We start from the raw sequence: 72,089 nt of genomic DNA, 5'->3' as shown, positions 1-72,089 counted from the left end.
TTATCCATTCTAAATGTAATAGTTTGCATCTACCACCCCCAAATTCCCAGTCCATCCCTCCCCACCGCTCCCCCGGCAAACACAGACTCACAGACATAAAGTAAACTCTTTACACTTGAAGTATGATATCGAGAGGTTGCTTTTTACAGCAACTAGTGTTTGCTTATCAATATATGAAACACTTTTTCATTCCTTCCACTGTTATTAGAATTTATATATTTTCCTTTTTTTCCTATATAAATAACCTATTCTGTACTGTCCTTGGTCCAAATGTCTGATTATTTTCTTAGGGTTTCTAGACAGGAATTTTCTGTATAAAAATGTAGAATATTTGTAAAGATTTGATAAGTATTTCCAAAATTCTCTCTAGAAATATTGTGCCAATTTTGTAATCTCACCAGAAATGGAGTCAAAATTTCCTAGGCTAATATTTTCTCTTTCTACTGATTTGTGATGAAAAACCATCTAAATGTGTGTGTGTGTGTGTGTATTTAATACAATTCATTGTCTGCTTCAGGCCTATGGATTCTGACCTCTGTGTACTCTAGACACACATCCCACTGTTTGAATTATTACAGTTTTAATTAGTAAGTTCGGTGCAGAAGAGACAAAAGTCATTCTGAAAGCTTGCAGTGTGAGAACACGCTCCTGGAACCAGCTCTTTGGGAATGCCCATTTTTAAGGTCTCAGTTTTTGCCCTTCCATCCCAGGAAGGGCATGCCACTCCATCTCATCTAGAGCCAACAAACTGCTAAAGCACAGATATTGTTCTGACTCGCATTGGAGGGGCTTCTAGGAAATCCACATTCTCATCCTCGCTGGTGGGGGCAAGAAAATGGTACAGTCTTCCTGTTGAGCCATTTGGCAAGATGTATTTAACCCCAATTTCCCCTTTAAGCGTTTGTTCAGAAATATGGCAACAGGTATAACTCAAAGAATGTTCATCAAACATTATAATGTAAAAAATTGGAAACAATGTAAATTTCAAAATAGAAATTAATTAAATTATGCCACAATCATTAAATGAGTTACCAGGCAACCATAAAATAACAAGGTAGGGGAACAGTTAATGACATGGAAAATGTGAAATACTGTTAAGTTAAAAAGCAGATTACAAGACAGTCTATATGTAATAATCCTGTTTTGTAGTATGCATGAATGTATCTAAAGCATAGAAAAGAGACTGATAGGATGAACAAAATACTGTTGGTGGTTATTTCTGAGTAGTAAAATTTCAAATGGCTTGTCAAAATAAAGAAATAAACAGTGAAAAGAAATAAGTTTTATCATATGTCAATGTTTGGTATTATGAATTCTCACTTATTTCTTTTCCTCAAATGATTGTTTGTTTCTAGCCACGTTCTTTCGATGAACCTCAGAAACACTTAAAAAGTTCCACAGGGAATGTTATATGAGATGCATTCATTTAATAAACATTTTTAGGTAATTCAATATATTTACAACATTTACTTTCCAACCAGAAAGATACTTTTATGTTTGCTTTGTTAATCTACCTTAGTAAAAATTTGTACTTTTCTTCATGGACTCATCCACACTTCAGTCTAACTATTATTTGTATTGTAATATGAATGGAATGCATGAGATTTAAACTTACAGAGAAAACGTGTGTTTTAAAAATCAATTGTATTTGGAATCATTTCCTGTACAAAAAATTCTGCTTTTTCAAAATAAGTTAATATGAACTAACAATGACTAAAACCATAAAAGGCTCATTTGTTCTATTTTTAGGCTAATATAGCTATACACTTTAACAATATAGGAATTAGTAGTTTCATCACATTTTTAATGGTCAAACTACATCTGAATACTATGTCCAGCTACAGATGCTACACTTTAAGACAAGATTTGGAAACGTGACCTTGCCCAGCAGAGGAAGATAAACATGGGGAAGATTCTGGAAATCATGCCAAGTATAAAAGAGTTTTAAAAAATTGGGATGTTTTAACCCTCAAGAAGGAAAGGCTTGATAACAGATGTAACAAAATAAGTGAAGTGTTATCCTATCAAAGGAATAGATTTTTCAGGTCTCTGATATGTGACAAACAGAGAAAGATTTAAAGACAGAAATTTTGATACAATGTTAAGTGAAATCTTTTAACCTCTCAAAATGTCCAAAATTGAGCAGGCCTATTTTCTGAGGTGCTGAGTTCCAGCTGGAGCTGAGCAGGCCATCTGTCAGGGACCCAGGGTAAGACATTCTTACACGGGGTCACAGCCTGGCCTCTGTGTCCCTAAGGTCCCGGCCAGCTGTGATTCTGTCATGAGAATGTCATGCAATGAAGGTGGTCCCTATGGTTAGTGGAGCCCCATTTTAGCCATCTCAGCAGTCAGTGCTAGAGCCAACTCTGATTCTTCTATCTATTAATTCTGTGCTGTAAATATTCTGTTTGTGCAGAAAATTCCCCATTCCCTGCATCTGTGGCTGAAAATTTGAGTTACACAATCAGGAGTTTCCTTCTCACAGTCAAATGGTTGTTCCAATAGCAGCACAATTTCCTCTGCCACAATGAAGCATTTTTCCCCCTTAAAGAAAAATTCTGCCATCTTATGGGGTAACCATTTTAAAATAATATCAGGCTTCAGGCCCAAAATACAGACTTTTAAAATGAAAATTGTGGAAACTAGAATAAAAACCATCATGTTTATAATTTGGGGGATTTATGATATGCAATCTTTTACACATTAATAGATCATTTAAAAGGCAATCTTGGGCTCCCCTGGTGGCGCAGTGGTTAAGAATCTGCCTGCCAATGCAGGGGACATGGGTTCGATCCCTGGGCCAGGAGGATCCCACATGCCACGGAGCAACTATGCCTGTGAGCCACAACTACTGAGCCTGAGTGCCACAACTACTGAAGCCCACACACCTAGAGCCCATGCTCTGCAACAAGAGAAGCCACTGCAATGAAAAGCCCACGCACTGCAAGGAAGAGTAGCCCCCACTCTCCGCAACTAGGGAAAGCCTGAGCACAGCAACAAACACCCAATGCAGCCAATAAATAAATTAATTAATTAATTAATTAATTTTAAAAAGGCAATCTTATGAGACCATCTTTTGTATCTAAGCTCACAAATTTAAAAATAAATTGAATCTAAGAAATAATGTATTATGCAGGCATCTTATAACTGTCTTTATGTCCTAAGTTAGAGCACAAGTGAAATGAAGGGCTGAAGGAACTGGCCTCCTAAAACTTGGTGCAGCTCTTTGTTGGAGGGGAGGTGGTCACACCTTTCACCACAAACTAATTCACTTGGCATATGCTTGCTATACTCACGATTAACCAAACAATGGCTACTCTACGATTGCTTCCTCCCGCCCTTCTCCCCTCCCCCCTCCTCCCTCTCCCCTTCCTCTCGTCCCTCCCCCTCCTCCTCCTCCTTCTTCTTCTTCTTTCTTCCTCCTCCTCCTCCTCCCCTTCTTCTCTTTCTCCTTCTCCTTCTTCTTTCTTCTTTCTTCTTCTTCTGCAGAAGAGCAGCAGAAGATCCCTTTATCCAATCCACCTTGCTCTAGTTTCTGGGACCTACCCATTATGTCCTAGTTTACTTTTCTATTTTTTTCATTGGTTTCCTGAGAAAACTGGGGGAAATGGAGTAAATTCAAATGCATATGTGATTAGTTTACTTGGTAGGAAGTTTTTTCTTGAAGTGCTGTAAGGGTAGAAGAATAGACAATCTATTTTGATATGTCAGTTTCTTTTCACAAGGAATTCTGATGTCCTGAATTGGACTGGGATGGACATGAGGCAATGGACAGAGGGAATATTTAGGAGATAATAACAGCAGATATTTATGATGTGTTGGAAGCAAGGAGAGAAGGGAGAGACATATATGAAACGATAACTATGAGGGAGTGTATTAAAATGCAATGACACAGATAAACGCAGGGCATTAGGAGAGTTCAGGGTAGGGAACCTTAATCAAATTCAAGGGCATCAGGAAAGGCAAAGAATGAGAAAGCATTAAATTTAGTCACTTAAAGGTCATTGTTCCGAAGTGGAACCAGACACTGGATTTTAGGGAATTGCGTTGGAAACAATGAGGAAAGCTGCTTTTAAAGATAGTTGGTTATAAAAGGAGAGAAAGTTCTGAGGCAAAATGTAAAGGCATGTGAAGCCTGGAAGGGTTTTCATTTCATGGGAGTAGCTAGAGAATATTTCTATGCTGATGTAGAAGAGCCATTGGTAAACAAGATTAAGTGCACAGAATGATGGAAAACATACGGATCAAGGTTTGCAGGGGATAGGTTTCAGGTACAGATACATGAATGGCCCGGGAACTGCTTCCTCTGCAGGGTGGTAAACAAGATAAGGGGAGGTGCAGCTTGGGGTAAGAAAGCAGAAATGCAGGAGTGTGTTCCTGACGATCTCTGGCTTTTTCTGTGATGATGAAAGTGTAGTAATCCACAGTGAGGTGAGAGCATGTTGAAACAGGGGGTCTGAGAGTGAGGGTGAAAGCTGGGAATGGATGACCATGGAAGGGACTAGGAGGGGGAGCTTATTCAGAATATACAGCTGGATGGCTAAATAGTTTTGAAAGCACAGATGAAAACATATACTATAGTTTTGATGGAATAATCTAATAGTCTACATGGTTGTATGTGTACATTTGTTCTCTATTTTGAGCTGTGCCTGGTATTGCAGCAGTGGTTGTTTTTCACAGGGACACTTTGGAAGAAGAACAGGATAGAAGGATGCAGGGTAATGGTTCATCACATACAGGATGTAAATGGACTAAAAATAGAGAGAAATGGGTGATATCAGAAGATTTATTTGGCAAACTAAGAGGGTTAAAAAAATCTTAGCGACAACAGAAAATTATTGCTGTAGGAAAAGGATGTCATTGCTTCTGTTTGTTGATGATGGTGTCGCTGCAGAAGTTAAGGGAAAGTCAAGTCATCCCAGCTGAGGTAATCAACAAACTGTAAGGCCATTAGGTCTTAGAAGAGCCATCTGCTGACTTAGGAGTCTCTCCAAATTATGGCAGGGAGGAAAAGGATAAGGTAGATGCCAAATCTTTGATGTGGCATGAACCTCAAGGGAAAACTTGCTTTCGAAAGATTTTAGTTGTTAAAAAGTTAAATGTAATGTAACATTCTATGAAATATTATTGTAAATTTATGCTTATTATGCTCTCTGTGCCTGAGGTTCTCTTAACGGTTGGGAAAAAATGGAGTCCAAGAAAGGATAAGAAAAAAAATGAACGAATGAATGGTAGGTCTATGAGGGAAATAGAAAAAAGGAAAAGAAAGATGTGAAGAGGAATTCCAGTTTCTGCCATGCTTCAGTTTCAACCCCAGTTCTGCCAGTTCCTGACTGATGAAATTGGCCAAACTCACAGTCTATGAAAATGGAGGTAATATTGCAAATACTGTATATGGTAGTAGTGACAACAAAGTATCACATATAGAGTACTTAAAATAGTGCTTGGTACCAAGTGTTTAAGCAATACTAGCATTTATTATTATTACTGTGTTATCAACATTATTATTATCTGACATAATTGAGAAGACAAACTTCTGGAAAAAGGAAATATTCCCTTTAATCATCTAAATCATAGAGCCTTGATAGAGGTCTCTTTGTATTTTCCACAAACTCAAAACATCGGTTTTGGATTGGCTCTACCCAAAGCAGAGAAAAATAGCGCAGCTTTGGTTGTACATAAATCAGCAGCATCAGAATCACTGAGACCTAACCTAGCACTTCAGACTTAGAATCTTTCTGTTGGAAAGGGGAGAAAGGGGAAGATGTCATTTACAGTATTGATTTTAGGCACAGCTCATTCATTTCAAAGAGATCAGGCTTTCTGCTCCCAGAAAATTTTGGGATTAGTCTATTTTTTCCTCTTTCGCTATCATCCCTCTTATAAAAATTAATAAATGTATCTAAAAGAAAAAATAATCTTTGTAAGTCACTTTCAGTTTAAGTGTAAAGCATTTAATGTGACTTAAAAATATGTTTGCTAGGAAAAAAATTTTTTGCAAATTTTGCTGGGAAGTTGAGTCTCAGATTTAGATGAACAAAGGAAAAAGAATGGACTGTTATTAACATTTTCAACAGTTATAAATATACGTATTGCTGAAAAGATAATATTACTTTTAATTGAACAGTAAGGAACTGATGAAATATTTTTATCCTTTGTACATCTGCCCTTGTATTGCATTCACTGCCATGACGGACAGGGCATCCAGAATTGGCTTGGCTTGGCATGTCTAATTACCCAGAGATAAACCTTCTTTTCTTGGGAACATTGTGGGGGATTCTGCTTAATGTGGGAAGAACTTTTTCCTTTAATAATCAATTTATCTCCCAGATTTGTAAAAATACAGTTATATTTTTGGAACCTGTTGAATGGGCTGTGTTCTTCTTATCCTTGGTACATTGAAAGTATCCTCCTATGTTTAGGGCACAACCCTACCTCTGAAATCAATGGTATCATGTGCCAAAATCATTATCTTTCTCCCAGTCACTATATTTCTACAGAAGCAAAAGTCATCTGAGACATGACAATAGGAAGTCTTTAAAGGCTTTGTTTTCATTTAGAAAAGAGTTTTCCATGTACCTCTAGGTAATTCGTTGCAGATGGCCTTATGATTGTCCCCAGAATAGCTATATACTTCATCACACATTCACTTAACAAAATCTAGCAGTGCTTATTGAACACCACCAAATACCAGCATTGTGTTAATAGGTACTTGGACACAAAGATGACAATTTTCTTGCTCTCAAAGAACTTACCATCTGGTTGACCTCCAGTTTGAGGAATGAGAAAAGCACATAGCAAATTATATTAGAAAAACCAATTAATATTCTTTGAGGATTCATGCCAGACCATCCACACACTTCTGACCCCTCAAGTTGTAAAAGAATTACATTATTTGTAATGTTAGCGCCAAAAACTATTTTTGTGCCATTGCTTTCTCGAATACAAATGTTCTGCATGAATACATGATTATAAATAATTCAAATAATATAAAAATATACAGACTAAAGGATGAAAGAGCTTGCCTCTCACTTTCCTTCCCTCTCTTTCCAAGGTCCTTGCCCAAAGGCAGAAACTATTAACTGTTTAAGATATATCATTTGCAAGATGTATTTAAAAGAATAAACATCTCAATTTGTGTTTTCCTATCCAGGAACAGGGGGGTTTGGGCTGCATTTAAATCCTTTTCTACTACATTTTCTGATTTCTTGTTGCTAATTCATAGAAAAGTTATTTTTGATTTTTAAACTTTAACTTTTAGCAACATTACCACTGTTCATATTTTTCCAGTATTTCTAAACTGAATCTTTCTAGTTCTAGATAGTTAAGCCGTCGACACATAACTACATTTTCTTTATTTTCAATGTTTATTCTTTCTATTCATTTTCTTTTTCTCATTTTACTTCTTGAGTCCTGAGAATAAGGTTGAGAAGTAGTGATGGTATGTCAGTTAGGATTCTTCTGGTTGCAAATAATATATTAACTTGAATAAACTTAGGTAAAAAGAGGAAACCATTAGGAGATTCACACAGTTTGCAGCTTGGCCTGAGGACGCTCTAAACCAGTCACTGACATGCAGCCAGGGCTCGTTCCTTTGTTAGCTCATTTTCAATCTTCTCTCCACTTGGGTCTCATGTTCTACAGTTATTGTTTGCCCTCTTATTGACAGAACCACAGATAACAGAGCTTCATGTTTCCTATCTCAGAACTTCTGCCACTAGTTGAAATTGAATCCCTTTCTTCAGCTTCAGTTTGAAAAACAAAAACAAAAACATAAAAACAACACATGGGAAAGAATGATAATTGGCTTGACTTGGCTCATATGTTTAACCTTAAACAATGGACTGGGAGCTGGTGGAGACTTCTTCTCCACCATCCAGTTATCTTGCTGTGGGGAGCAGTCCCCCAGGGAAGGGAGTTAACTTTCCCAGAGGATAGTAATAGGGCTAAGCAGACAGACAAAAGATGTCGAGGACAGTGGGTATCCTAATCTCGTTAGTATCTTTAATGGGACTGTATTAAAAAAATCTTCATTATGAAGTGTGATATGTGATAAATTCTTCAGTTTTCTGGTAACAAGGTAAGGAATTGGTGTTAAAGTTTATGTATGTAATACATTTTCGGCATTTGTCTAGATGATCTCATAGATTATATTTTAAAATCTATTTCTGATATTTTGTATTTAAAATGACTTAAAAAGATACAGATGTCCCTTGCTTTAACTCTTGCCTTCTTTGCTTCTTTCCTTTTCTTTTTTTAAAACATTTTATTTTATATTATAGTTGATTAACAATGTTGTGTTAGTTTCAGGTGTACAGCAAAGTGATTCAGGAACTCACAGGAGCAGAGTTCCCTGTGCTATACAGTAGGTCCTTGCTGGTTATCTATTTTATCTTTATTTTTATTTTAAATTTTTATTGGAGTATACTTGATTTACAATGTTGTGTTAGTTTCAGGTGTATACATACACATACATTCACTCTTTTATTTGTCTGTTTTTTTAGATTCTTTTCCCTTATAGGTCATTATAGAGCACTGAGTAAGAGTTCCCTGTGCTGTACAGCAGGTGCTTATTAGTTACCCATTTTATACACAGCAGTGTGTATATGTCAGTCCCAATCCCCCTCTTTTTCTTTTTTCTCTTCTTCCTACTATTCCCCCAACTTCCCTTTGTTGATAAACCCTCCCTCCTCCTTCCCTCCAACCTTGACAAACGATAAGGTTTGGGAAAACAGCTCTCAAAAGAACTGTTCTGACAATAGTCAGTTTGGGGTTTCACCAGTGATCCCAAGCAAGAGAGGCATGAAAAGCAGAACAATCGCCACAAGTTTAGCAGCAGCAGAGATGAAGAAAACTTACAGCCTGGACCAGGGCTAAATTGATGTGTATTCTTTTTTTAAAATTAATGTTGTACTAATTCCAGATGAACAACACTGTGATTCGACATTTACATACATGATGAGATGATCAGCACAAAATTGTCTAGTTACCATCTGTCACTAGTTAAAGTTATTAAAGCATTACTGACTACATTCCCTAGTCTGTATATTACATCCCCATGACTTACATGTTATATAACTGGAAGTTTGTGCCTCTTAATATAGGTCTTACAAATATTTTCTCTTATTCAGTAGGTTGCCCTTTTGTTTTGCTGCTGATTTCCTTCGCTGTGCAAAAGCTGTTTAGTTTGATGTAGTCCCATTTGTTTATTTTTGCTTTTGTTGCCTTTGCCTGAGGAGACAGATCCAAAAAATACTGCTAAGACTCCTGTAAAAGAGCTGATCACCAGTGCTTTCTTCTGGAGTTTTGCGGTTTCAGGTCTTACATTCAAGACTTTAACACATTTTTAGTTTATTTTTGTATATCATGTAAGACAGTGGTTCAGATTTATTGATATGTATTCTTAAGTAATTTTTAAGCTTGTATTTTTTAATTGAGACATAAATTGTAAGTTCTTTTTGGCAGGGATTATGCCTTTATTTCTTTGTTACTACTTACAGCTTTAGTATAGTATTTTGTGTACAGTGACATTCATTTTGTATTTTTGATTGAATGTATTTTAAATTTTAGTTTAGTAAATATTTTCTAATGACACTTCCTTGTCTCCAAGGTATACAAAGAATGACTAATAATTACCTGCCAACTTGGGCACAGTGGCGATTAAATGGTGTTGTTAGGTTTTTCCTTACCCTCAGTGTTACAGAAAGAACTAGAGCATATTGTATGATGATTAATTAATTCCTCCTGCCAGATGTGTGTATGTGTGTGTTGTGTGTGTGTGTGCGAGAGAGAGAGAAAGCGTTCAAAAGCAGATTAAGTCTAAGTGAGCTACAAGTAAACAGAACTCTTTAAAAAACTTCATAAATGATACATACAGCTAAAATGATAAAATTTAAAATGGGATCAAGTTTTGTGAACAGTGTGGTAATAAAAGCTAAAATGAGGTCTCCAAGTTTACGGACAACCAAAAGAGAGAATAGTAAAGCAGATAGCAAACGTGAAAATTATTTCGAGTAACAATAAGAAATAGAAGAGAAAGGGAACACACTATTTTCGTTGGGGGAAAACTCTACTTAATCCAGCTAAGTCCTTGAATCATATCAAATTCAGCATTTTTAAAACCTACATAGTGTTTTCCCCATTCTCACATCCTATAACCACTCTTTAGAGAGCCCAGAGAAGTGGTTGGTAGCAAATCTCATTCAGTTGGATAATCCTGTGCCCCAAGGCCTCCTTACACTTGATGGCCCAAGATAATTATGAATAGCATTTATTATCAAAATGACATTAGAATGGATGATATATTGTATAAAATCTACTCTTGGGCAGATAAGGAAGGTAAACAGAAATAATGGAAATGAAAACATATCTTCCACTAGTAACACCCATATTAAAGTCTGCTTTGTGTGGATTTGCAGCAAGACTGAATTTTCTTCTAAGAGAGAAGAAACAGTCTATACCGCGCTGAAGGACAAGGCAAAGAGGAAGGCAGTGGGAGGAAAAGCTACAGTGTTTTCTGGAATATGTCCTTCAGCGAAGGAGTCCTTGTGCAAGGTCTCAGTTCCTGACTCATCAGCTTATTCTCTTAAAGGCTTGGAGCCAGTGATTCTGTCTGGAGCAGGCAAAATCTGTCTACGATGAAGGCCAGTGCAAATGCAAGCATACGAGGAAATATACTCCCACGCCTTAATTTTTTTTCTTGGATGAACATCTGTTCTAGTCTTAGAATCAGGAGGGCTAATATCACGGGAAGTAAAGGCTATTTCCTAGACTGGTCTCTTGCCCAATACCACATCCTGAGTTGCTGAGAAGAGAAAGAACAGCTGGGAAGGTACCAACGCCAGCTGCTAGGAGCCTGTTTTCAAGATTTTTATTATCAAATGTAGGATACTGGGCGTGAAAGAGCTGTAGGGGGATCTGAATTTCCAAAGGTTTTTTTTTTGGAAGAATCATAGAAGCAGAAAAAAAAAATGATAAAATTTTATATACATAAAAATTACATTGCAATAAAGATAAAAGGTAACATTATTCCACTTTTAATTTTGTAAATATTTACCAGATAGTATATAAAGAGGATTCTATCCTGAGTTTTTATAAGGTTTTTTTTTTTTTAGAACTTATATTGAGATACAGTTAACATACAATAAACTGCATATATTTAGAGTGTACAATTTGGAATCCCAATCCCAATCCCAATTTGGTATAAGGTTTTGCAGTTATTTATTCTTCTCTACAGATTACATGTTGATCAAAATCTTGGACTCATCTTTGACAGTTTCTTCTAACATTTTAATTTTGATTCTTTACCACACATATGTTTCCTGTGATTCTATTCTCACAGGTGCAACCAGTTTTCCTACTTCAAACAATCCTGGACATTGTCATCAACTAAATTTTCTCGAAGTAATACTCTCTAAACTTTCTGGCTGAAAATCTCTTGATAAATTCTACTTGATTTCCAAATAATGTATGAAATATTTATTTTAGTATTCAAGGTTCTTCAAAACTTTTTACACATCAATTTTCCAATGGTATCTTCTATACTTCCTTTACATAAAATTCATGTTCCAGACAAACTGGAATATTTAATATGGCAGCAAAGGCCCTTCACAAGTCCATCTGTCCAGTTGTATCACATGTACCTTCTGCTTCAACCATTAAAAAATCCATCTAATCTTTCTCTAATGCTTCCAGATGATGCATGTGTTTTTGCTTTTGAAAACTGTTGCTCCCTCAAAATATCCCCTTTCCCTCGTATGTTTGAGTTTCAACTCATCCCTCAAAAACCAAATCAAGAGCACCCTGAGAAGCCTATCCGTCTACCCAAGCAGAGATGATCATTTCATCCTTTTGGCCAGCCTTATGTTCAGTGCGTTTCTTTACAAACATGCTTATGGCAATATGTCAGGATAATGGGTTCACTCTCCTCTTTCTCCCTTCCTAGACTGGAGAGCTAATTGACGGCTAACGTACTCTTCCGTTCATCTTTGTAAATCTCAAGGGCTTCGCAGAGTTTCTGGCACAGTAGGTTCTCAGAAACTTAATGTTGACTGCATGAATATTCCTTACTTCCTGAAGTGTGTTTTTTCACCTTTGTACCGTTTTTGAAGCCAATTTCTCTCCTAGAATGTTCTTTGACTCCTTCTCCAGCTTTCAGTAGTGAGAGTTAGAGTGGCTTTGAACTGAGGCAGTCCTTGGTTTGAGGACCACCACTTCACTCCCAGCCTGAGTTATATGCTTTCAAGACAACCTATGTATCAATATATCATGTGCCTAGCACTTGACAGAAGTCTTTCTTTACATCACAGTCCTCACCACCTGGCTGATGATTATATCAATGCAGGAATCATATTTTAGAAATATCTCTGTAATATAACACTTAGTATATTGCCATGTACATGGGAGGTGCTCAATAACTGTTACTGAACGTGAATTGAAGGCTTTGTTTCCATCAGCTTGACATCCCACTACCTAGAACAGTTGTGTGCCACTGATTATATGGGGGCTTGTGTTGCACACTTTCCTTATTAGTTGCATAAGCTCTAGGGACTCCCACTGTTTAGTTATTTATATCTCACGAAAAATTATTTTCACTCACCTCAGTATCCTTATATGTCAATTCTCAATCTAAAAAACATTTCCCTTTTACATCTTCTCATTTTAAAATTATCTTGCCTGTGGAATCATACTACATGTCTTCTGAAAGTCTAAACGAGCATCTTCAGTGATTTCTTCCCAGTCATGTTTAGTTATTTCTGAAAGAATCTACATAGCTTAAGCATGATTTTTCTTTTCTTACAGAAATCTTTTGTCTTTTTTTTTCTTTTACTTATAATGTTTCTTTCATTGGCCCATACATTAAATATAACCTCCACATGTTTGTCAAGTAAGAAATTGATACTCATTGGTCTATATTTCTCAACCTAATATTTATGATCTTTTATTTGAAGTTGATTCACACGAGCAATCTAACAGTTCTAAAATGTGGTAGAAATGGAATAATAAATTTCGCTTCTCAGGCAAGAGTTCCATATTTTCATCTTTATATTTTTCAAACTTTTTCATGGATATAATCTCATTCTAGGAAATTATGCTTATAGATAGGGTGAATTTTACACTGGGTTATATTTTTTCAATGTCTAATAAGATTTAGGAATAAACATCTGTCAGATGTTTTCCTCAATAAAGACCAAAGCATGCAGTTTGATACTAATCTATATCAGCCCATCCCCTTTATATTCCTCTTTTTCTCTCTCTTGTTTTTAATCGTATACATCAATGTCTGGCATACTAAATAGGTCGTTTATTTTTGTTCACTGCCTGTCTTTTCTTACTGGAATGTAAGGGCCATTAAGTATGTAGGCAGAAACATGAGACTGGTTTGTTCATTGATTGTTAAATTATTATATTCTAGAACCTGGAACAGTGCTTGATGAAGAATAGTTCTACAATAGGCATGTGTTGAGTAAATGAATTCATTTAGTTTCTGTTATTTTTGTTTATTCCTGAGCATTTCTTGGTATCATTCATTAAATGTAGTATTTTCCCTATGGATGAATCGATTTTCATATATCTGTTTACATACTCCCTGTTTCCTTCTAATTGGTTCTTTCCTCCTCCTTTATTGAATATTCCATAACTTTTTATTATTTGTGTCACTAGAAAGGCATTTTAAAAGGAACTTGGAACAGAGAAAATAAGTCAATATTCTATTCATGCCTTGTGCAGAGAAAACATCTGTTAAGATTCAATAAATATGAGAGCCAAAAAGTGTTTCCCATCTCAGAACTGAGATGGTCCAACCTCAGGAGTCAAGTGGAATAGAATGGAGTGGAGCATCAGTTGGTAGTCAAGCTATGGAACCATCATTGGACTTATTAACACAATGCCTAGGCTTTCTCCTTAGGAAGTGTGTAGCATCCCTTCTGTAGTTATAATATATTTGGTTCATAACATCTGTTTTATTTACTGTTGATAGTTTAGGACTGGTTACTTTCAGTTCAAATGTGCCAGATAAAATGACACAGTATTTCATGGTTCTCATATCAAAGTCTATAAAATAGGGTAGACATCTCAAAAATAATTTTTATAAATGCATATGAATATTTAAAAATTCTGACTTTTTAATACTTGGTCACTTTGACACCATTCAAAGTTGCAAGAAGAACTCCTTGACTCAATCCATCCAAAATGTTTTAAATTTAAACACCAGGATCCAATCTTATTGCAAATAACTTAAGAGTTAGCCACACGAGATTCGGTAGGATTATATTAAACCTTTGATAAGGATTTATGCTCCCAAAGCATAGCAAAGACAAATAGTTAAAGTTAGACAAATTTACATGCATACCCAGAGGTAACTGATCTTCAGGGGTACAAGTGTGAGACACAGAGAATCCTATTTGTTTCTCTGCCAATTTCTTGCTATGTTTCTTCATTCAAGCCATAATTGCATTGCTAAAGATTCCACTGTGGCAAGTGAAAAGATGAATGGAATTTAGGTCTCTTTTGTGAGCTCTAAGAGGAAAGAGAAAGGACACAGTAAAGCTTTTATTGACCCAAGTCCAAATCCAGTGTGTCTAACTAGGAAATTGTTCATTCAGATGAAAGCCAAAAAGCATCTCAGTCTAATGTGGCTGAGGCAGCAAAATCAATTCTGAGCACAACAGCTCTGTTGAGTAAATGTTTAAAGGATAAAAAAAGGGCCTGCACAAATTAATAAATGATACTAAGGATAAGAGAGATGTAGCCTATGCCTCACATTCCTCTTGTGATATGCTCTTTTACACATGCTATTTTGCTGGTGAAATAAAAATGATTATTTTCTTCACCTATTAAAAAGAAAAGACTCTCTTACTAAAACAGTTATTTTAATATTGTGATTAATTTATGCCTTTGATCTAATTTTCCTTTCCAAGAATGGGATGGATTTACTCTCCCTATTGGTTATATTTGATCCCACTCCGGTAGCATAAAGAATTCTTGTACATAATTAAGGACGGGTTTTCACTGTTGTTTAGTTCTTTATTGGCTGTTATTTTGCTTACTGCTAATTTAAAAAAAGGATAAAGCAATACTTAAATGGATTTCTATGACTCATTTTAGGAAGAAAGGATTTTTAAATGACAGATTTTATGAAGTTATGAAACATGCCAATTAACATATTTCTTATTAGATTCCATGGACAAAGGATCAGAATTTGTAAGTGACTGTCTAACAGCCATTATTAAAATTTTGTTGGCTCCAGACACGTGCAATATAATTTCTTTTCATCATACCGCTCTTTCTTATCCATATTTTGATAGATAAGAAATATATTTAGTAATTGTCAGTCAATATGCCTTTGAAAATATCTTTATCTAACAATTATGTCCTCATATTGTGTTCTTACCAAAAAGGTTATCTTACCTGATTTATGTTTTCATAGTGACATACTATGCTCCATGTTCTCTAAAAACTATTCACTCAATTTACAATAGGGAATGAGGTAATCACTGGAAAGCATGCTTTTTTCTGTAACAGGATATTCCATTTAATATGTTCAGTTTGGTGAGTATTTCAGGTTTCAGCATAGGTGACCAGTATCACTTAAATATTTGCTAAATAATGAGTTTACATTTATTTATATTGGAGGGAGTCTGTTTTATAGTTGTGAATATCTTGATAATTTCAATTAATAAAGACTTAGAAGCTAGACTCTTCAATGTTGTACCAAAAAATAATCACACTAACTGATTCAATTGAAATACAGGCTTGTATTGTATGCCATGTTTGTATTGTATTATATTGTATTGTAAGCCTATTTGCACACAAAGTATAAAAGAATAAATTATCTTGCCAGCAAACTAACCTAGTATTGTCTCTAAAATCACCAATGTAATGTAATTGGACGGCATCAGGATTATTCAGAAATGTCCATCATATGATCATTATTGTGATTGAAATAACTGATTTGATTATTATTAGTTTGTTGAAGATTCTATGGCCAAATACAATTGTATTGTGCAGTACCGAGCTATTTGTGTCATTACAGAATGTAATTTTGCATTAATGTTTTAGGAAATAGAAAGTGCACATATAAGTTCATTTTATGTCACATTGGCATCTTTATTTCAAAATAAGTATGTGTTATTTGCTGTTTTCCCATTTCATCTTTTATGCTCCAGCTATGAGCTTCTGAGTTTCTATATGATTTCTATGCACCATGCTGTCTTTTTATTTTCTGTTTTGTTCTTACTTCTGTTTGGAACATCCTTCTAGACATTATTTTGGGTAATTCCTTCTCAGTTCAGATGCCATTTTACCTAGTTAAGACTCACTATACCTAGCTAAGACTCACCACTTCATACCAGTTGGAATGGCCACTATTAAAAAGTCTACAAATAACAAATGCTGGTGAAGGTGTGCAGAAAAGGAAACCCTCCTACACTCTTGGTGGGAATGTAAATTGGTGCAGCCACTATGGAAAACAATATGGAGGTTCCTCAAAAAACTAAAAATTGAATTGCTATATGATCCAACAATTCTACTCCTGGGCATAAACCCAGACAAAACTATAATTTGGAAAGATTCATGCACCCTTATGTTCATGGCAGCACTATTTACAATAGCCAAGACATGGAAACAACCTAAATGTCCATCAACAGATTAGTGGATAAAGAAGACATGGTACATATGTACAAAGGAATGTTACTCAGCCATCAAAAAGAATGAAATAATGCCATTTGCAGAAACTTGGATGGACCTAAAGATTATCATACTAAGCGAAGTTAGAAAGAGAAAGACAAATACCATATCATATCACTTGTATGTGGAATCTAAAATACTATACAAATCAATATAACTGCGAAACAAAAACAGACTCACAGTTATAAAGAGCAGACTTGTGGTTGCCAAGGGGGAGGGAGGGGAGAGGAGGGAAGGAATGGGAGTTTGGAATTAGCAGAGGCAAACTATTACATATAGGATGGATAAACAGGGAACTATATTCAATATTCTGTGACAAACCATAATGGAAAAGAATATGAAAAAGAATATGTATATCTGTATAACTGAGTCACTTTGCTGTATAGAAGAAATTAACACAACATTGTAAATCATCTATACTTCAATTTAAAAAAAAAGACTCTATACCTGAGCCTGGATTAAGTTCTCCGATAACAGAGTATTTCCAATGTTGCATATACCAGTCTAAAAAATTTATTTTTACTTATTTATTTACATTTTTGATAAATTAATTGTATATATGTAAGGTGTACAATGTGATAATTACTAAGATCAAGATAATTAACACATCCATCATATTTAAATTATACACCACAGTGTCTGCATTTCATCCACCAACTCCTTAAAGGCTGTGACCATTTTAATCAACTTCGTACCTCAGTGCTTTTAACAAGGCTTATCCATTACAGATTCTCAGGAACTATTTTGTTTTACTTGTTCTTTGTTTTAATAGCTTTATTATAAAATGAAACACAAATATATAAAGCTATACAAAATATGTAGCTTCGTGACATTTTAGGTTGTACACACTTTTAATCACTACCCAAATTATAACTTTAGGGTGATGTTACCTAATGGCAGTTAGTTCAGTGTATCTACTTATTCGATGACTTACTGAGAGAGTAATGTTGACGTGTCCAATTGCGCACTCAACTATAATGCTTCATATAATATGAAGTTCTCTTGTTAGATGTATACATGCTATATCCTCTTGTTGAATTGACCCCTTTAACATAAGGACTTCAGTTTTCCCATCGAGTTTCTCTATTGACTTTATGTGGGGACTGAAAACCTCTGGCACTACCTTTCCAGAATCCTCAGGAAAGGTTTTTATATGAATAAATAACCAAGAATATTGTAAGCGCATAGACTGCCTTCTTGTGAACTAAAAAAAAAAATTCCCCTCTCAAGAGGCACACATCTATGGGTATATATCTTGGTGAGCAAATAATTCTTTAGTGTGAATCACAAAAATGTGCCATGTCCTATGGTTGCGTGCAGACCCTCCCAAGGCACACAACTTAGTGTGAAGAATCAGGCCAGATTTTTGCCTCTGCAAATCTAGGTTCTCTTGTGTTTTACAGAAACTGCACAACATTATGTAACCATATGCAGTGGTCCTGGTAATTACTTCCAATGAAGATATTGCATATAGTTTATGCTGCAATGTTATATTTTCTTTGACAGACCCATAATGATAATACATGACATATGGAAAGGAAAACCCAAACCTCTTAGATGGGGTCAAGCAGAACATAAAAATCTCCATGGCCATAGAAGAAATAGAAATACATATGAGCAAGATGACTGCATGGGTGTGCTATACGGCCAGCATCCTGCGGTCGTGAGGAAGGTGCTCTTGCAGGGTCCTGGGAAGTCAGTGTTCTGTGTGAGACGGTGGACATGGGCCAAGTTCGCGGCGTGAATATAAGGGTTTAATTGGCACTGCTCCCACCTCCCCACCTGGGAAAGAAACTGGAAAAAAAAAATGCGAGTTGCTTTCTATTTTTATGGGAATAGGAAATGGTGAGCCTGGGGATGTAGGAGGAAATAAGACAGGATTGCCAACAGGATCTGAAACTTATTTTTCCCTCAGCTCAGTGACTTGGTATCTGCAATACCTATAATGCCATTGCATTGCAGAGAAGACCACAATTTCATTTTAAGATCTTATCCTGGACTGGGGATGTAAGGATGAATTTCTGTGACCTTGCAGGGGTCTGCTTCTAGCCTCTTCTGCTTTCCTCTAGAAGTGGAGTATAGCAGACTCGCAGCTTAAGACTCTTTACCAGTTTACAGCTTTCTTTGGGGGACAGTTGGAAAATTCCAAATGTGGATAATATATTAAGGGTGATAATGGCATTGTGTTTATGTAGGACAAATTTATAGCTCTTAGTAGATACCTGGTAAAGTAGTTGGTGTTAAGGAGGCAACAACATCTGCAACTTCCAGATGATTTAGCAGAAAAACTATCAATCTATCATCATTTATTATCTGTTTATCACCGATCTATCATCTATGGAGAGATGAAGAGATGCAGTGAAATATTAACATTTGATAAATACAGATGAGGGGAATGTAGATGTTTACTGTAGTATTCTATGTAGCTTTGAAAATTTGCAAAATAAAATGAATAAATATAAAGTAGGACCTCTGAGGTCTTCTGACATGCTACTTTTTGATCCCATTTTCTGGCCACAGCCTCACTTTAGGCTAATCAGGATTAAGGCTTTAGCCAACACAGTAAACTTTTTCTTTTCCTGTTGTCTCAGTGACATGATAATCCCAAAATGACCAGGTGGCAGTCTTTATATCCCCCGGTACCAGTGTTCTTCTTGGCATATTCCCCACCAACAGAAGACAAAGATCAATGAGAAGATGAAAAGCTTTATGAAAAGGGCATTTGGGTTTATGGCTATGGACATCCTTGGAGCAGTGGATTCTGACCACAGGCGGAATAATACTGTATATCATGTGCCGATGTTAAAAATATCATATCTTTAAGGACCAAGCCCCCAAGATGCTACCATCCAGACTGTACCATGTCTGAGTATTCAGTAGACCATTCAATATTTTCTCAGGCCAGCTATTGGGTGGATAAACTCCACGTAAGAAATTTACTGCCTCACAGCTTTTGGTGGAAAATGAGATTCTATATCAGAAACCACTAAGACTTAAAAAAGCATTCAGCAAATTCATGAATGATAGGGTTAGTAGAAGCATTGCAAGCATAGGAGTCAAATACATGTTCTTAGAGTCTATTTAGTGAGGATAAAGCACTGACATGTTCATGACGGAAGATGTCCAATGAAATTAAGCTGCCACTACGTGGCTGACTGGTGCCCTGCAGGAAATTGGGGCTTGGTGTTGGTTTCTGCTACTTGTAAGGTTGGGCAATCAACATTGGTAGTAGCCAGATCTTCTTTTCAAGAGGAAATCAATATTTGCACCCCCATACATAATCTCTATCTGTGCCTCCATGGTCACTTTGTACATTAGCCCATTGAGCAAGCACTGGGCTAGCTAAGGAATAAGAAAGATTGACATTCACAGCAAAGGACATTTTCCCATATGATTCATAAGAGTCTCCTCTAGAGTGGATGCCCTCTGGTGAACATTTCATGGGACACAAACATCCTCACACTCTGTGCCCATTCCAAGATTCTATCCGCACATAATTCTCTGGACTTCTGTGACAGCAGTCCTCTAATCTCATTCCTTCTGTGACCTTGGATATCTAAAACAATGGTTAGCCACTCCCTCAAAACTGATATAACTGATGTAAATCCATATAATGGATTTCACTATAATGACAGCATTCATTTCAGATGAAGTGAGAAATCAATCACATATCATCATTTCTGCTCAGAAGGAATTTGTTCCTTCACTATTGTCTTTCAAGGCCACTGCTGAGGGGCTGTCAGGCTGCAGCTGGCTCTCTCGGTTAATACTGGGAAATGATCAGGAAGACATGAGGCTGGGTTGTGAGGCCATAGGTAATGACTGTGGGTAAGGGGTTAATGCAGCAGGAGCGAGTGCCTTGTGAACCAGTTACACCTGCTCATGCAATACGCCTGTGTTTCAAGGACCTGCTTGAGTCCAGTCTTGTGTATGGTACTTCTTGATAGGAATGATGTGGTGCACATCCAAATTTATGGACATGTAAATTAGATAAAATCTAGCATGTAATAGGCATTTTAGCTTATATGATTATTTAGTATACCATTGTCAGCCATTGATCCTCTGTTAGGCACAGAAGCATTCCAGAGGTTGATGAAGAAGGCTTTGAACACTGTCGATCTTTATTGGCTCATAAAGACCTGAGTGAAGGTGTAACTCACTGAAAATTGAATGTGCTCCAAAGTGAAATAATGTATAAATTAAAACGTACTTAAAATGACTTTAACTTCGTAATATTTAAGAGGCTATCTCATTCTGAAAGAACATTCATCTTAAGTTTGGAAATTGCTTTGTTTTTAGTTCAATTTCTCTTTCTTCTGTAAACTTAAGTACAATAAAATTTAAATAAAATTTATTTTTTCACTATAATGACAAAATAATATAATCTAGGTTTTATAATACCATGCTCACCCACCCATCTATCTATCCACCCAGCCATATATCTGCTCTCCGTCTATCCTTTCATTTGTATATCCTTCTATTTACACACAGTAATTGGAGATACGCCTGAAATACAATTTATGTAAGATAATTACAGTAATTTATAAATGATAGGATTTGCAGAGATATTTTCCCACATGTTTTGTACTTTTCTGCATTGGTTGCCTTCTTTCTATCATTTTTTTTTGAAACCATAAACTCATAAATCTTAAAAAAAAAAAGAGAAATATAAATTTCTTGGCTTCAAGTAAGTACCTCAAGTAATTTATTTAGGAAACATGAAATCAAAAGTTCCTGTTATGTTTCATTTCCTATCAAAATTCCTTTCTCTTCAATAATTTTAACATTCTGCAAAAAAAAAGACTTTGAGGGAAAATAATAGATTCTGTTGGATGGGGTTCAGATCCAGTATGTTAACTGTTTGATAAAATACATGGAAATAATTTGAGAAGAAGAGCTTGAGGGGAATAGGTAGAAGTACATATTTGCTTGAAGTCACACAATAACTAAGCCCTTGAAAATAACTATTCTCTAAGGCTTCATGTTCTCTTTACTTCACACCTAATTTATCAATGAATACGTCCATATTTTGAAACACTGGATTCAGGAAATCGAATTATTACTAGTCTGGTGATTAAATTGCTCTATCCATCTGCTAGTATATTGTCGTTGTTATTTGAGCCTAGCTCAAATGATAACAGTCATTATAAATCACTTTCATTAAATTCAGGCTGTGATTGTATAAAATCTTTGAGAAAAAAATAAATCCTTGAACCAGATTTTTTCCTGTATTAAAATTAAGACAAAATATGAAACACAATATAATAATTGAAGTTGGAGTAGATTTTCAGAAATCTAATGATGTCTCAAAGTAGCAGCACTTTGAGACTGCATCCAGGGAGATTTCTGGCCTAATGGAGAGCCAAGCACTTGTGAGGTTGTGATGTTTGTTTAATTAGTGGGATTTGTTCTACTCCCAGAATAATTTTAATGCTGTTAATGCAATTGTCAAGCTTTTTCATTCACTAAGCATCTTTGTTATTTTACAATAAACTGCTTATTCCTAACGTCACAGAACAACAGTTGTGGTTACCATCTAAAATCACAGTTTGATTCCTGTTCTTCATATGGTCTACTAAGAATATCACTGCGACTGAAGTAAAGAAGATATGGTAAAGTTCTCTTAGAACCTTACTATCAATACTTGCTTGCTATATCACTGTTAAATAGAATGAAAAGCTTTCCAGTATAACCAGCCTTTCCAGTTTCTTATTACTATAAATTGAATAAACACTTTAAGTATATTTTAAGTTGTTTATCCACCCAGTGAATTTGAATGATTCGTATTTATACAAGGTACCCTGGAGGTGCCACAGATATGCAGTCTCTCCTTTCAAAGTATTTGCCGTCCAGCAATGTTCCACCACCTAATACCTGGACCATGTTTGCCACAAGTTTCCACAGTATTCTGTATCTGCTTTCACAGCACTTATGCACTCTTTGTCAGACACTATTTTAAACAATTTGTTAAATATCCTTCTTTACTGCTGGGTCCTAAACTCCATGTGAGTGGGAACAGTGTCCCTTTTGTCAATGGCTGTATCCCTAGTGCCTAACATTGAGATAGGCACATCACTGACACACCAGTGGAAGGAAGGTGATTAGGGAGGTGCAGATTACAGGTGGAATCTATGCAGCTGTGGAAAGGTGGTTCAGATAAATGCATTAAAAATTTGAGATTGACATGTACACACCGCTATAGTTAAAACAGCTAACCAACAAGGACCTACTGTATAGCACAGGGAACACTGCTCAATACTCCATAATAACCTAAATGGGAAAAGAATTTGAAAAAGAATAGATACATGTATATGTATAATTGAATTACTTTACTGTACACCTGAAAACAACACAACATTGTTGAATAAACTATATATATATATATAGTTTAAAAAAAAGGAAAGACATTGGAAGAGAGAGAAGGGATAAGCCGAAAAGGAATAACATGGTCAATGTTTCGAGGTAATTGAGGAGGAATGAATATTTATGAAATAGTGAATTACTCAGGTCTATTAGAACAAAGTTAGATGTCAGAAGTCAGTGAGGGCAGGGCAGTGGACACAGGTCAGGACACCTGAGACATATTATTAGAACCTGATGCGTAAGGAGTTTAAGCCTTTGCTTAATAATATGTTGAGAAATTTTAGATACAATCACATAATTTTGGTTCCATGACTAAAATAAATTACATTTTAATTGTGTATCCAGAATCTCAATTTTCTAAAAATGTTTTTTAAGAACAGAAAAGTTTTTTAAGGGCAGAAACTGTACATTTTTAACTTTGTAATTATAGTAGCTGGCATAGGCCCTAGTGTATTTTAGGTGTTGGGCATATATTTTTGATTAGAGGGTTATTTGAATTTGTTAAGTGAACCAATATTCTAAAATGTGTGAATGGATTCTTGTTTTGGACTATAGGGAGATAAGAAGGAGGTAACTAGATAGGTAGATAAGAAGACACATAAGTTTAGAGGTAGATAGATGGATAGATAGATAAAAACAAATATACACACCTAGACAGACACATATTTAATCAATACACACACCTAACCACACACACATAGACTCATATACACATACAGTTATACGCATAGATGTAACCCACACAGGTACACACATGTAGTACAAACACATATACATATACACAATCACAAACACACACAGACATCCACACACACCCACACACATATATTTGTGAGAGACAATAGATAAAATATTAGGATTATATTATAAGAAACACAGGAAATTTCAAGAAAGCTCATGAAATTATCAAGGAAAATAGTATGAGAAGGACAGACAAATAACAGATGGAAGAGGATTTAAAAGAAAAAATTAAAGAATAAAGAGTTTATTCTCCATGAAGAAGAGACATATTAAGGAGATTATCACATTGTAGGCAGACTTCCCAAACGTATTGTGCATTGCCAAATACTTATTTACACATCACATATTATCTACATTAGAATCTGAGTCTGAGGATGGGTGGCATAATCATATTTACCAAATTAGACAATGTTTAAATTCTTTTTCTTTTCAGTGTTCAAATCCTTGTTTTTTAAAAAATGAAAAATTATAGAAAAATAGAAAGTCCATTACCACAAACCTAAATTTAAATAGTGCTAATTTTTTTTTCATTTTAATTTCTAAATCTGTAGAACAGATGTTTCACTCTGACATGTTGAGGTGACACTCTCTAAGGTTTAACTGATTTTGTCTACTCTGGGTCTCAGACTGTAATCTTTGTTAGTTCAAGGGATTTATCTGATCTGGTTAGACATCTGTAACAGTATCAGGAAGGGCTATTAACATTATATTTCATGAGGATACTGAAAGGAATAACTGAGAGTGACAAAACCAATGTTAGAAAACATTATTGTTAATTTCAACATAAATAGTGTATACAATCAATTCAATAGTGATCTATAAAATATTTAAAGTTTTTGTGCCTTCTCACACTTTCCTATGTTTAGGTAGATTATTCGGGGTCAGGAGGCTGGAAAAAACATCTGAGTCAGATGATTAGGATCTGATGTGCAGGGTAAGTCTGATGGTGACAATTTCTCTTAGTTTTTCTTCATCTGAGAGCATCTTGATTTTCCCTAGAGTCCTGAAGAGTATTTCACTGGATGTAGAATTCTGGGTTGACAGTTCAATCCTTTCAGCTCTTGAAAAATTAGAGTAAAAAAAATATTAGCACTATTTAAATTTTAATTGTTTTCCTTTATAGAATTCAAATGTTTGTTTTAAAGAAAGTGAAAAAAATATATAGAAAAATAGAAATAAGAAACAAAGTCCATTATCACAAACCCAAATTTAAATCCACTGTAAATCAAATTGTTTTTCACCTCTAGATAACATGTAGGTTTCTTTCCCCCCACTGCTTTCAAGATGTTTCTTTGTCTTTATCTTCAGAAGTTTGAATATGATGTGCCTTGGTGTGTTTCTTTGGGTTTATTCTGTTTGTAGTTCACTCAGCTTCTTGAATATGTAGGTTTATTTCTATTGCCCGATTCAGAAATCTTTCTGCCATATTTTTTGTGTACTTTTCCAGCCCCCCCTTCATCCTCTCCTTTTGGGTCTCTGATGGCACAAACGTTAGATACTTTGTTGTATTCTCACAAGTCCCCTGAGGCTTTCTTCCTCCCTTCCTTCCTTCCTCCCTCCCTCCTGCTTTCTTTCTCTTTCTTTCTTTTGTTTATTTTCTCTCTGTTGTTCAAATTTGCTAATTTCACGTTTCTATCAATACACTCAAGTTTACTGATTTGTCTCCCCACCTCATCTGGTTGTTGAGCTCATCCATTGAGTTTTAGTATTTCAGTCATTCTATTTTTCTGTTCTACGTTTTCAATTGGTCTTCTTTACATCTTCCATTTCTTTGCTGAGTTTTTATGTTTTTCAATTGGTTTAAACACATTCATAATTGCTCGTTGAAGCGATTTTATAATGGTTGCTTTAGAGTCTTTCTCAGTTAATTCTAACATCTCTATCTTACCAGTTTCTCCTCTGTTGATGGTTGTTTTCCCCTTGAGATTTTCGAGGTTCTTGGTGCAGCAAGCGACTTTTCATTGATATTTGAGAATTTCGGGAACTATATCATGAAACTCTGCATCTTATTTAGCCTCTGTTTTAGCTGACTTTTTTGTTTGTTTGTTTGACGTTATTCTGGCAGGGATAGTGGGAGGAGGGAATCAGTGCAGTCCCTTTACTGCCAGGTGAATGTCGAAATCTACGTTCCCCACTCAGCCTAGCAACACATGAGCAGAGGGTTCCTCATTACCACTGGGCATAGGCAGAAGTCTGGCTCCCCATGAGGCCTCTACTCACACATCTCTGGCTGAAAGGAGTTAGAGCGCCTCATTACAGCCCCTAGCCCTCCACTGATACCATGGAGGGGTGGCCCATTATCTCTGGGAGCTGGTGAAGGTCCTAACTCTCCATTCAGCCTATTCTGACAACGTCCCAGCAGGTGCAAGGAGGACACCTCATTGCTGCCAGGTGGGTAGGTATCTAAGCTCTCCACTCTGCCCTTGCAGGTACAGATGGGGATGAAGCCTTCATTTTTCCTGTGATGTTTGCCTTGAGTAGAACAGTTATTGTCTAAAAGTATCTCTCTGGGCTGCCTACCCTGCTTTTTTTTTGATTAGGGAGAGCAGATTTTTTTTTTTTTAATTCTTGTGTCTGTTGGCATTTCTGGGTTCCCAGTTTCTCAAGCTCCACATCTGCTGCATATGGGGCAAAAAGATAACTCACGATAACTCAGGGTTTTTGTTGTATGTAGTAGGAGAAATAGGGAAAATTATATCTATTTAATCTTCCCATATGCTGGATTTTGGGAAAATAGATTCTGAGGCAATGACTTAAGATGAATTCGTGGAAAATCAGAAGTCTGAACAGTTACTCAATAATGCTTTTCCAGTCCATTCAAACTCTGTGAAGAGATTGATAATCGTTCACATTCATTTTCATTAGTTCATTTTTATTAGTGACTAAAAAACAGATTGAGTCATAGGTTAGATCCTAATAACAATCATCTGACCATTTTCTTTAAGAAGAATTTCCTGAATAGTCTTTCTAGGAGCAATTGTTTAAAACAGAACAGGTTGTTGTTTGTTCATTTTTAATTTTTTCATCTTTATTGGAATATAATTGCTTTACAGTATTGTGTTAGTTTCTGCTGTACAACAAAGTGAATCAGCTGTATGTATACATGTATCCCCATATCCTCTCCCTCTTGAGCCTCCCTCCCATCCTCCTTATCCCACCCCTTTATGTCTACACAAAGCATCGAGCTGATTTCCCTGTGCTCTGTAGCAGCTTCCCACTACCTATCTATTTTATATTCGGTAGTGTATATATGTCAATGCTACTCTCTCACTACATCCCAGCCTCCCCTTCCCCCCACTGTGTCCTCAAGTCCATTCTCTACGTCTGCATCTCTATTCCTGCCCTGCCACTAGGTTCATCAGTACCATTTTTCTAGATTCCATATATATGCATTAGCATATGGTGTTTGTTTTTCTCTTTCTGATTTATTTCACTCTGTATGACAGATTCTAGGTCCATCCACTACAAATAACTCAATTTCATTCCTTATGGCTGAGTAATATTCCATTATATATATGTGCCACATCTTCATGCATTCATCTGTCGATGGACAGTTAGGTTGTTTCCATGTCCTGGCTATTGTAAATAATGCTGCAGTTGGATTCTGCTGACAGTATTGTGACTCAAGGAGTCTTAGGAGATATCTCTTAACTTTTTTTTTTTTTTTCACTCCCCCCAACCCTCCTCGCTTTCCCCACTTGGTGTCCATGTGTTTGTTCTCTACACCTGTGTCTCTATTTCTGCCTTGCATTTCCTCTTTCATAGTTGTTAGCATTTGCCTTATGTATTGAGGTGCTCCTATATTGGGTGCCTATATATTTATAATTGTTATCTCCTCTTCTTGGATTGATCCCTTGATCTTTATGTAATATCCTTTCTTGACTCTTGTAACATTTTTTATTTTAAAGTTTATTTTATCTGATATGAGTATTGCTACTCCAGCTTTCTTTTGATTTTCATTTGCATGGAATATCTTTTTCCATCCCCTCACTTTCCGTCTGTATGTGTCCCTAGGTCTGAAGTGGGTCTCCTGTAGACATCATATGTATGGGTCTTGTTTGTGTATCCATTCAGCCAGTCTGTGTCTTCTGGTTGGTGCATTTAGTCCATTTACATTCAAGGTAATTATCGATATGTATGTTCCTAGTACCATTTTCTGAATTGTTTTGTTTTTGTAGGTCCTTCTCTTCTCTTATGTTTCCCGCTTAGAGAAGTTCCTTTAGCATTTGCTGTAGGGCTGGTTTGGTGGTGCTGAATTCTCTTAGCTGTTGCTTGTCTGTAAACCTTTGATGTCTCCGTCGAATCTGAAAGAGATCCTTGCTGGGTAGAGTATTCTTGGTTGTAGGTTCTTCCCTTTCATCACTTGAAATATATCTTGCCACTCCCTTCTGGCTTGCAGAGTTTCTGCTGAGAAATCAGCTGTTAACCTGATGGGAGTTCCCTTGTATGTTATTTGTCATTTTTCCCTTGTTGCTTTTAATAACGTTTCTCTGTCTTTAATTTTTGTCAGCTTGACTACTATATGTCTTGGTGTGTTTCTCCTTGGATTTATCCTGCCTGGGATTCTCTGAGCTTCCTGGACTGGGGTAGCTGTTTCCTTTCCCATGTTAGGGAAGTTTTCAACTAGAATCTCTTCCAATATTTTCTCAGGTCCTTTCTCTCTCTCGTCTCCTTCTGGGACCCCTATAATGCGAATGTTGGTGTGTTTAACATTGTCCCAGAGGTCTCTTAGGCTGTCTTCAGTTCTTTTCATTCTTTTTTCTTTATTCTTTTCCGCATCAGTGATGATCACCATTCTGTCTTCCAGGTCACTTATTCTCCCTTCTGCCTCCATTAATCTGCTGTTGGTTCCTTCTAGTGTATTTTTCATTTCACTTATTGTGTTGCATATCTCTGTCTGTTTGCTCTTTAATTCTTCTAGGTCTTTGGTAAACTTTTTGATCTTTGCATCCAGTCTTTTTTCAAAGTCCTGGATCATCTGCACCATCATTATTCTGAATTCTTTTTCTGTAAGGGTGCCTATCTCCTCTTCATTTAGTTGTTTTTCTGGGGCTTTATCCTGTCCCTTCATCTGGTACAAAGTCCTCTGCTTTTTCATTTTCTCTATCTTTCTGTGGCTGTGGTTTTCAGTTCTGCAAGACAAAATACTGCTGATACTGCCTGATACTACTCTCTGCCCTCTTGTGGAGGAAGCTATCTCTCAACTTTTTATATAGACGATAATATGGCTCTTAACATGTTATAAATGTTAAATAGGCGTTTAGCTCTTTCAGTAAAGGTCTTCTATGTTGGTAACATTTCCTTTCAAAGAGTTTGAAAGTCAATTTTCAGCTTATTTCCTTATATTTCTTTCAAAGGGTAAATCATTCCAGCCCCAGAATAGAAATGCCTAGTCTCCTGAGACTCCTCTGATGAATAGCCAAAGCGATAATTGCTTGGCTACATGGGTTTCAACATATTTTTTTAGTAAAAAATATAGATTCTGGCAATTTGGGATGTCATGTCAATATGAGGGATTCCCAAGGGGACTCTGGAACTCTCATGGAATTACTAGGTTACAGCAGTAAACACAGTAGACATAGTTTTTCAATAGTCAAAACAAAGGATGATCTATGTACCATATTTTTATAATAAGTAATACAAGTGTAATACAAAACAGGTGACTAATATTGCTTAACTATTTAAGTGTACCATATGTGATAAAATATAGCCAAATGGTAATTTAATAATTGTCATGAAAATACAGATACATTCCAGCATTTAAAAAGCAGAAGATTTACTGTGTTGTGAACTTTGAGGCTATACATGTGATTGCGTATAGTGATGAACTTTACAGTTTATTATGTAGAATCAGTTATAAAAAAGTAAATGAATATTCAAATATTCTGGGAAGGAATCATTGTGCTTTTTACGTGAATAAATCAGTCATCCAAAAACATATTTCCAAGAAATACATTCTGCGGTGATAAGCTGAACATTTGTACTGTTTAACTCAGTTACTGAGAACACAAGAATCACGGATGAGATCCAACCCTTTGGTGCACATTGAGCTGCTGCTCTACTCCCTGGCTGTGCATTGCACCCCTATCTGAGACTGTCCCTTGGATAATGCACATGTGAAAATCAGATGAGAAAATATATTTGAATAACTGGAAAATCTAAAGTATTTCTCCTGATATTAGTTTTCTTTCCAACAGAGAAAATTTAAATAATTAAGTAGAGTAGCTGAGGCATGTGTAAGTGATAAATACAAGGACAGAATTAATAAAGCCCCTGGTTCTGACCTGTCTAGGGCATCTGCTCCCAGGACATATTGACTTGTGTGGGATACTGTTGGCTCGAATCAGTATCCAAAATTGTCATGTTTTCTTCCTTAAAGCCTTCTTCCAGTACCAACATGTATATTTCCACTTTACCTAGCCAGCTTGGCCTTCACAATGTATATAGTGAAGTGAACAAAGCCAGTGTGAAAGGCTATACAATGTACAATTCTTACTATACGACATATTGTACAAGGCAATACTACAGAGCAGTAAATAGATCAGTGGTTGGCAGCAGTTCAGGTGGAATGGAAAGATGGATGAATAGGTGAAGCACAGGGGATTTTGAGAGCAGGGAAATTAAGTGGAATAATATTTTAATGGTAGACACATGACATTATGCATTTGTCAAAAACTACACAATGATAGAACAAAAAAATGAGACAATGTAAACTATGGCTTTCGACTAATAAAAATGTATCAATGTTGGTTTATCAACTGTAACAAACGTATCACACTAAAGCAAACTGTTAATAAAAGAGGAAATAGTGTTTAGAGGAGAGAAGATACATGGGAACTCTCTGCTCACCTTTCCTGTACACCTAACTGTTCTGAAATATAAAGTCAATTAATTAAAAAACCGCTAAATTAAATAAAGCTGTAGAGATCGAGAAAAGATGGTGGAGGAGTAGGACATGGAGATCACCTTCCTCCCCACAAATACACCAAAAATACATCTTGTGGAGTGGCTCACGCAGAATACCTTCCGAATGCTGGCAGGAGACCTCAGACCTCCAAAAAGGCAAGAAAATCCCCACGTAATTGGGTAGCACAAGAGAAAAAAGAAATAAGGGAAAAAAAAGAGACAAAGGAATCCTGAGGAGATGTGCCCCTCTAGGAGGGAGCTGTGAAGTGGGGAAAGCTTCCACACACTAAGGAGCCCCCTCACAGACAGGGACAGACGGGGGGAGCCTTGGAGCCCCCGGAGGAGAGAGCAACAACAGGTGTGTGGAGGGTAGAGCAGAAAGATTCCCACACAGAGGATTCAAGCAGCACTCCCCAGCCAGAGACACTAGTCTGCTCACCCGTGGCAGTGGTGGGGGCTGGGCGCTGAGGCTTGGACTTTGGAGAACAGACACCAGGGAGAGAACTGAAGCTGGCTGCGTGAAAACAGCAGAGGGGACAAGTGTGCCACAGCTAGCTGGGAGGGAATTTGGGGAAAAGCCTGGGCCTGATGGAGAGGCAGGAGACCTTTGTTTTGAGGTGCTTGAGTGGAGCTTGCAGCTCTGTGAACTCACAGGCTGCAGAGCAGTGCCTGTGTGGGAACCACCCACGACTCATGGCTGGTAAACTGAAACACAGTGACTGCTGCCACCATGTGCTGCTGCCACCACCAAGGGTCCTGTGTGTAAGGCAAGTCATTGGCCACACCCTCCTGGCAGTAGGTGAAGCCCATCAATGCCAAGGGTCCTGCGTTCAGGAGCAACTTCCCTGGGAGAATGCATGGCACACCTCAGGCTCACACCAACCACTGCTGCTGCAAGCACTCCCACAAATTTCAATTAGACTTCCATATCCCTCCCTCCCCCCAACCTGAATCTGCAAGTGAGCCCCAATCACCCTCTTTTGCCCTCTCTTGCCTGGGTAGGGAAACGACTCCTGAGAGCAGCCCACATGAAAAGAAGGGACCAAACCCAAAACTGATCCCGAGGATTGCAGGACCAAAGAAGAGACAGGGAAACAGCTACAGGAGGAGCAGATTTAATACTCACAATAGGCTTGATAGACCCTGCATCTGTGGATCACCTGAAGAGATGAGTGTTTCTACAATAGAGGCCGTAGACTTAGGGTGCAGCTGTGGACTGTGAGGACAGACACACACAGGACTAATACCAGATCACAGTCTGAACTCTCCACAGTCCTCTCCACAGCAGGTGTAGAGACCTACCTAAAAGTATTGGAGGACTTCCTGCTACGTTTGACTTGTTTCTGGTTTTATGTATTTTAGTTTAATCTTTACTGTATATATTTGTATGTGAATTTGCTTGTGATTGGTATGAGTACTCCCTTCTTTATTTTCTTTGTTCTCTTTCTCTTTTCTTTGGTTTCTCTTCTTCTCTTTTTGCAAGTACAAGTGTGCACATCTCCTTTTGTGATTTTGACTGATTAAAGTTGCTTTTACCACCAGTCTTGGGGATTTGTCTGTCCTTTCCCTTTCTTCCCCCCCCCCCCCTTTTTTCTCTTTTCTCTCCTACCTCCTTTTTCTCCATGCTATGCAGCTTCCAGGGTCTTGGTGCCCCAGCTGGGGTCAAACATGGAACTTTGAGGCAGCAAAGTGGAGTCCAGGACATTGGACCACCAGAGAACTCTCGACCCTATGGAATATTAATCAGCAAGTGCTCTCCCAGAAGTCTCATTCTCAACACCAAGCTCCAAATCCAACCAAAGGCCGGCAAGCTCCAGTGATTGACACCTCAAGCCAAACAGAACAGAGATAAGAGGAATTACTACTAGGCACTATGGGGAAAGGAGACAACAAATACTATAAATTAGACAAAATGAGAAAATAAAGAAACACCTTGCAGGCAAAGGAGCAATATAAAAACCCACAAGACCAAATAAATGAAGAGGAAATAGGCAAATTGCCTGAAAAAGAATTCAGAGTAATGATAGTAAAGATGATCCAAAAATCTTGAAAACAAAATAGAGAAAATACAAGAAACATTTAATACGGATCTAGAAGAACTAAAGAGTCAAACAAACTGTCGTGAACAACACAATAACTGAAATTAAAAATACTCTATATGGTATAAACAGCAGAATAACTGAAGCAGAAGAAAGAGTAAGTGAGTTGGAAGATAGAATGGGGGAAATAACTGCCACAGAGCAGAAAAAAGAATAAAAAGAATGGAAGACAGTCTCAGAGACCTCAGGGAAACATTAAGCATACCAAGATTCGAATCACAGGCATCCCAGAAGAAGAAAAAAAGAAAGGGTCTGAGAAAATATATGAATAGGTTATGGTGGAAAACTTCCCCAACATGGGAAAGGAAATAGTAAATCAAGTTCAAGAAGTGCAGAGAATCCCATACAGCATAAACCCAAGAAGAAACTCACGGAGGCACATAATAATTACACTAATGAAAATTAAACACTAAGAAAAAATATTAAAAGCAGCAAGAGGAAAGCAACAAATAAGGGAAAACCCTTCAGGATAACAGCTGACCTCTCTGCAGTAAGTCTGTAGGCCAGAAGGGAGTGGCAGGAGATACTGAAAGTCCTGAAAGAGAAAAACCTACAGCCAAGAATACTGTACCCAGCAAGAATCTCATTCAGATTTGACAGAGAAATCAAAAGCTTTACAGACAAGCAAAAGTTAAGAGAATTTGGCACCACCAGACCAGCCTTACAACAATTGCTAAAGGAACTTCTCTAGGCAGGAAACACAAGAGAAGGAAAAGATCTACAAAAACACAGCCAAAACAATTAAGAAAATGGTAATAGGAACATACATGTCAATAATTATCTTAAATGTAAATGGATTAAATGTTTCAACCAAAAGACACAGATTGGCTGAATGGATACAAAAACAAAACCCTTCTATATGCTGCCTACAAGAAACCCACTTCAGACCTAGGGACACATACAGACTGAAAGTAAGGGGGTGGAAAAAGATATTCCACGGAAATGGAAGTCAAAAGAAAGCTGGAGTAGCAATACTCATATCAGAAAAATTAGACCTTAAAGTAAACACTACTACAAGAGAAAAGGAAGGACACTACATAGTGATCATGGGATCAATCCAAGAAGAAGATTTAATAATTGTAAATATCTATGCACCCAACATAGGAGCACGTCAATATATAACACAAATGGTAACAGCCATAAAACGGGAAATTGACAGTAATACCATAATAGTAGGAGACCTTAGCACCCCACTTACACCAATGGACAGATAATCCAGAAAGAAGATTAATAAGGAAACACAAGCTTTAAATGACACAGTAGGTCATCTTGACTTAATTGATACTTACAGTACATTCCATCCCAAAACTACAATATACACTTTGTTCTCAAGTGCACATGGAACATTCTCCAGCATAGATCACATCTTGTGTCACAAATCAAGCCACAGTAAATTCAGGAAAATTGAAATTGTATCAAGCATCTTCTCCGACCACAACGCCATGAGACTAGACATGAATTACAGGGAAAAAAAAACTGTAAAAAATGCAAACACATGTAGGCTAAACAATATGCTATTAAACAACCAAGAAATCACTAAAGAAATCAAGAGGAAATCAAAAAATACCTAGAAACAAATGACAATGAAAACATGATGACCCAAAATCTATGGGATGCAACAAAAGCAGTTCTAAGAGGGAAGTTTATAGCAATACAATTCTACCTCAAGAAACAAGAAAAATCGCAAATAAACAACCTAATACTATACCTAAAACAATTAGAGGAAAAAGAACAAGAGGAAAACACCAAAGTGAGCAGAAGGAAAGAAATCATAAAGATCAGATCAGAAATAAATGAAAAACAAATGAAGGAAACAATAGAAAAATATATAAAACTAAAAACTGGTTCTTTCAGAAGATAAACAAAATTGATAAACCATTAGCCAGACTGATCAGGAAAAAAAGGGAGAATATGCAAATCAAGATAATTAGAAATGAAAAAGGAGGAGTAAAAACCAACACTGCAGAAACAGAAAAGATCACGAGAGACTACTATAAGCAAGTATATGCCAATAAATTGGATAACCTGGAAGAAATGGATAAATTCTTAGAAAAGTACAATCTTCCAAGACTGAACCAGGAAGAAAGAGAAACTATGAACAGATCAATCACAAGTACGGAAATTGAGACTGTGATTAAAAATCTCCCAACACACAAAAGCCCAGGGCCAGATGGATTCACAGGCGAATTCTATCAAACATTTAGAGAAGAGCGAACACCTATCCTTCTCAAACTCTTCCAAAATATAGCAGAAGGAGGAACACTCCCAAACTCATTCTACGAGGCCACCATCATCTTGATACCAAAACCAGGCAAAGATGTCACAAACAAAGAAAATTATAGGCCAATATCACTGATGAATATAGATAACAAAAATCCTCAACAAAATACTAGCTAACAGAATCCAACAGCACATTAAAAAGATCATACACCATGATCAAGTGGGGTTTATCCCTGGAATGCAAGCATTCTTCAATATATGCAAATCAATCAATGTGATACATCATATTAACAAATTGAAGGATAAAAACCATATGATCATCTCAATAGATGCAGAAAAAGCTTTTGACAAAATTCAACATCCATTTATAAAAAATCTCCAGAAGGTGGGCATAGAAGGAAGTTACCTCAACATAATAAAAGCCATGTATGACAAACCAACAGCCAACATCATTCCAAATGGTGAGAAACTGAAAGCATTCCCTCTAAGAACAGGAACAAGACAAGGATGCCCACTCTCACCACTATTATTTAACCTAGTTTTTGAAGTTTTAGGCACAGCAATCAGAAAAGAAAAAGAAATAAAAGGAATCCAAATTGGAAAAGAAGAAGTAAAATTGTCACTCTTTGCAGATGGCATGATATTATACATAGAAAACCTTAAAGACACTACCAGAAAACTGCTAGCAGTAATTGATGAATTTAGTAAAATAGCAGGATACAAAATTAATGCATAGAAATCACTTGCATTTCTATACACTGACAACAAAAGATCAGAAAGAGAAATAAAGGAAACTCTCCCATTTACCATTGCAACAAAAAGAATAAAATACCTTGGAATAAACCTTCCTAAGGAGGCAAAAGACCCATATGCAGAAAATGATAAGATACTGATGAAAGAAATCAAAGATGATACAAACAGATGAAGGGACATACCATGTTCTTGGAGTGGAAGAATCAACATTGTGAAAATGACTATACTACCCAAAGCAATTTACAGATTCAACTCAATCCTTATCAATTTGTCACAGAACTAGAACAAGAAATTTTACAATTTGTATGGAAATGCAAAAGACCCCAAAAAGCTAAAGCAATCTTGAGAAGGAAAGATGGAGCTGGAGGAATCAAGCTCCGTGACTTCGAACTATACTACAAGGCTACAGTGATCAAGACAGTATGGTACTGGCACAAAAATAGAAATATAGATAAATGGAACAGAATAGAGAACCCAGAGATAAACCCAAGCACATATGGGCACCTTATCTTTGACAAAGGAGGCAAGAATATACAATGGAAAAAAGACAGCCTCTTCAATAAGTGGTGCTGGGAAAATTGGACAGCTATATGTAAAAGAATGAAATTAGAACACTTCCTAACACCATACACAAAAATAAACTCAAAATGGATTAAAGACCTACATGTAAGGCCAGATAACTATAAAACTCCTAGAGGAAAACACAGGCAGAATACTCTATGACATCCATCAAAGCAAGATCCTTTTGGACCCACCTCCTAGAATCATGGAAATAAAATCAAGAATAAACAAATGGGGCCTAATGAAACTTAGAAGCTTTTGCACAGCAAAAGAAAGCATAAACAAGACAAGAAGACAACCCTCAGAATGGGAGAAAATACTTGCCAACGAAGCAACAGACAAAGGATTAATCTCCAAAATATACAAGCAGCTCCTGCAGCTGAGTATCAAAAAACACATGAAAAGATGCTCAACATCACCAATCATCAGAGAAATGCAAGTCAAAACCACAATGAACTATCACTTCACACTGGTCAGAATAGCCATCATCAAAAAATCTAAAAACAATAAATGCTGGAGAGGGTGCAGGGAAAAGGGAACCTTTCTGCATTGTTGGTGGGAATGTAAGTTGGTACAGCCACTATGGAAAACAGTATGGAGTTTCCTTAAAAAACTAAAAATAGAACTACCTTATGACCCAGCAATCCCCTCCTAGGCATATACCCTGAGGAAATCATAATGCAAAAGAAATATGTACCACAATGTTCACTGCAGCACTATTTACAATAGCCAGGACATGGAAGCAACCTAAATGCACATCAACAGGTGAATGGATAAAGAAGATATGGCACATATATGCAATGGAAAATTACTCAGCCATATAAAGGAAGGAAATTGAGTTATTTGTAGTGAGGTGTGTGGACCTAGAAACTGTCATACAGAGTGAAGTAAGCCAGAAAGAGAAAAACAAATACCGTATGCTAACACATATATATGGAATCTAACAAAATTGTACTGATGAACCCAGTGACAGGGCAAGAATAAAGATGCAGATATAGAGAACGGGCTTGAGGACACAGGGTGGACGATGAAGGGGAAGCTGGGACGAAGTGAGAGAGTCACACTGACATATATACACTACTAAATGTAAAATAGATAGCTTGTGGGAAGCTGCTGCATAACACAGGGAGATCAACTTGATGATGGGTGATAAAGGATTGGGATAGGGACGGTGGGAAGGAACTGAGGGAGGGGATATGGGAATATATGTATAAATACAGCTGATTCACTTTGTTGTACAGCAGAAACTGGCACAACAGTGTAAAGCAATTAAATTCCAATAAAGAGCTTAAAAAAATGAAGCTGTAGAGTAGTATATAATATGGAAACTTTTAATTAAATTTCCTACTTTGAAACCTGGGCTCCCCCCTTACTCTCAAACCTTATCTGTCTGATGTCTTAGCCTCAGGCTTGAAAGTCCTCCCCACCCCATGCACAAACAGTAAGTGAAAAGGGGCTAAAAGCTTTGGCTTTTCTTGAAATAGATTTTTTAACCAATCTCTTGATTTTCTGTCTTAACACTCTGCCTTCTGGAGACCTTGAACTTCTACCTATAATTCCATCTAAATTTACTCACTGCTGTTCAATAGCCATCTGTCTAGACAGCTCGATCGAAACTTTCTCTATTCTGTTAATTCACTCACTATTCTATTTGTTTTTCATCTTCAAAAATTTGTTGTAATATCTTGTCTGCTATTGTCTCCTTTTTCTCCTTGTTAGTGTAAACATTCATAAATTGTTTAACCTTCCTTTTAGTAAAGCTTCAAGGATGAGAAGGAAAAAGTACATTTAGTCAAACAGTTATGTTTAATTAAAAATATAGGTGGCTTTCTGGTCCTCACTCTCTGCTTTCCTTTCATGGCTCCCATCCTTTTCTTTCTTTGGATACAACCTCTCTTACTAAGTAAAGTTAAACATTATATTTGTCAATACATTGTACAATAATATGAACTACTTTAAATTTAATAATAACTGTTTTTGGCAATGAATTCACTTGACTGAATCATGAGACATTTGTTGTAATTATTTAATTAATGGAAATGAAGTATTGCAATATTGAGGGACTTGAATACATGTTGAAGGATACTGTGGATAAGACCTGTGGCTCAAAGCCAACAATTCACATTTCAAATAATGAAATAATGAATTTTCATTGCTTTTTTTTCCCCCTTTTCTCCTTCTTTAAGCTTTGCATCCTGATTGAAGCAAAGACATTTGCCTTTTCCCGGATAACAAGAACTTTGGTTGCCGTGGCAACATATTGACTAGGGAACTTAAAATAAAGGTGGCTCAATTCCAAATCACTTTTTTTTTCTTCACAAAAACAGCACACATTGGCTAAAAAGCTTTACTGGAATCTTTATAATCAATAAACCTGTTGTTTGCTGAAGAATTGTATCCCCAGACTTGCATGTTAAGCAGGTAAGAAGTGTACATTTGTTTTTTATATAATTTTAAACTGTGAAACACTGCACTGCATCCTTCTATACAAGTTTTCCTTCCTTCCTTCCTTCCTTCCTTCCTTCCTTCCTTCCTTCCTTCCTTCCTTCCTTCCTTCCTTTTCTCCTTTCTTCCTTTTTTCATTCCTTTCTCTCTCTCTAGTTTAAAAAATGGAATGGTGGGGACCCGAGAGGGTGTAAGAGGAGGGGCAAAGGCAGTGAAAGAAACTCTTCAAAGGCCTTTGCTAAAGCAGAGTCTGGTTGCTAGGGCTTGAAAAGATTGTTATTTGTAGCTAACACAAAGTTATTCCAAAATGCACTCAGCCTTAGAAGCAAACAAGTTCCAAATTTTAAAGAGAGGCACGGACTGAATCTGCCAACATATGAAAATAATCTTTTGACACGTAGGGATGCATATATATTTGTGCATTAAATTTTATAAAATGCTGAGGGGGGAGAATTTTTTTTTGAATCCTTAAATTGAGGACATACATCTTTAAAAACTCATATATTTAAAAACAGTTGAATTTTTTATAGCATTTATTTGTAAATTTTATCTTTGGAGACCTGTTGTAAAGTTGGCTTCATCAACAACAAACCTGCATGACAGGAAAATAAATGTGATTCTATCTCAGCTTTATTTATTGACTTTCTTCCAAACCTAAAGCTTTGTAATTTGTTTCTTTTCCATTTGTTTAACGAAGTAAGACAAAGTAAATATTTGATGGATGAATCATATATATGAACTTATTTAATATAAAGTTATTTAAATTAATTAATTACTCCAAAAGTTTATATAGAACCAGGCCAAGGTGATTTACATAGGATCAGTAATTTTAACACCACAATAAATTCAGTAACAAAAGAAATAAAAGTGATGGTATCTTTAGATGTTGGTTATGTGATTTGAGATAGATGTTCAATTTTCAAAGCTATATATTGGACCAGAACAATGTAGTTAAATGTTTTTTTAGAGTATATAAATTTAAAAACTAATATTTGGAGTAATGATCAAATGCTAATCTCTCTTTTCCCATCTCTCTGGTAAGGATATAGGCTGTCAAAATGAAATCAAGTATGATATTTACTTGGTTAGAGATTTTTAAGGTAGAGAAGTTTGGAGACATAATCTCCCTTCATGCGTGAGAATTATAGGACATTGAGTTTACAAACATGATCTCAAAGTTTTATAAATCTTTTTTTTTCCATGAAGCCTCTTTATGAGTATGAATGATGACAGCAAAAGAAAATTTCTCCCATGCAAAGCTTAATGAATATGGTAAGAAGGTGCATATATACATTAATTTTCTTAGATGTTTCTATGATCCAAAGAGTGAAGTACAAATTCTTCAAGAATAAGTATCACCTGATGAGGGTAAAGGGACAGTTTGTAACAAAGATAGAAGAGATTGCTTGTCTTCAGTTTTGGTTCCTTGCCTGTACTGTCTCTGATCTGTCTCCTCTCCTCCTAGTGCTCTACCCTGCAAATCCACCACCTTGTTTCTCTCTATAGGTTAGTGACACTCAAGGGATCTAGCTTTACTTCTTCCATATTCACCTCACTTTATAAATTTCCTCTTAATCTTACAATTTTGTTTTCTTTATTCTTTATGTTATTAGATCCAGGGCCAGACTGATAAAATGAGTTTCTGAAGAATTCTGGGGAGATAAGTCAAGATAAGTTAGGAAGACATCTACTGAGTTGTGTGGGTAGAAGCAAATTATTAATACTTAGCTAGGGGTCCAGAGGTCGGGGATTTTGAAAAAGCACTAAACTGATTCTGTTGGGAAATTTTTGAAAGTTGGTACTATGCTAAGCATATGTCCTTTCTTGGGAAGGAAAAGATCCAAAGGATGAGTCCTAACTCTATAGGAGGAGAGTAGAGATACTGCATCCATCTGCAAACGATCTCAGAGAGGCACTGCATTTCCCAGATTTCAAAATATGTAAAGTTATGTTAACTTAAAAATGTTGGAGACGGTTCAAGATGGCAGAGTAGGAAGACATGCGCTTACTCCCTTTTGCAAGAGCACTGGGATTACAACTAATTGCTGAGCAATCATTGACAGAAAGACCCTGGAACTCACCAAAAAATACACCCCAAATGCAGAGACAAAGGAGAAGCCACAATGAGATGGTAGGAGGGGCACAATCGCATTAAAATCAAGTCCCACAAATGCTAGGTGGGCGACTCACAAACTGGAGAACAGTTTTACCACAGAAGTCCACCCACTAAAGTGAGGATTCTGAGCCTCACGTCAGGCTTCCCAACCTGGGGTCTGGCAACGGGAGGAGGAATCCCTAGAGAACCAGACTTTGAAAGCCAGCAGGATTTGACTGCAGGACCTCCACAGGACTGAGGAAAACTGAGACCCCACTCTTAGAGAGCACACAAAAACGTGTGCTCACCAGGACCCAGGGGGAAGGAGCAGTGACCCCATAGGAGACTGAACCAGAACTACCTGCTGGTGTTGGAGAGTTGCCTGCAGAGGTGGGGGGCAGCTGTGGCTCACTGAGGGGACACTGGTGGCAGGGTTTCTGGGAAGTGCTCATTTGTGTGAGCCCTCCCAGAGTCTGCCATTAACCCTACCAAAGAGGCTGTAAGCTCCAGTGCTGGGTAGCCTCAGGCCAAACAACCAACAGGGTGGGAACACAGCCCCACTGCTGGCAGACAAGCAGATTAAAGTTTTACTGAGCTCCACCCACCCCGCCCAACCCACATCAGTCCCTCCCATCAGGAAGCAAGCACAAGCCTCCTAGATAGCTTCCTCCACAAGAGGACAGATTGCAGTATCAAGCAGTATCAGCAGCATATCATTCTGTGGAACTGAAAACCACAGCCACAGAAAGATAGAGAAAATGAAAAGGCAGAGGACTTTGTACCAGATGAAGGGACAAGATAAAACCCAAAATGAACTGGAGATAGGCACTCTTCCAGAAAAAGAATTCAGAACAATGATGGTGAAGATGATCCAGGACTTTGAAAAAAGACCGGATGCAAAGATCGAAAAGATGCAAGAAAATTTTAACAAAGATCTAGAAGAATTAAAGAAGAAACAGAGATATGCAACACAATAGGTGAAATGCAAAATACACTAGAAGGAACCAATAGCAGATTAACTGCAGCAGAAGGGCGAATAAGTGACCTGGAAGACAGAATGGTGAAAATCACTGATGTGGAAAAGAATAAAGAGAAAAGAATGAAAAGAACTGAAGACAGCCTAAGAGACACCTGGGACAATGTTAAATGCACCAACATTCACATTATAGGGGTCCCAGAAGGAGAAGAGAGAGAAAGGACCTGAGAAAATATTGGAAAAGAGTATAGTTGAAAAATTCCCTAACATGGGAAAGGAAATAGCCACCCAAGTCCAGGAAGTGCAGAGAATCCCAGGCGGGATAAACCCAAAAAGAAACACGCCAAGACACATAGTACTCAAACTGATAAAAACTAAAGACAGTGAAAAGTTATTAAAAGCAACAAGGGAAAAATGACAACACACAAGGGAACTCCCATAACGTTAAAAGCTGATTTCTCAGCAGAAACTCTGCAAGTCAGAGGGGAGTGGCATGATATATTTAAAGTGATGAAAGGGAAGAACCTACAACTAAGAATACTCTACCCAGCAAGGATCTCATTCAGATTCAACAGAGAAATCAAAGCTTTACAGACAAGCAACAGCTAAAAGAATTCTGCACCACCAAACCAGCCCTATGACAAATGCTAAAGGAACTTCTCTAAGTGGGAAACATAAGAGAAGAAAAGGACCTACAAAAACAAAATATTTCAGAAAATGGTAATAGGAACATACATATCAACAATTACCTTGAATGTAAATGGACTAAATGCACCAACCAAAAGCACAGACTGGTTGAATGGATACAAAAACAAGACCCATATATACGCTGTCTGCAAGAGATTGACTTCAGACCTAGGGACACATACAGACTGCAAGTGAGGGGACGGAAAATGATATTCCGTGCAAATGGAAACCAAAAGAAACCTGGAGTAGCAATACTCATATCAGATAAAATAGACTTTAAAATAAAAAATGTTACAAGAGACATGAAAGGATGCTACATAATGATAAAGGGATCAATCTGAGAAGAGGAGATAACAATTATAAATATATATGCACCCAATATAGGAGCACCTCAATACATAAGGCAAATGCTAACAACTATGAAAGAGGAAATCAACAGTAACACAATCATAGTGGGGTATTTTAACACCCCACTGACACCAATGGACAGATCATCCACACAGAAAATTAATAAGGAAACACAAGCTTTAAATGATACAATAAACCAGCTAGATTTAATAGATATCTATAGGACATTACATCCAAAAACAGCAGATTACATGTTCTTCTCAAGTGCACATGGAACATTCTCCAGGATAGATCACATTTTGGGTCACAAATCAAGCCTTGGTAAATTTAAGAAAATTGAAATCATATCAAGCATCTTTTCTGACCACAACACTATGAGATTAGAAATGAATTACAGGGAAAAAAGTGTAAAAAACACAAACACATGGGGGCTAAACAATAGGCTACTAAATAACAAAGAGATCACTCAAGAATCAAAGAGGAAATCAAAAAATATCTAGAGACAAATGACAGTGAAAACACAATGATTCAAAATCTAATGGGATGGAGCAAAAGCAGTTCTAAGAGGGAAGTTTATAGCAATACAATCCTACCTCAAGAAACAAGAAAAATCCCAAATAAACAATCTAAGCTTACACCTAAAGAAAATAAAGAAGAGCAAACAAAATCCAAAGTTAGTAGTCAGAGAGAAATCATAAAGATCAGAGCAGAAATAAATGAAATAGAAACAAAGAAAACAATAGCAAAAATCATTAAAACTAAAAGCTGGTTCTTTGAGAAGATAAATAAAATTGATAAACCTCTAGCAAGACTCATCAAGAAAAAGAGGGAGAGGACTCAAATCAATAAAAGTAGAAATGAAACAGGAGAAGTTACAATGGACACCAAAGAAATAAAAAGCACCATAAGAGACTACGGCAAGCAACTATATGCCAATAAAATGGACAACCTGGATGAAATGGACAGATTCTTAGACAGGTATAACCGTCCAAGACTGAATCAGGAAGAAATCAAAAATATGAACAGACCAATCACAAGTAATCATATTGAAACTGTGATTAAAATCTTCCAACAAACAAAAGCCCAGGACCACATGGCTTCACAGATTAATTTTATCAAACATTTAGAGAAGAGCTAACACCCATCCTTCTCAAACCCTTCCAAAAACTTTCAGAGAAAGGAACACTCCGAAACTCATCCTATGAGGCCACCACCACCCCGATACCAAATCCAGACAAAGATACTACAGAAAAAGAAAATTAAAGACCAATATCACTGATAAATTTAGATGCAAATATTCTCAACATAATCCTAGGAACCAGAATCCAACAACACATTAAAAGGATCATACACCATGATCAAGTGGGGTTTATCCCTGGAATGCAAGGATTCTTCTATGTACGCAAATCAATCAATGTGATACACCATATTAACAAATTGAAGGATAAAAACCTCATGATCATCTCAATAGATGCAGAAAAAGCTTTTGACAAAATTCAACATCCATTTATAAAAACTCTCCAGAAGGTGGGCATAGAGGGATCCTACCTCAACATAATAAAGGCCATATATGACAAACCCACAGCAAACCTCATTCTCAATGGCGAAAAACTGAAAGCATACCCTCTAAGATCAGGAACAAGGCAAGGATGTCCACTCTTGCCACTACTATTCAACATAGATTTGGAAGTCCTTGCCACAGCAATCAGAGAAGAAAAAGAAATAAAAGGAATCCGAATTGGAAAAGAAGTCAAACTCACTGTTTGCAGATGACATGATATTATACATAGAAAATCCTACAGATGCCACCAGAAAACTACTTGAGCTAATCAGTGAATCTGGTAAAGTTTCAGGATATAAAATTAACACACAGAAATCTCTTGCATTTCTATACACTAACGATGAAAGATCAGAAAGAGAAATTAAGGAAACAATCCCATTCACCATTGCAACAAAAAGAATAAAATACCTAGGAATAACCCTAACCAAGGAAGTAAAAGACCTGTACTCAGAAAACTATAAGACACTAATGAAAGAAATCAAGGACAACACAAACAGATGGAGGGACATACCATGTTCTTGGAGTGGAAGAATCAACATTGTGAAAATGACTATACTACCCAAAGCAATTTACAGATTCAATGCAATCCCGATCAAATTACCAATGGCATTTTTCACAATTTTACAATTTCTTGGAAACGCAATTTTACAATTTGCATGGAAACGCAAAAGACCTCAAAGCAATCTTGAGAAGGAAAGATGTAGTTGGTGAAATCAGGCTTCCTGACTTCAAACTACACTACAAGGTTACAGTGATCAAGACAATATGGTACTGGCACAAAAACAGAAATATAGATCAATGGAACAGGATAGAAAGCCCAGAGATAAACTATAGTCAACTAATCTATGACAAAGGAGGCAAGGATATACAATGGAGAAAAGGCAGCCTCTTCAACAAGTGGTACTGGGAAAACTGGACACCTACATGTAAAAGAATAAAATTAGAACACTTTCTAACACCGTATACAAAAATAAACTCAAAATGGATTAAAGACTTAAATGTAAGGCCAGACAGTATAAAACTCCTACAGGAAAACATAGGAAGAACACTCTTCAACATAAATCACAGCAAGATCTTTTTTGATCCACCCCCGAGAGTAATGGAAATAAAAACAAAAATAACTAAGTGGGACCTAATGAAACTTCAAAGCTTCTGCACAGCAAAGGAAACTATAAGCAAGATGAAAAGACAACCCTCAGAAAGGGAAAAAATATTTGCAAATGACTCAACAGACAAAGGATTAATCTCCAAAATATATAAACAGTTCATCCAGCTCAATATCAAAAAAGCAAACAACCCAATCAAAAAATGGGCAGAAGACCTAAATAGGCATTTCTCCAAAGAAGACATATGGATGGCCAAGAGGCACATGAAAAGCTGCTCAACATCACTAATTATTAGAGAAATGCAAATCAAAACTATAATGAGGTATCACCTCACACCAGTTAGAATGGGCATCATCAGAAACTCTACAAACAGTAAATGCTGGAGAGGGTGTGGAGAAAAGGGAACACTATAGAGTTACCATATGACCCAGCAATCCCACTCCTGGGCATATACCCAGAGAACACCATAATTCAAAAAGACACATGCACTGCAACGTTCACTGCAGCACTATTTACAATAGCCAAGACATGGAAGCAACCTAAATGTCCACCAACAGATGAATGGATAAAGAAGAAGTGGTACATATATAAAATGGAATATTACTCAGCTGTAAAAAGGAACGAAATTGCGACATTTGTAGAGACATGGGTGGACCTAGAGACTGTCATAAGAGTGAAGTGAGTCAGAAAGAGAAAAGAAAATATCGTATATTAACACATATATACAGAATATAGAAAAATGGTACAAATCAACTGGTTTGCAATGCAGATATAGAGAGACAGATGTAGAGAACAAACATATGGACACCAAGTGGGCAAAGCTGGGGGGGTGGGTGTTGGGGGGGAATGTATTGGGAGATTGGGATTGACATATATACATTACTAAGAAGAAAAAAATTATGAAATTGTACACTTTCAATATATGCTGTTTAATGTAGATTATCTGTATCTCAATAAAAGTTCTTAAAAAAACAAAAAAGAAAAAAAAAAAGAAAATGTTGCATGGGCACAGGGATAGACAAACACAGATAAGACAGAGAACTCAGAAACAGAAAAACACACATGCAGACTCTTGATATCTGAGAGAGGAACACTTTTAAAACTGAGTAGAAGATGGATTATTAAAAAAGAAATGGTGGCAGTGCAAATGCCTGTCCATAATGGAGACAATAAAATTATGTCCCTGTTAATACCACAGAAACATTAAAGGTATGTTTTAGTATATATAATAAAAGAAATAGGATAAAAATATGGATAAATGAGTTTATCTTCATGAAATTCCAAATAAAATACAAAAAAGAATGCAATATTAATAGAAGCTGAAAAGGAATTAAAAATCAAAATAATAATAAAGTACAACACACAACATATATAATAATAAGTGAAATTTTCCATTGTTTCATGGTAATGAATTCATAAAGGAAAAAGCCTAGAAATACAAGTTCTTTCAAAATAAGGTTATAATGAGAGATTTAATATATATTCTTCAGTACCAATAAATTACATAGAAAATGAAACAATAAAGAATATGAAAATGTCAAATAATAAAATCAACAGGGACTATTATACATATATAATAATGAAAAATGAGTAAATAAGTATTGCCCGGTAAAGACTAAAGCAGAGGGACTTCCTGGGTGGTGCAGTGGTTAAGAGTCCTTCTGCCAATGCAGGGGACATGGGTTTGATTCCTGCTCTGGGAAGATCCCACATGCTGTGGAGCAACTAAGCCCATGCACCACAACTACTGAGCCTGCTTTCTAGAGCCCACGAGCCACAACTATTGAGCCTGTGTGCCACAACTCCTGAAGCCTACGCACCTAGAGCTGGTGCTCCGCAACAAGAGAAGCCACCTTGATGAGGAGCTTGCACACCACAATGAAGAGTAGACCCTGCTCGCTGCAGCTAGAGAAAGCCTGTGTGCAGCAACGGAAGACCCAACGCAGCAAAAAAAAAAAAAAAAAGACCTAAAGCAGAGGTGAAACATCTCTCTCTTATTTCTTTAAAAATATATTAAATTGGTCATATATTGATCTCCCCTTATAAACGTCAATAAATTCTACTAGCTGCAGACTACAGTGATAGGCCAATATCACTTGAAATTAAGTCAAAAAATCAAACACACACATGCCAAAATTTTAGCATCTTAAAATAAAGAAATATATTTAAAAAAATCTAAGGATCAATGAAAAAAATCAAAATCAAAAATATGTTATCTAGAATTTAGTGAAGAAGTGAGCAAGATTTTAAGCTTATAAGTTTTTCAGTGATTATTCAATATTAGCAATCTCTCAGCATAATTTATTTCAGGAACAAATCAAAATGAATCAATATAATCATATTACTTGAAACTGAAACAGGATTTGCTAAAACTCTTTAGCTTTTCTGAATTGAAAAAATAAGCCTATGTAAAGCAAAATAAACTAGAACATAAATATGATGTAAAGACTAGTACCCACTAATATCAATTAACATAATAAATATTAATGTCTAATGTTTAAACTGGGATTTAAAGCTATAAAGCTAGGATTAAGAGGTACAAATTACTATGTATAAAATAGATAAGCAACAAGGATATATTATATAGCACAGGGAGTTATAACCATTATCTTGTAATAACTTTTAATGGAGTATAATCTGTAAAAATACTGAATCACTATGCTTTACACCTAAAACTAATATTATAGGTCAACTATACTTTAATAAACAATAAATAAAAAGATGAAGCCAGCTTTATAAATTCAATTGTTTTTGAAGTTATGTCTAATTAGTAACACAAGAAAAGTAATGTAAGTTTGTGTTTTCACAGAATGCCTAAATAAGTTGAATTAATTTTTACAAAAATAATTTACTTGCAATAATAATAAAAATAATTAGTGATAATTTACTCTGTGCCAGTCACTATGCTAAGCACTTAAACAAATTATCTCGTTTTAGTTCTCTCAGTGGCCCAAGATGTCTTATCTTACAGATGAGAGAGTTGGGGTTCATGGATGTTTCCTAAGTGTATACAGCTAGAAAGTGGTAGAATCAAGGTTCAAATATAGAGTTAACTCAAAGATTAAGTTCTAAACATCCATGTAACTCTTCCCTTTGCATTGAAGACTTTTGACTGTGGATAAATTAACTCATATTTTTGTGTAGTCAAAAATTAAAATTTCAGAAAAATCAAAAATTTTAGTATCCATGGGAATTCATTGTATAATTGATTGATTGCCTATCAGGAATAGTTGAACAGCTGAATCATTTCTATTAGTTTCTAAAATTAAAGAGTTCCATTCTTTAAAAGACTTATTTGTGTTTTAAAATATCACTTAAATATTAGACCAGTCTGTCAGTTATGGTTAATTAACAATAAAAGTAAATTCAAAACTACCCAGAAATAATCTGTCAATTTAATAAAACAACTTTCGGATACTCTTCTCTAGAAGGGTGCAACAAAACCAAAGTAGCTAATTTCTATAGTGTCATCTAAACCACATTTATATGACAAATTTGGAAAGAACATGAAATTCATGTACTTGGCCCTATGTAAATCAAACCATAAATTTAGTAAGTAGACTGTTTACTTTTCACCATGTATATATTTGAAATGAAAGAGAAATGATATATGGGTATCTTTACAAAAACAGTTTTCTAGATATTTTGTTATCCTATGCACACTACCATAACCAGGAGAAGATTCATCTTCCTACACAATAGAAAACCCAAAGCCAAGGGAAAAGAGAAGGAGTGAGTCATAACCTCCAGCTGTAACAGCTGCACACACTGAGTTGGCATCATTAATGCACTTCAGAATATTTGAGTTTTAAAGTAATTCTAACATGCTTTATATACTATGAATATATTTGAGAATTTGATTTGGACAGCCCAGAATTCTAACTTCATGGTAAGACTTGTAGTTTAAGTATGTGTGATAAGCATTACTTCTTTGAAAAAATTACTGCAATAAAAGAAAAGACTAATTATGATTTTGGTGCAAATTTAGCTACTTTGATCTCACAATTCATCTTCATCAACTGATATTTATGGTCTTTGGCCACTTTACACATGGCAATATTCTGGATTCAATTAGGATTCAAATCTTGATTTTGTGAGTGATTTGTCAGGAAATAAGTAGGTTACTATAAATCACTTCTTTTATGATAAATGGCATATTAAAAAAAGATAATGATGTAATTATAGAACATGACATTTAAAATCTACTTTTGTAATTGGATACATTTATTCCTCTCTGAATCCATTACATTGAAGCCATTTAAATGGTTCCCTGTTTTTTTCTTATTTCAGAGTATCTGAAAAATGATAACCAAATCAAATCCATTTATAATTCCAAGAATAAATTAAATGAATATGTAATTATGAAATAAATTTATTCCTTAGTTTCAGACACAGTAACCTCAATAGAGTCTTCTAAAATTTTTTTAATGCACCTATTGTTTTAGGAATTCTGTTGTGACCAAATTTTCAGGCTTATGTATTTAAGTTTTCTTCACATTTTGTTGTCCTTCCTTTCTGCAGCTGCACTCTGAATTAATGTGTCAGTTCATGTTTATAAATCCCATGACAGAAAGAATTAATTTTTAAAAATCATTTCTTTATGCCAGTATTTCTTAACCAGGGGAGTTTTCCACCCAGGGGATATTTGTCAATGTTTAGAGACCTTGTTGATTGTCACTAAAATTGTGGGGAGAGATGCTGCTGGCATCCAGGGGATAGAGGACTGGGACGCTCCTAAACCTTTCACAACGTAGAAAACAGTCCCCCCCATCAAAAAATTACTCAACTCAGACGTTAATATTACCATTGCTGAATAATCTGCTTTACATAATAGTTTTGTAAACAGTATGATTTTTAGTTCTACAATATGGTAAAAGATGAGATAAATTTAATCTCTTCATTATGAGTAGCATGTTATGGAATGACATGAACCTCCTTAGTGCAAGGGCACTTTTATGAGGATAGAAAATCAATAGGTGGAAATAAATGTGAAGCAGTTTGATTCCAGTAAGTTGGGATCAAAGCTTTCAGATGCTCTTTAGGACAAAATCTTGACAGTCTCAACACCACTGAAAGCAAAGTTAAGCACATTTAATCCAATAGTTTCAACATATTTAATCCATGGAGAGCATATGCGATGAGAATGAGCAGTGGGGGGGTATATGTAGAACAAGGTTTTAGTATTTTTTTAAGGGAAGTGAGGTTTTTGATTAAGGCAAGGAGGGGATGGAATATGATGAAAAGTTTGAGCATATGGATGAAAGCTGTTTAAAGTGGAGGAAGCTTGGGAGAGCAGAGTGGGTATTGTTGAGAGTGGTCCTGGTCCTCTATGTAGGGAGAATCAGGGCACAGCTTATGTGAGGATGGTCTTCCTGTGCTTCTCAGGCTGAGGCCCCAAAGAAGAAAGAGGTTTCAGTATTTCATAACTCAATAACATCAAGAGAGGGAAAAGTAATTTCTTGGATCTGCAGCTTCATATATGATTTTAACTTTTAAAAATTAACTGAATTTCTTAATTGGTGAATTCATCTCAGAGCGGGAGATGGGAGTAAATAAAGGTCATTTTGGCACATGGCTCAGCCTGAAAGATATAAAGGGCAGAATTGCATTAATTGTGTTTGAAGATATGAGAGATTGGATGCAGAGGCATGTTATTCATTAATACACTTCTTGCACAGGTTGGCTTTATGGATTTTTATACCACTAATGGATGCAGAGCAGCTTAAAGTTGCTGAAAAAATACAATTTTGGCATACTGTTTAAAACTGATGATGCCTTTATGAGCGAGAGGAAAATGTTTATTGGGTAGAATTCTCCCTGAAACATTGAAGAGAATTACAGACACTTATCTCTTGCTGGAGTCACTGGAGCCTTTGATAATTGTGAAAGGGGAGTCTAATTTTAGGAACTGAATCAGAGATAAGGAAGAGAAAGGAACAGGGGTAATTTCAGCATGGGAAACTCAGATTTGATAGCACCCTCCCAGGAAAGAATGGAAGAGGGCTTCACTTCAGAAAAATCATGGGATTCTTGTATCACATGCTTAATATCTTATCTGCAATCAGATTATCAAGTGAGGAAGGACAGTACAGATGTACTTCCTCATACTATAGAGGGTTGGACTGGACTGAGCCTTCAAATGTCACTCAAGGAGTGGACTCAGGTTAGAGGAAGCATAAAAAGAATTGAGTGGTGGGGAGAGGGATTGATATCTTTTGAATCTGTATGCTGGACACTATCCCAGGCACTTTTTGCTATGATAGTCTATTAATTAGACACATTTTATTTGGGTACATTTTACTGATCACAACACTGAAAATCGATAAATGTAATTGATCATGTCTGGCTTGTGACAAAACTGCAGAACAAACTCATGTAACTGGAGAAATGAAATAAAGACTGATGACGTCTAGCATTCGAAGGTTTATTCAACTTTAGAAGGTTTCTGACAACCTGTTCCTTCTCCTTTCTTTTTTTTTATAAATTTATTTATTTATTTATTTATTTATTGGCTGTGTTGAGTCTTTGTTGCTGCACGTGGGCTTTCTCTAGTTGCGTTGAGCAGGGGCTACTCTTCGTTGCGATGCTGGGGCTTCTCATTGCGGTGGCTTCCCTTGCTGTGAGCCTGGGATCTAGGTGCCCAGGCTTCAGTGGTTGCAGCACCTCAGCTCAGTAGTTGTGACTCGCGGGCTCTAGAGCACAGGCTCAATAGTTGTGGTGCACGGGTTTAGTTGTTCCGCGGCATGTGGGATCTTCCCGGAGCAGGGATCGAGCCTGTGTCCCCTTCATTGGCAGGCAGATTCTTAAGCACTGCACCACCAGGGAAGTCCCTCCGCCTTTCTTCTTATAAGCACATTTATCACATGGACTGTGTCTACTCATTACCTGAATAGTTGCTTTCTCTTTTCCCCTTTGTGATTAATTCTCTGTATTTCTCTAGATCTTTCTTGATTTAGATACTTTAGTATTTCTCAGCTAAGGGCCAAATGGATGAACTAACTCCATTTAACTATATTTTTCTGATAAGACACAAAATGAGAGGTACACGATTTTTCTAAAATATATAATTTATTCATACAAGAAAGAAAAGCACAATTATTTTTATAATATAAATATAAATTCTCTGAGATGAGCTAATGAATAATCTGGGGGAGTTTTAAAGAATATTCTTTATCTGTCATGTTTGGAAAACTGCTAACATAACAGTTGTTGCAGTAAGACAATTTAATTTCAACATTTGTTGATTCATTTGCTCTTGGGAAAATTTATCCTAAGTACAAAGTTCAGTACAGAACAGATTAGCTTTAGGATGTTGTTTTTGCCCTGTAAGGAGCAGGCAAATAATATAATGTCTAAGGTGGGCTGGGTTTCTGGGAACAATAGGAAGAGGTGGGGACTGCGGTGAAATGAAAGCACCTGTTCTGGTAAAGGTGACACTGAAGTTTACTCAATTCCTATTGACTGTTGTCATCTGTGGATATGGGACTAGTGTGACAGATCTTCTGATTTTTTCAAGCAAGACCAAATCATGTGCTTTAAATGTGGCAGTGATTGAAAATATGTACAGATTTCCCATTTTCTTTTTTATTTATGTAAAAAAGAAGCATTTCTAAGAGGTAAAGTTTCATATCATCTTTCCTCATGTCAGAGAAGACTATAAATTGTTTTGCAGTCCATAATATCTGTTCTTCCCATCTAAAATTATGTTTCTATGAAATCATAAACAGTGTATATATCTGAGTGAAAAATATGCTTAAACTGTTCTTAAGTCCGAAAATATAGTGTATAAATACTGCATATAATAAGATGCTCATGATGGAAATACGTGGAATTAACCTTAAAATTTGTCAATAATGTTACACTAAAATTTAATTCGTTTTATTTTAAAAAGTAGTTTATTGAATCAAATGCATTGCTGATTAACAGTATGCCAGAAGGAGATTTTTAACTTTAATAAAAGGTGTGAAAACATATCCACTCTCTTTGGCTTTCAAAATTCACCCTTGCAAACAGGGAGAACAAGAAACACAACCATAAGTGACTTTTTTGTTATAATTTGTCAAGTCCATAATCTCCCCCAAATTTATGAAAATAGAAATCAGACAAGAAAATAGCAAATGATTCGGAAGAGTGAAGGAGGGTCAGAATTAAATGCTTACACAGAGGATATCAAACCAGTGGCTGGTTCATTTCAAAACGATAGAAAATGAAATAATAAACATGATAGGCTTTGCGATATAAAGTTAGAACAAAAGTGTGGAAACAGATGAATTGCTTGATAGTCTGTATTAGCAGCAGTTAGACCTCTAGGGCCACACTTTTACCGTGGGCACTCGCATGGCTACTGCTGTTTCCCTAGGAGAGACCACATATTTTCTTTAGAGAAATTTTATTCAAAATATGCACACTCAGTTTCTCTAGATACAGATAAGGGTAGACATGAGGGTTTAAATAAAAATAAGGGGTCAGATATCAGGATATATCTAACATTCACACTTCCAGCTCCCTTTCATACCAACGTCAAGTTTGCTGGTAGCTGAGCAGTACCACAGGCAGGCAACTAAATGATCCTTCTCTGAAGAAAGTTAATGCTCCAAAGAAGGTTAATACTCCAAAGAAAATACTTCCAAATTCTGATACTTGGAAGTTTCCAAAACAAAGTTTGATCTGTAACATTGCTCTATAGCCCACTGACAACACCGCAATGACCTCGAACTTGTACTCAGCTTTAATGCCTACTTGTACATAAATGAACAATAAAGGGTCACCAGACATTTGAGGAAAGCTTCTCCATGAAAGGAGGAGGCCCATCCCTGCCCCTTTTACCCCATCACAGTGGAATAGAATGTAGAGGCTCTGCTTCCAATTGAGGTCAGATAAGTTTCTATTGGACCAACCTCCATTGATAGGATAACTATAAACTCTGGGCAAAATATTTTTACAACTACCTAAAGGCATCAGAGTGGACAAAGGCAAGAAGATACTGCAGAAGACCTTATACTTGGAAGAAAGAATGGCATGGAGTGAGTTTCTCATTTTTTTAAGTCTTAAGTCTTTAAGCTGCTATCAGGCTGAAGTCTACAGTACAGGGTGATTAGACTTTATGTTTTGGAAAATTTTTTTTTCATTTAAGAATTTTCCTTTTTAAGGAAGGGTAGGGGGGGATGTCCTTCAGTGGAGCAAGGAAGTTCTCTTTGCATAATAATTTGGAAAACAATGAAATATAAAGCTCTAGTAAGGAACATTGCACAGGTGTATAAATGATAAAGAAATGAAAGGAAATTAATCATACAAAAAAAATCACTTTTATTATTTAATTGAATCGAGTAAGAATTTGTATGAAACTACCATACTCATCTAAATGGTATACAAATATCAACTCATCTAATCCTCTTAATAATCCTAGGAGGTAGGTACCATTATATATACATTTTACAGATGATGCTGTGAAAACAGAGAGGTTAAGAAACTTCCCCAAGGTCTCACAGGTAACAAGAGGCAGAGCCCTCTTTGGTTCCATTATGAACAAATGTTATAGCCAAAGAACACATTCCCGCTCCCCCACTACAATTTCTTACATAATCTATTGTGCATTACAGAGTGACAGCAATGTTTCAGTACAAATATTATAAGTAGATTCTTCTTTACCCAAGGTTTTGAGTAAACAGGCTTTGAGTAAATTTGCTGGCTTCAAGACCACTCAGCTTAGTTAGAAGGCACCTGACATTTAATTAAAATACCAGATCTTTTTTTTGTTTTGTTTTGTTTTTAATTATACGTCTAATCCCAAATGCAGTGTGCATTTCTTTCATATACTCTAATCCCCTTACTCCCAACTCGGACAAGGCACTGTGCCTGGGCTGCAGCCAGGGGCTGGGTGCCTGGCCCACGACCACATGACCTCTGCTCCTGCCCTCCGGCCACTGGCAGGTCCTTGGCTGGTGCACCAGCCCCGCAGAACCCTCTGCCTCGTCTTTCATCTTAGAGCTCCCAGGCTTTCGTGAGCTCTCCTTTTCTTTGGCCTGACTTGGGAATTTCCTGTACATCTTTTTCTGCTTGTCTCTCTCTGAGAATCTCTTGCCCACCCTTTTCTGACTCTTTTCTCCTCCCTCCCCACCATCTTTCATCTCTTTCCTTACTGCCCTTCACTGGGGGAACTCAAAGGTTGCCCAGCACCTGGTCCGTTGCCTGCTTTGCTGTTCTCGGCAATACTCTAGTTATCCACACTGTCTAATTCAACTGCTTTATTTTGTATACTTTTTTTTCCCGTATTTTTAAAAGACCCATTAATGATGAGAAAAGTCGAGTTTATTTTTGGAAAGGGTTGATATTTCACAATCTTCTTGATAATACAAGGCTTTAATTTATACCAAATCAGATGTTTTCTTGGCAGGTAGAGCATGAATAAAATAACAGAAAGGTACCCTTACCTCATAATAAACACGAAAGAAAAGATCATGTAGTTAATCACCATAAAATTATACAGAGAACAAAACTTCAGAACAATTCTTCATTTCAATTATAGAGTAACCTGAAGGAAAATTAACCTGAATTTTCAAATTCCTATAGTCTAATGAGGAGAAGGTTTGCCACCTTTTAAAATTTTCCATGTAGTCTCAACTTTGATTAGCTCTTTCTAAAAGTAAAATGCCGCTGGATAAAAATCTGGAATCAAGGCTTTCTGCATATAAACTTTATTTACATAAAGCATTTTTTCCCTTAATCAATTCTTGTCATCTGCAATGATAGGCAAGTCATGTGTAATATTCTCTTGGTTATTGCTCTCATATACTCATGCAAAAATAGTAAAATGTTTTATTTTTCTTTCTTTACTGAAATTGGTGACTTACATCATACTGAGAGGCCCACATGGGTATTTGTTTTTAAATTAGGACCATATTCTCAATTCGCTACACAATAAAGGGATTATACATTTAAAAGAACTGTATGCAATCAAGAAGAAATTTTAATTAATCACAAATAGAACTGGCCCAATGGAAATAATTTGACCCGACAGTTTGAGGTTTGATCAGCATAACACAGAGATTAAGAAGACTTTTGACCTGAACAGAGTCGGAATTGGTTCAGTCTGGAACTTTAGAAAGGGAAAGCTAATAGCTTCAAATCACACAATATCATTGTTGCCCATAATGCTACCATCCCATTAGCAAACAGTGAGAAACTCGCTTAGTTTCTGTAGAAACCATCCAGTAGCATATATAGCTTTGGTCTACAAGGAAGCAACAGAGATTATGCCACAACATACCATAATCTTTCTCCCATGTTCTCTATGTGTAAAACACTGAGCCAGCTCCTTTGAAGCCTTAATTGACTGTCTGTATCAATTAGTGGCCTGATCGCTTTCCAGCTTACATTTATGTTTCCACAGTAACCAACTGGCATTTAGAGAAGGATGGGTGTACTTACTGGGAAGTACTTAAATGTGTACAATATAAAAGAATAATTGGAATTTTTAGCTAGTTTGAGGGACTGGGCTCAGCAATTCATATTTTGTAACAGCAACTTTGTGTGGAAAGTTGAAAGTTTTACTGAAATGGAATCTTTATTAAAGTAACAACAATAACGTAAAAGATATATGGATTATACAGCAAGAGTAAGAAAAATTGTAACAAATGAAAGCATTGAGAGTAAGAGACTCTGATAAGAACTCTGTCATAAGAGGAATGGAAAAAGAAACATGAGATACAGTAAAAGGCAGGGAGGGGGGTTGGGAAGAACTTGGCTTTGATGTCAGAGAAACCGGAATTTGCAGTCTTACATCCAGTTTCTTAGCTAATACGACTCTTAAAAGGCATTGTAATCTCTCTGAGCCTCAGTTTTCTCATATGGTAAGTGGGAATACTAGTATCATCTTTATGGGTCTATTAAGGGAATTAAATAAGCTAATGCATGTGAAATACTAAGAATCTTTCCTGGTCCACGGTATGTACTTAGTAAACATCATCATCATCATCATCATTTCAGGGCTTGGAAAAAAGGAAAAGGGAAGTACCATATGATAACTAACATCTAATATTAAAAACAAACAAACAACCCATCACTTTGAAAAAATGGAATTCTATGTTGCTCCAAAGGCCAAACAAAATCTAATGTATTGAAGTTATAAGAAAAATTTAACTCCACATAAACAACTATTTTTCTAACAATTTGAATGGAGTAGAATCTGAAATTAACCTGATTATGGATAACTACCTATCAGATTATTAGAGCTAGGATGATGCCTAGACTAAGATAACATGGGTATAGAGTTTCTATTAGCTATTTTATAATTACAACATTTCGTATTAAAAGAAAAATAAATCTATAGATTGACCAACTTCCTGAAATTATTAGGGGATAAATGCCAATAATTCTAAAGGTTTCAGCTGTATAACAATGACAGAAAAGTGCACACATAAAAAGCTATAAGAAATGAAATTAACACAGGATTACAATAAATAGAGACTGAAAATATTTGTGGATACATTCTGTAATAATTTGACATTCTGAAATTGTACAATATATGCATCAGTTATAGAAGCAATTAAAAGCCATCTAGCTAGAAAAAAAATGAACAAATAACAATTCAAACTAGAGATTATATAAGTTGCAGATTACCAAAATAGAAGGTTTAAATATTACTGAAAGCAAATTGTGACCCTTGAACATTGGTCAGTAATGATTTTCACAATTCTATGTCATTAGAGTTTAGGAAAGTATAGTTCTTTCAAAAAACTGTAAATGACCCAGCATGATGAATAGAAGAAAAATATGTAATCATTACATTCACTCCATGACCAATAAAAAACTCTGGTAGCAAACCTCTTTAGGAAACAAAAATGTATACAATCAGAAACAAGATGTTTCTTATCCCCTTGCTAGGAAATAACTGTAGGATATCATGGTGGTTCATATCTTCACATATATCCAGAGTCTGAAATTAAGCACACCATTTTCATATAACTAATACACAAGTAAAAATGTGCTGTGAGGACTTCCTAGGTGGCGCAGCGGTAAAGAATCTGCCTGCCAATGCAGGGGACACGGGTTCGAGCCCTGCCCTGGGAAGATTCCACATGCCTTGGAGCAACTAAGCCTGTGTGCCACAACTACTGAGCCTGTGTTCTAGGGCCCGTGAGCCACAACTACTGAGCCCACGTGCCACAACTATTGAAGCCCATGTGCCTAGGGCCTGTGCTCCACAACAAGAGAAGCCACTACAATGAGGAGCCTGTACACCACAATGAAGAGTAGCCCCCACTCGCAGCAACTAGAGAAAGCCGATGTGCAGTAGCGAAGACCCAATGCAACCAATAAATAAATAAATACATTACAAAAATGTACTGTGAATCATATAGATGAGTCACTGGAGATTTTGATGATTATGACAGCAAGAGACAGGGTGAAGCCTAGGACTAAGCAATAAGAAACATGGTGTCTAGTCATGATTCTGGCACTAACTAGGTGTGACTTTGTAAAAACCACCTAAACTCTCTGAATTCAATTTCTTCACTTGTAAAATCATAGCACTGGATGAGATAACCATAAATTTCCCTCAGATTAGAAATTAAAAGAATATATCTTTTCGTAGAATCCATTATTCTATCTGGGATTAACTGTTACTAATTGTAATTTATTGGTAGAGAGATAGGGGCTAGAAACCTTCCTGAAAATTAAGTTCCAATTTTAACAATACTATATTGTTTTCCCCTGCTCAATCCATGGGTCCTTACTGGAAGCTTAGGGATCAGATCTTGAGAAAGATATTTCTTTGAGAGATTGAAACCCTAAGGTTTTTAAAACTCAGACATTTTAGTTAGAAAATTGTGGCAATAAAACCTCTACTCTCATTTTCCAGGGTTATGTCAATAGGGAAAGGAGATTCACTGAGCAAACTGGTACTGTCTTGTCCCCAGGTCTGCGGTAAAGTAGCCAGGTCTTAGCTCTGCGAATTCTCTGAAGCCCCTCTTCAAATACAGAGCCTTCTGAGTTCCTTAAATTTAACGTCAACATGACTCATTTAACCAACTGCAAATCTCACAAAAGTTTCCAAAATACAAAAGCTCACCTGCGAGAAGACAGCTTTTTTCAATGTAATTTAAATATTACCTCTAAGTTTGAGGCTGCAATACATTGATTTCTTACAGCACATTTTTTTTTGGTCTATGGATAACAGAGCCATTAGGAGGACGTATTCTTAAATAAAGAGAAAATAAATAGCAATATACATTAATCAAATAGAAAAACTTATCAGTCCTTTACAGTTGAAAGATATCTCCCCCTGCCCTGACATATTATTTTCTTGGTCTTTGCTGATTTCTTCAGCTTATAATTACCTTGAACTATAATCCTCTATAAATTCCTTTCTTCAAGATTCATGCAAGACAAAAGGTTAAAAAAATCTGCTTAGTATTCTTAATATTCTTGTCACATGCCCAAGCCTAAACTAATCTCAGGTAAAAAGAAGGAAACAATGGAATTGTTTTAAAACAGTCACGATTCACTCCATGGGACTGGAGATATTCTCATTCTTTATGAAGACCGTGGCTTTGTCAAAGAGAAGGTTAACTGAATAAAATTAGAAGAGAAGAACTCTTATTTGAATTTGTGGCACGGAGAGTTTGTGATGTGAGGAATGCAGCTGGGAGTCTTGCTGGAGCCAACAAACTCCATGGTGGTATTATCCCCATTTTACGAATGAGGAGCCTGAAGCTCAGATAGAATGCATCAGGAATACACCAAAAGACACAATAATTCCCACAGAGAACCAGCTGAACACCAGCAAATGACCTCAGACACCAGAAAGGACTGCAAAGATCCCAACATAACTGGGACAAGCAACCTCTGAAGTCTGTACTACTCCACCAGAAGTCAAGTAGGAGGCTCTGGAGAGGGAGCAGTGAATCCAGGATGCTAGACTACTAAGGAGTCCTCAGACACAGGGAAGATTAACTGCAGACAACTCTCACTGAGCCCTGTATCAGAGTCTAAGACACGGCTTCGTCCAACTGTCTGCAACTGCCAGTGCTGGACACCTCACACCAAACTACAAACAAGACAGGAACATAAAGCCACCCATCAGCACACAGACTACCTAAAGTCATATTAACCTCACAGATATTCTAAAACACACCTCCTGACATGACCCTCCTTATCAAAGAGAAAAGCCACAGAGCCACACACTGGAAAGTAGACATCAGACCCCCCACTAGGAAGCCTACTCAAGACACTGGACAAATCCCACCACAGGGGGCAGAGGGCAGAAACAAGAGGAATTGCTACTAGGCAGCACAGGGAAAGGACACAGCAAGTCCTATAAATTAGACAAAATGAGAACACCATGTTCTTTAAACACCATGCAGGCAAAGGATCAGGAAAAAACCCACAAGATCAAATAAATGAAGGGGAAATAGGAAAATTGCCTGAAAAAGAATTCAGAGTAATGATAGTAAAGATGATACAAAATCTCAATAACAAAATACAGAAAATACAAGAAACATTTAATAAGGACTCAGAAGAACTAAAGAGCAAACAAACAGTAATGGACAATAGAATAACTGAAATTAACAATACTCTAGATGGTATAAACAGCAGAATAACTGAGGCAGAACGCATAAGTGAGTTGGAAGATAGAATGGGGGAAATAACTGCCACAGAGCAGGAAAGAGAAACAAGAATAAGAAGAATGGAAGACAATCTCAGAGACTTTGGTGACAACATTAAGCACACCAACATTCGAATCACAGGCATCCCAGAAGAAGAAAAAAAGAAAGGGTCTGAGAAAATATATGAAGAGGTTATAGTGGAAAACTTCCCCAACATGGGAAAGGAAATAATTAATCAAGTCCAAGAAGCACAGAGAGTCCCATACAGAATAAACCCAAGGAGAAATACACCAAGGCACATATTAATCAAACTAATGAAAATTAAACACAAAGAAAAAATATTAAAAGCAGCAAAAGAAAAGCAACAAATAACATATAAGGGAAAACCCATAAGGATAACAGCTGATCTTCCTGCAGAAACTCTGCAGGCCAAAAGGGAGTGGCAGGATATACTGAAAGTCCTGAAAGAGAAAAACCTACAGCCAAGAATACTCTACCCAGCAAGAATCTCATTCAGATTTGAGGGAGAAATCAAAAGCTTTCCAGACAAGCAAAAGTTAAGAGAATTCAGCACCACCAAACCAGCCTTACAACAACTGCTAAAGGAACTTTAGTGTAAGTAGGAAACACAAGAGAAGGAAAAGACCTACAAAAACAAACCCAAAACAATTAAGAAAATGGTAATAGGAACACATATGTCAATAATCACCTTAAATGTAAATATATTAAATGCTCCAACCAAAAGACACAGACTGGCTGAATGGATACAAAAACAAAACCCTTCTATATGCTGCCTACAAGAAACCCACTTCAGACCAAGGGATATATATAGACTGAAAGTAAAGGGAGGGAAAAAGATACTCCATGCAAACTGAAGTCAAAAGAAAGCTGGAGTAGCAATACTCATATCAGACAAATTAGAGATTAAAGACTATATTACAAGAGACAAGGAAGGACACTACATAATGATCAAGGGATCCATTCAAGAAGAACATATAACAATTGTAAATATCTATGCACCCAACATAGGAGCACCTCAATACATAAGGCAAATGCTAATAGCCATAAAAGGGGAAATTGACAGTAACACAATAATAGTAGGAAACTTTAACACCCCACTTACATCAATGGACAGATCATCCAAACAGAAAATAAATAAGGACACACAAGCTTTAAATGACACATTAGACCATCTCAATTGATATTTATAGGACATTCCATCCCAAACTACGGAATACACTTTCTTCTCAAGTGCACATGAACATTTTCCAGGATAGATCACATCTTGGGTCACAAATCAAGAAATCGTCTTGGTAAATTCAAGAAAATTGAAATCATATCAAGCACCTTTTTCTCTGACCACAACGCCATGAGACTAGATATCAATTACTGGAAAAAAACTATAAAAAATACAAACACAGGGAGGCTAAACAATACGCTATTAAACAACCAAGAAATCACTAAAGAAATCAAAAGGGAAAAAAAAAAATCTAGAAACAAATGACAATGAAAACACAACAACCCAAAACCTACAGGATACAGCAAAAGCAGTTCTAAGAGGGAAGTTTATAGCAATACAATCCTACCTCAAGAAACAAGAAAAATATTGAATAAACAACCTAATCTTACACCTAAAATAATTAGAGAAAGAAGAACAAAGAAACCCCAAAGTGAGCAGAATGAAAGAAATCATAAAGATCAGAGCAGAAATAAATGAAAAAGAAAGGAAGGAAACAATAGCAAAGATCAATGAAACTAAAAGCTGGTTCTTTGAGAAGATAAACAAAATTGATAAACCGTTAGCCAGACTCATCAGGAAAAAAAAAGGAGAAGCTGCAAATCAACAGAATTAGAAATGAAAAGGGAGAAGTAACAACTGACACCACAGAAATACAAAAGATCATGAGAGACTACTACAAGCAACTATATGCCAATCAATTGGATAACCTGGAAGAAATGGATAAACTCTTGGAAAAGTACAATCTTCCAAGACTGAACCAGGAAGAAAGAGAAAATATGAACAGATCAATCACAAGTACGGAAATTGAGACTGTGATTAAAAATCTCCCAACACACAAAAGCTCAGGGCCAGATGAATTCACAGGCAAATTCCATAAAACATTTAGAGAAGAGCTAACACTTAGCCTTCTCAAACTCTTCCAAAATATAGCAGAAGGAGGAACACTCCCAAACTCATTCTATGAGGCCACCATCACCCTGATACCAAAACCAAGGCAAAGATGTCACAAAAGAAGAAAATTATAGGCCAATATCACCGATGAATATAGATGCAATAATCCTCTACAAAATACTAGCTAACAGAGTCCAACAGCACATTAAAAAGATCATACACCATGATCAAGTGGGGTTTATCCCTGGAATGCAAGGATTCTTCAACATATGCAAATCAATCAATGTGATACATCATATCAAGAAATCGAAGGATAGAAACCATATGCGAATCCCAATAGATGCAGAAAAAGCTTTTGACAAAATTCAACATCCATTTATGATAAAAGCTCTCCAGAAAATGGGCATAGAAGGAAATTACCTCAACATAATAAAAGCCATATATGACAAACCAAAAGCCAACATCATTCTAAATGGTGAGTAACTGAAAGAATTCCCTCTGAGAACAGGAACAAGACAAGGGTGTCCACTCTCACCATTATTATTCAGCACAGTTTTGGAAGTCCTTGTCACAGCAATCAGAGAAGAAAAAGAAATAAAAGGAATCCAAATTGGAAAAGAAGAAGTAAAATTGTCACTCTTTGCAGATAACATGATATTATACATGGAAAACCCTAAAGACTCCACCAGAAAACTGCTAGCACTAATCAATGAATTTAGTAAAGTAGCAGGATACAAAATTAATGCACAGAAATCTCTTGCATTCCTATACACTAACAACGGAAGAGCAGAAAGAGAAATTAAGGAAACTCTCCCATTTACCATTGCAACAAAAAGAATAAAATACCTTGGAATAAACCTACCTGAGGAGGCAAAAGAACTGTATGCAGAAAGCTGTAAGACACTGATGAAGGAAATCAAAGATGATACAAACAGATGGAGAGATATACCATGTTCTTGGATTGGAAGAATCAACATTGTGAAAATGACTGTAGTACCAAAAGCAATTTACAGATTCAATGCAATCCCGATCAAATTACCAATGGCATTTTTCACAGAACTAGAACAAGAAATGTTACGATTTGTATGGAAACACAAAAGACCCCAAATAGCCAAAGCAATCTTGAGAAGGAAAGATGGATTTGGTAGAATCAGGCTTCCTGACTTCAAACTATACTACAAGGCTACAGTGATCAAGACAGTATGGTACTGGCACAGAAACAGAAATATAGATCAATGGAACAGGATAGAGAGCCCAGAGTAAACCCAAGCACATATGGGCACCTTATCTTTGACAAAGGAGGCAAGAATATACAATGGGAAAAAGACAGCCTCTTCAATAAGCGGTGCTGGAAAAATTGGACAGCAACATGTAAAAGAATGAAATTAGAACACTTCCTAACACCATACACAAAAATAAACTCAAAATGGATTAAAGACCTACATGGAAGGCCAGACACTATCAAACTTCTAGAGGAAAACATAGGCAGAACACTCTATGACATCCATCAAAGCAAGATCCTTTTGGACCCACCTCCTAGAATCATGGAAATAAAATCAAGAATAAACAAATGGGACCTCATGAAACTTAAAAGCTTTTGCACAGCAAAAGAAACCATAAACAAGACAAGACGGCAACCCTCAGAATGGGAGAAAATATTTGCCAACGAAGCAATGGACAAAGGATTAATCTCGAAAATATACAAGCAGCACATGCAGTTTAATACCAAGAAAGCAAATAATCCAATCCACAAATGGGCAGAAGACCTAAATAGACATTTCTCCAAAGAAGATATACAGATGGCCAACAAACACATGAAAAGATGCTCAACATTGCTAATCATTAGAGAAATGCAAGTCAAAGCCACCATGAGGTATCACCTCACACCAGTCACAATGGCCATCATCACAAAATCTAGAAACAACAAATGTTGGAGAGGGTGTGGAGAAAAGGGAACTCTCCTGCACTGTTGGTGGGAATGTAAGCTGGTACAGCCACTAGGGAAAGCAGTTTGGAGGTTCCTTAAAAAACTAAAAATAGAACTACCATATGATCCAGTAATCCCACTACTGGGCATATACCCAGAGAAAACCATAATCCCAAAAGAAACATGTACCATAATGTTTATTGCACCACTGTTTACAATAGCCAGGACATGGAAGCAACCGAAATGCCCATCAACAAATGAATGGATAAAGGAGATGTGGCATATATATACAATGGAATATTACTCAGCTATAAAAAGGAATGAGATGGAGCTATATGTAATGAGGTGGATAGACCTAGGGTCTGTCATACAGAGTGAAGTAAGCCAGAAAGAGAAAGAGAAATATTGTATGCTAACTCATATATACAGAATCTAAAACAAACAAACAAAAATAATGGTACTGATGAACCCAGTGACAGGGCAAGAATAAGGATGCAGATGCAGAGAATGGACTGGAGGACACGGGGTTTGGGGTGGGGGCAAAGGGGAAGCTGGGACGAAGTGAGAGAGTAGCATAGACATGTATACACTACCAATTGTAAAATAGATAGCTAGTGGGAAGTTGCTGTATAACAAAGGGAGATCAACTCAATGATGGGTAATGCCTTAGAGGGCCAGGACAGGGAGGGTGGGAGGGAGTCGCGGGAGGGAGGGGATATGGGGATATATGTATAAATACAGCTGATTCACTTTGGTGTACCTCAGAAGCTGGTACAAGAGTGTAAAGTAATTATATTCCAATAAAGAGCTTAAAAAAAAAAAGGAAAAAAATTGACTCAAGCCATTAGAAAATACAAAAAAGAAAAAAAATTAGAAGAGAAGAAGCTGGGAATAGTTGTTGAGTAGCCAGCCAGCTGGTTAGTTTCTTGGTCATACAAGACAGAGAAAGGAAGTCTGTGGCCTAACTGGTATAAAAAGCAAAGGACAGTATCACCATCCATCTCCAATTCCATAAATAAGATATACTTTCAATAAGAAAAACTATCACTTGGAGCTGTTTCTCAAATTTCAAGTGAACATGAATTATGTAAGTATCTTTTAGATTTGCAGATTGTGACTCAGTATATCTGGCAAGCACTCTGAATTTCTATCTTTCTAACAGCTCCCAGGACTTGTCTATGCAGCTTGTCCAGAGACCACATTTTGTATAGGAAGGCATGTAATGTCAATCTAACTCCACTTCCTTGGTAGTAAACATCACCTGCTCAAAGAAAGTAATCACAGATAGTTTTGGAATTATAGAAGAGGGTATGATTCCTTGAAGTTTAGGTGAAATCTTTTGATTCACAGGAGGTTGTGAGCCAGTAATGCCATTGCTGTTTATATGTCTGTCATTACATAAGATAATCTTTCAGGAGGCCAATGTGTATTAGTTTTCTATAATCAAAGTGATTAGAACTGAGAAAAATTTATCCAATTTCAATAGTTCCTAATTCCTAGAATGTGGTTTATTTTACTCAGGCTGAATAAAACGTATAAAGAATGTAGAGTTTCAAATTTCTGTTTAACAAAGGAAGGATGTGGTTAATCGGAACAGAAGTTAACATATGTCACTATTATTTTCGGAATTTTATCAAAAGTATTGGGCAATGATTAAATAAAAGTTTGGCTGATACTACTTGATAAGAATCTAATGCAAGCGTTTGAATCATTCAGTAATATTAATAATAGAATATCCTACAGAGTTTTATAAACCAAGCTCAGGCCAGGTGCTTTAGTAGGCCATATTCCATTTCTCAACCTCTGGTTGTGAACTTGTACAATGCACAACAACTGGATGCAAAGGAAATAATTTAGACAATCGATATAGTTTAGTAAAATTGATCTTTTAAAAGGAATACATAAATGTTACATTAAATTTACTTGCATTTTAGCATTGTGAAAACATTCATATATAATGTCTCAAAGAATGCTGGAAGTGAAAGAAAAGGTAGACGCCACGGTTTAGTGTCTGGTACATAAAAGCCATTCATTACCTGCAGAGGATATCTGAAGACAATTGTTATGAAACCGTATAGATGCTTTTGCTACCCCAAGTCACACATGTAGATCTGCCTCTAATTGGAACTGCAGCCATGGTGAAAATTCCCTGCTCGTTGACAGCATTCCACCTCGAATATTCGTTACACATTTCTCTAATTTTCTGTCTCAGCTTCTTCTCAGAAGTTGAGCCTGCAGGAGTCTGCTCAGCTTATGTGCAATCACAGGCTGAAAGTCTGGAGAGCTAATTCCCTGAAGTATTCTACGTGTTTCTTAGCAGACTGGATCTAAAGAACTCATCCTTAGATGGTCCTTTATTCCACACCTGTCTCACTATTCCTGCTCCCGCACTTTTTTTCCCTGGAATCACTTCCACATAAAGCACCCACACGTTTCAGGCTCTACTTTGGGGTGAACTCAAATTAATTTGGAAATGCTATCAAAACTTGTTATAGAATATAATTTACTCATTTATTCACCAAATATGTGCCAGACCCTGTGTATCAGACCCTGTGATAAGTCCTGGAAATACAGTCCAATAGGAAAACATGAAACCAAGTAAGCGAAATAACATTTTAGGGACGTGACAGACCCTACACACGTCTGTGCAGTGGAGGCACATGGGGTGCAATGGTTTTTTCTCTGAGGTAAAGGAGGGCATTTCGTGTTGTAGAGACTACATGATAGGAATCGAGACGAATTAACATAAATTTTCTAGGGTGTGGAGTAGCAAAAGAGTAGAGAACCCAGTTAGAGAAAAGTCAGAATGTAAAATAGTCTTCCATGCTTGTTCCAAGAACTTCAAGGAATTTTCTAAGAATACTTAGAGGAACCAAAAAAGGTAATTAGGAGAAAGATCATCAAATGTCTTGTTTCTGAGTTTATTGGAGGAATGTGAATAAGCAAATTAATGGATTATGTGATTCTAATGTGTTTTAACTAAGGATAGACATTTATGTTGAACTTAGTGCTAAACTTGTCGACTTAGTTTTGTTTTGTGATGGAATTACATAAAATGAACAGCTATTTTGCAATCACAGTTTATTTTGCATTCTGGAAGGGTTCGAATAGCCGAATTAAGGACTCCCGAGCAGGCAGTTTAATGGGCTTGTTTTAGATGCACTAATACATCACTTTTCAGGGCAAGGAAAATCTCAGAGGTGTGTGTGCCTTCTGGGGAAATTTTGTTTTAACTGTAATTTAATTATAATATCTTTGAAAAATATTCCCTAGAGATATATATGGATGTGTATGAGTGTGTGTGTGTGTGTGTGTGTGTGTGTGTGTGTGTGTGTGTGTGTGTGTGTTTGTGTGTATCCAAGAGCAAACGGTGAGAACTTCTGGCTGTAGGAGATGTGAGATAGCTTTACCACACGATGGTGGAGGGACCCCAAGCAGAGGGATTTGGCAGCTCCACCCACACATACCACAGCCACCATGCTTTATCATTTTAGACTCTGATACTCAAACTTTGGAATTTGTACTGCTGTAGATTTCTGAGACAATTTTATTTTTCTGTATGAAAAAGTGTTGTCCATCCTTATGTTAAAGCCATAATTTATGGAGTTTCCTGAAGAAGTTGGACATTTAAACGATGAAAAAGTGAGGAGAGGAATAATAGAGAGGAGCTCAAGACAAGGAAGCAAGGGTGAGGATGGGGCAGAGCATCATGGGAAACAATCCAAGGATTCAGGAGAAGTGCTCAGCACAGGCATGGACCACTAGTGAAAACCAGTGATGACAGGAGACTGCCAAGATATATTAAGCTCCTTTGATTTGAGGTTACAATTATCGCTTTCATTATCATATGTTTCTTGGTCTTAGTTTTCCATGCCAGCTTGTCATCGGTCAATTGCTAGACCTAATAGATAAGAATTATTAGATGAGAATTATTAGCATAGTAACTGATGTATAGTAGCTGCTCATTATGTTAGTGGTATCTGTACCTAGATGAGTTACTGATAAAAGAGGAGATTTGTGATATGTACAGGCAACAAATAACCTAAAATATCCTATGCTTCTAGTGGCTGGACCTCTGCGTTCCTCATTCACTCCTTGACTCCAAACCCACACTGTCAAGGCTCGTGGCTGCTCATGCAGTGTGACAGACTCATCCAGGAAATCTCTCCTTCATTCTTAACAAATGGGAAGATGGTATGAAATAGACAAATCATATGAACTTAAAAACAGTACAAATCCCGTTAAGTGGGAAGTGTCTTCCTTTCTTTAAAAAAAACGTTACTGAGGCATAATTGATACACAAAGAACTGTACATATTTAATGTGTACAATTTGATGAGTTTGGGCATATGCAAACACCACAGTCAAGGTGTTAGACGTATCCAACACCTCACAAAGTATCCTTGGGTCCTTCTCTCTCCTTCTCTCTCTCTCTCTCTCTCTTCCTTTGGTTAGAGCACTTAACAGGAGAGCTACCTCTTAGTGAATTTTGAAATGCATGATACCGTATGGTTAACTCTAAGCAATATGTTCTATGGAAGATGCAACATTCATCTAGCATCTTCATCGAGCATAACTGAAACTTGATATTCATTGAATAACAACTCCCCATTTCTCCAGCACCCTAGCCCTGCCAATCACTGTTTTACCTGTTTTGTAAGTTTGACTATAACAGATTCCTCTTATAAGTGGAATCATGCAGCATCTGTCCTTCTGTGACTGGCTTATAAATGAGCTTGGAGAACAGTATGCCTAGGGAAATGTCTCCCTTGATGAAGTTTTATTTTTGCAAAATTGCAGGTGTAGAATATTCTTCATTGGAACTCACAGAATTTTTTTTCCTTCCAGTCTTTGTGGGCATAGATAATTTTCTTTCACTTCTCTAAATGATTAGGATATGAGGTAGTGTAATCTAGTTAGCATAATTAACGTAATTCAAAGTGGTGGAATTGCTTATGGGATGGAAATAAATAAATTTTAAATGTATTGTCCACATGTGATATTCACATTTTGCAAGAAAGGCACTAAGTCATAGTTGGGTAAAAAAACATAAGATTATTTGACTACTTCATCAACGTTGTGAGGCCTTAGTCTTACATACTTTCAATGTCTCTAATCTAACATTAAGTTGTTAATATCTAACTCATGGGGATGATTTGGTGATATTGGGAAACTGCCTTGAAAGATTGCTTTTTTAATAAATAAATGATGATGCTGTCTTCTAATTTCCATTTTTGCTTAATAAATTATTAAATTATTTAATAAAATTATATTTTTTATCCTACAATATTTATCAATTGCCTTCTACTATGTGAAGTCTAATATAGATATCAAGCTATATAAAATTCTCTATATATTTAGTAAGTCATACTCTTTGTATTGCCAAAATACACTTGACTCACACGGTTAAAAGTCTGAGTATGACTTTACAGTTGGCTCTCTGTATCTGTGGTTCTGCATCTGCGGATTCAACCAACCACAGATCATGTAGTACTGTATTACGTGTTTATTGAAAAATATCTGCCTATAAGTGGACCAGCTCAGTTCATACCCATGTTTTTCAAAGTCAACTGTAATTTCCAATTCATATATTGACTTATCCAATAGACAGTGCTATAGCATTGATATTTGAAAATAAGTAAAATAAAGTCAGGACATCAAGATAAAGGTGAATACTACTAGAATGAGCAATAAATTATATAAAATCAGAATTTATGCAAGATGATTCTAAATGACATTCTTTTGGGGCAAAAATGGAAATTATTAATGATTTGTCCCATGCTATATTCCAGACTTGTTAAGGTAAAAAATTTGGATATATAATTTATCAAATATCGATTACATTCCTTGTTTTGGAATCTTATAAATGAAAATTTATTAAATTGAAAGGGTGGTTGAATGTAATTTTGGCAATGGATTGATATTTTGCACCACCAAGACTTGACTGACATTTGCTGATAATTAAACACCTATGTGCAAGGTACTGCATCAGGCACAATGGAGGATATAAAAAACAAGCCAAAAAAAAAAAAAAGAAAAAGAAAAAGAAAGAGAAAAAAAGAAAGAAAAAGTAAGAAGCCAAGTCTTGTCCAGCCCCAGCAGGAGCACAGTTCTGGGATTGCCAGAAATGCGGAATAAACAAACTTACTCCAAATAGGGAAATTTATCAGCCTCTAGTCTTCTGGAGCAGGAAAGCCACACATTTCAGATAGGAGGTTTAAAAGGTTCTGCACCCAATTCCAACATGGGGGGTGGGAGTTTCCCCTCACTAACAAGAAATTCTGGGACACCAGCTGGGTGTCCTACAACTTGACTTAATTCTGACATTGTCTACCAAGAGATAGCACCAGATTCCACAGGTTAAGTGTTCAATCCTATACGACTGGTCCCCACCCCCAATTTCAGATGCCAGCTGCAAGCTCAGGTTGTCATCTATGCTGCTGACCAGCTAGCTACCCAGTGGAGGTTCCATTGACTCCCTCCTTGGATTAGGATAGAATAGCCTGCAGAACTCATAGGAACATTTTACTTGTTAGATCACCAGTTTCTTATAAAAAGATAAGACTCAGGAACAGCCAGATGAAAGAGATGCGCAGGGCAAGGCAAGCGAACAGGGTGCAGAGCTTGCATGCCCTCTCCAAGAATGCCGCCAGCCCAGCACCTCCAAGTGTTTTTCACCCCAGAAGCTAATGGAACCTTTTGGGATTTTATGAAGTCTTCATTATAGGCCTAATTGATAAATCATTGGTCTTGGTTACTTAACTTAATCTCTGGGAGGAAAGAGGGGTGGGAATGAAAGTTCGGGTCCTCTAGTCATGTGGTTAACTCTCCTGGCAACCAGTCCCCATCCTTAGGTGTGGTCCAAAAGTCACCTTATTAA

This window comes from Hippopotamus amphibius, chromosome 14, assembly GCF_030028045.1.
Source record: "Hippopotamus amphibius kiboko isolate mHipAmp2 chromosome 14, mHipAmp2.hap2, whole genome shotgun sequence".
NCBI classification, from domain to species: domain Eukaryota; kingdom Metazoa; phylum Chordata; class Mammalia; order Artiodactyla; family Hippopotamidae; genus Hippopotamus; species Hippopotamus amphibius.
This window is presented reverse-complemented; position numbering follows the sequence as displayed.